Source organism: Phalacrocorax carbo, chromosome 2 (genome assembly GCF_963921805.1).
Source record: "Phalacrocorax carbo chromosome 2, bPhaCar2.1, whole genome shotgun sequence".
Classification (NCBI taxonomy): domain Eukaryota; kingdom Metazoa; phylum Chordata; class Aves; order Suliformes; family Phalacrocoracidae; genus Phalacrocorax; species Phalacrocorax carbo.
Genome location: NC_087514.1, coordinates 42,354,560 through 42,426,648, shown reverse-complemented (window position 1 = coordinate 42,426,648; position 72,089 = coordinate 42,354,560). Strand labels below are relative to the sequence as shown.

At 41.6% G+C, this 72,089-nt stretch overlaps 1 long non-coding RNA gene across 1 annotated transcript; it reads left to right on the top strand.

Moving 5' to 3' along the window:
- Positions 1-30,632: 30,632 nt before the first annotated feature.
- LOC135312305 (uncharacterized) lies at positions 30,633-35,209 on the top strand. Its single transcript, XR_010371873.1, has 4 exons — positions 30,633-31,382; positions 33,156-33,372; positions 33,460-33,530; positions 34,812-35,209. It is a non-coding gene; the product is annotated as an uncharacterized LOC135312305 (long non-coding RNA).
- The last annotated feature ends 36,880 nt before the right edge of the window (positions 35,210-72,089 follow it).

Here is a 72,089-nt window from a genome sequence, read left to right as displayed (position 1 = left end):
TCAAAATTGTTTAGTACAAGTAACGTTTGAAACTTTTATTGCCTGTAACATCTTTATTAAGTGAGATAATACCAAGGAATCCTTGTTTTTTAAGGCATGCATCAAGTGTTGAGCCATTTTTTCCTGTGAGCAATTTTCCTGTGATCAGATTTCTGCTGAGATTTGATAGTTTCCTATCAAAAGCTTATCCATTTGGAAGCAGTTCATCACTACTGAGGCTAATTATTCGGTGTAAGATAAGAGAGCTGAATGTCTTGCTTTGTAAGAGGCATGTTCCTGAGATCTATTAAAAACACTGTTTAGCTCCCAGCCAGATGCCATATTTCACCTCCATTTGCAAATCTTTTAAGTAGATGACAGAAATGAATCCGTAAAAGTGAAGAAGTACTGTTTGTGGGATTTTTTAAAAATTTAACCTGTTTTATTCCATTTCATTTTCCTCATAAAATGTGTATATTTTATTCTAGAGCTGGTGGTTGTAACCCTCCGTCATATTACTGAAGTCAGCCAAGAATGTAAGCCATGTTGTTTTTTTAACAAGAAAAAAAGGATATCTATGGATTTGGGGTGTGGTGGCAAGGACATTAAGAAGACACTGTCTTAGCCTTACCCTAGAATCAGGCTTGGTAGGACATAAATTTTCAAATTAACTACATTTATCGGCTGTACTTTCACACTTTAATGTGCACAATATCATGAAGATTTATACGTAATTCATTTTACTGAATTATATAAAGAAGATAAGTTGATAAGTTGACCGTGAGCCAGCACTGTGCCCTTGCGGCCAAGAAGGCCAACAGTACCTGGGGTGCATTAAAAGGAGTGTGGCCAGCAGGTCAAGGGAGGTTATCCTCCCCCTCTACTCTCCCCTAGTGAGACCACATCTGGAGGACTGTGTCCAGTTTTGGGCCCCCCAGTTCAAGAAGGACAGGGAACTGCTTGAGCAAGTCCACTGGAGAGCTACCAAGATGATCAGGGGATTGGAGCACTTCCCTTATGAGGAAAGGCTGAGAGATCTGGGTTTGTTTAGCCTGGACAAGAGAAGACTGAGGGGGGATGCTTATAAATATCTGAAGGGTGAGTGTCAAGAGGATGGGGCCAGACTCTTTTCAATAGTGCCCAACGACAGGACAAGGGGCCATGGGCACAAGTTGGAACACAGGAAGCTCCACCTGAATATGAGAAAAAACTTCTTTCCTGTGAGGGTGAGAGAGCAGTGGAACAGGCTGCCCAGGGAGGCTGTGGAGTCTCCTTCCCTGGAGACATTCAAAACCCCCCTGGACATGTTCCTGTGCCCCCTGCTCTAGGTGTCGCTGCTCAAGCAGGGGGGTTGGACAAGGTGATGTCCAGAGGTCTCTGCCAACCCCTACCACACTGTGATTTTTTGATTCAAATCACATTAACTAAATTCCATCTGGGTCCATTTGGTGAGTCTGGGCCTTCAGGGTCACCTTCTAATACACTGTATCTTGACTTATGTTTCCAGTCAAGCAAATAATTAGTATGACCAGTGGTACTGAAACTATTGGAATAAAACTAGTTACCAGTTGAAGTGTTCACAGGAACAGAGTCCAAAGTCCTTAGACATATTACTTAGATACCACAACTTTATCTGGGCCTGAGAAGCTGGGTAGTTTCCTGATATGCTAATTGTGAGATTCCAAAGATACATTTCCAAGGCCAGCTACCCTGGAATAAATTTAAAATGTTTCCATCAGCATCTGCAATAAATACAAATTTGCATAATCCACCATTTGTACTTCATGTCACAATAGCACTGTATTTTTTCTGTTATATTTCAGAGGTTTAGTAGATGACTGTGGTTGCTGTATGATATTCTGGAATAGATAGATCTTCTTTTGTGATGATTCCCAGCGGAGCTGTTTGAAATCATCCATTGTCCCAGAAACCTTTCCAATGTGCATCAGGGCTGAGAAAAAAATGTTTTATGATTAAAAAAGAATCAGAGAATCACAGAATCACAGAGTGGTCAAGGTTGGAAGGGATTTCTGAATGTCATCTAGTTCAGCTCCCCAGCTCAAGCAGTGTCACCTAAAGCAGGTTTCCCAGGACTGTGTCCAGTCAGGTTTTGAATACCTCCAGGGATGGAGACTGACGAATTCTTTGGTCAACCTGTGCCACTGTTTGACCACCCTTACGGTAAAAACTTATTTTCTTGTGTGCAGTGGCAATATCATGTTCTAATTTGTGTCCACTACCTCTTGCCCTGCCACTTGTCACTACTGGGAAGAGTCTGGCTCCCCCATCTTCATTTTCTCCTGTCAGGTATTTATACACATTGATAAGATGCCTTGAGTCTTCTCCAAGCTGAGGAGTCCCGGCTCTCCTTATATGACAAAAAGAAGGAAAATTTCATCCTATCCTCTGGAAACTTTTGGAAGGTTTCCCTAAATAAGAAATGTGAGACATTAGTCTTGATCTAATTTTCCTCATAAGCTGTGCAATTTCAGTTTGGTGTGCAACTGCCAGACTAAATCATTAATAGGGTGTTAATTTGGCAGTTCTCATCATGAAGCTCAGCAGAGCACTATGTTGTACATCTGGACATTTCACATGTGTCACGCAGGCTGGATGCCTAATAGTCAGCACAGCAATGGCAGAGGAATGCCATGGTTACTGCTCGATGTATGTGTGCATTGACAACTCACACTTTGTCCTGAGGTTTTGGATCTCTCAGGCTGTTTTGATGAAAAGCTATTGACAAAGGTATGAAGATGACACAAGGAATAACTGTTGGAAGAATCTGCCACAGATTCTCTTGGTGGGAAGGTGTTGGTAGTGAGAACTACATAATGTGTGATGTTGCTTATCACTAGTGCAGAAACCAAAGGAAGAAGGTGCTAACATCTCTCATCTACCACTAAGGTAGGCTGTAACTGAAAGTATGCATTGTTTTGACTAGCCAAAGAAAACTCTTTATTCACAGTTTCTCAACACAGTACTCAGAAGTGACACTATGCTAAAATATTAGATAATTTTTCATGCCTTGATTTGTGAGTCATTCTTGCTGGGCAATGGATAAATCTGTCTGTGCTGCTTGGCTTTTAGAGGGTGTTACTTTCCAAAAGATTCTTGCTCATTTCATAATTTTCTGCACTAATTTTAAGTACTGTTTTCTCCTGTAAATGGTGATATGTCTAGTTAAATTACACTACCAATGTTTAGGAAACTGCCACAAGTGACAAAAGCACCTTCCTAGCTATATCATGGTACCCCTCTAAACTTGACAAACGTCCTGCTTTCCTTTGCTCCATGTTTGCTTATTTTGACTCATATCTTCAAAAGCTCAGGGCCTGACATTCCCTAGCCTTGCATTTGAAAAGAAAAGCAAACCATGCAATATATTATGTGTGTGTTCCTACAAATCTGATCTCTCTGAATCTGCAGAAGGTAGGTGGTTGTCCAAATTGTTTGTGAGCCTCTTCATTGTTAGTGTTTGTAGCACTGTGAAGCCTGTGAGCTGTGATCAGGACAGCCACTGCACTGATAGCTGTACAAACACCAAACAGAAAGATGACTCTCAATGCCTGTAGATCACAAAGGTACCAACCTCCTTTCATCCTAGGGAAGTTAACTCCCCAAGCATGGGCTCTGTCGCCTTGTTTCTCACTATGCATGTGATGAAATATTTTTCAGTACAAGATGGTAAATGTTCTACTTACTACAAGCTACACTTTTGTTTGGCTGAAGAGATGCAATTCAGAGACATAAATACTTTTTATAATATGTTAATGGATATCTGCATTTTACCTGGGTAAGTCAATTAATGTCATTCTTTCATGACTCCTTTAAGGTGACAAAATATTTGACCCTCATTTTCCAGATCTTGAACTGTGACACAGAGAGATGATGCCCCAGCTCCTTCAGGGAATCTGTTTCAGTGGAAGTGTGGATTTCAGTGACTTTCCCAGCCTGTGGGAAGCAGCAAACTGCAGCTTCCCAAAGTCTAGGTTAATAATGTCCTACCAAAGATAGTCTACTTTCTCCACCCACTGGCATTTTTCAACAGAAAAGAAAGAAAATACTATCAAATAAAGCTGCTAGAGTTCAGTCCAGGAAGAAAGATTTTTCCATTAGATAAAAGGAATGTCTCCAGTCTCTCTATCAGGGCCTGCCAACTAATCTATGGTGGAGGAGGAATTTTTCATGTGCTAAACTATTTTCTCACTAATCTTATTTTAAGAAAAGTAACATAATGAGGATTTATTTGGAACACTCAGTATACTTTTCTTAAAGCCAGACAAAAAAGGAAATCTGGTATTTGTTTTATTTTTACTTTAGCACTTTATCTGGTGGCTTGACATGAGAGCAGACATGAGAGTATAGCTCATTCATCTGTGTATAAGATATTAATCTTAAAGGATCACAGTAAAATTTTATTCTCCAAATTATCAAACACAGTCTAATTGGTGAGGATGGATCTTGTGTCTGAAAACAGTTTGGATATGCTATTTTTGTAGCAGGGAAGGTTTTTTTTTTTGGAATCTACTTTAAATATTTTTATTAGTTAGCTCTGTTGGCTTTTCTCCAAGTTGCTTAATAAATTTTTGAAAACTCTGAATCCTCAAATTCTGTCTCCTGACAATGAATTCTGGAACAGTGACGAACAAAGCAATACAGTTTGAGTGGCATTTAAGCAAGCTACTGCCCCGGAAAAATAAGAAGTGCTTTATGAGTGTATCATGTGGTCTTATAGCTGGGTATTTGATTTTTGAAAGTAGTGAGTGCACAGTGACCCACTGGGTTGCCAGGATGGCTCTGAGAGTGTCACATTGTGACCCCTATCATGAGTTTGATCAGATTAGGGGCTGTGTGCTCTGACATTAAATCAGAGCATTCAGACATATGTGAGGTATGATAACAGCCTTTATGAACCCAGTGAGATAACTCATGCAGTGGCAATTAATGCTTTTTAACTTGGGATCACAACATTCAAAATCCTGTGAGCCCGGTGACACAAGTACAGTTTTCCTCATCCCTTCGCTGATAAGCACCAGAAGAAAAACATCAGGCGTAGATATTAAAGCACTGGAGGGTCCACACAAATGATGCAGTGTCGGGAATTCATTAATAAGTGAGTCTGACATTTTGACAAATGGATAAAGTTCACTGATTGTATTTTGCTGTTTTATCTGAAATCTCTTAAGTTTTTCATGTTCCAAACATCAGATGTATTAGGTGGGTTTCTGAAACCCCAGAGCAAAAGAATAAGCTGCGAGCTTCGGATTCCATGTTCATCATGTGTTTGCTTAAGATCTTTTTCCCACTTGAAGTCGGCCAGAGTTACTGGTTTCTTTAGCTGCAGCTGGAATTACTCCTGTGGGGTCTTTTCTGTAGTTCTGTATTAGTATAAAGCTTTTAGGATTTTTTCTTTTTTTTTTTTTTTTTAACAGATTTGTTGAGGGGATATTACCCCTGCAACATTAGGCTTCTTTCCCTGATGCCCCAGCATGCTGCTAATATCCCAGGTAATCCCAGTGTTGCCTCCTTCTAGCTCCTTAGTCCCTTGTGTCAGACACCACAGCCTGCCTGGGGCAGGGGATAGGCTGTCCTGCTCTGCCGCACTGTCACGGCCACCTTGCTCCTCACCACCAGCCTCCCCAGCCCACAGCCGTGTCATGCCCACCTCTGCGGAAAGGTGTCTGGGTAGATGTACACAAGTAAGAGGAGTCAGAGAGACTGGGAGTGCATAAAATGGAAAATATTTAGACAAATTAATGAGCAGTTGCTATAAGTAAGTCACCAAGGTATGCATGCTATCACAGGGTAGGATCTGTGTTCCCCTGGGAACTGGCGGTTCAAGGTGGAAATCTCTAATCTTTTGCGATGCCATCCCATAAGTAGCCTTATGTTTTCCTGCAGCGGTCTCTTTGTCTCCTCCAGCCACTGTTCAGGACTCCAGTGCCTTCCTGAAGGGGATGGCCCTGCCTCTGCTCAGGGCTCTTCAGGAGCCTGCTGCAGGCTATGAGCCCACCAGCAGATCTGTGGGAGCTCTGGGGTCATGCCGAGTGCTGTGGAAAACGGGTCAATGGGAAAGTTGTGCAGAGCCTTCAGTCCTGATCCAGAGCTTCCTGAGGTCAACAGGAGTCGCTCCACAGACCTGCTTGGGCCCTGGGGTGATGCGGGTCCCAGTGGGTTACTTACATGGAGACAACTCCACCTTCATGGAACTCATGGCAGGACCAACTGCCTTTCTTCTGTTGTTACTACATTTTAGTGGAAAGGAGTCAGAGAGAAACAAACAGCCTATCTGGACTTCTATAGGTCTGTGACAGTATTTTCTGATTGGCAATCCCCTCCCTGAACATGGACAAGAGAAATACATTGACACTAGCTGCAATTTAGTTTTCCGTACAGCAGATGGAGTTTTCTAATTTTAAATGCAACAACACTCTGTCAGAAAAAGAAGAGATGGCATAAACCCAAGCAAAACACCAGACCCAAGCACCCATGAACATGGGAAACTTTCCTTCTGGATCCAAGCGTTGAAGAGCTCTGGCAGGCCCACCTATCACAGAAACAGATGTGAGTAATTAATAATTGACTCAAGCTAGCTGCCGCATCCTAAAGTGCTTGAAGATTAATCACAAGGTTCTGAATCACTTTTATTTGTGTGTGTGGTTTTTTTTTTTTATCCAACCGCTTGTGAGATTTCTGTATGTGTGAGAGGAATATCAGGACTGTGATATGCAAAGAAACTACATGTGGGGAATCTCTCTGCCACCATGAAGTGTTTGATGATGGGACTGGTAATGATTAGGGGTCAAAAGGACAAAACAACAAGTCTGTACACAAAAAATGTCTGTTCTTGAACAGATTTATAGGGTAAAAAATCAAGAGGTAAATAATTGTCTTAGGTGCTCCAGCATGTGAATCAATAATAGTGCTACTAATTGGTCCCAGGCAGCTTCATACAGGGTCCAACCTCTCAGTTCATGATTTGGGTCTATCTCATTTCCCTCCAGGTTTCAATCAGACAAGTATTATCTGAAGTCACATGAAGCACTGTTGTTAGCTAGTAGACAGTTGTTCATCCATGGTTGAATACCAACGTGCATGAAAAAAAAAAATCATTACATCCTTCACTCATGTGTACAAGCGTAGATCCTCTGAAATCACTCAGACTGCAATGGAGCTACAACAGACAAGTATTTAACCTATAAAGCACATTGACATTATTCAGATAAAAAGTGCTGCGTAAAGTGAATTCATTATTGGTATATTGCAGTGCTCCTGCCCAATTCGTTAGTGTTAGATATCTCTAAAAGTGAATTATTATCATAGAATATACAGTATTCCCTTCTGTATATGTTTTAAAAATATAGTGAGAGCTAGTTAAAATTCCACTATATCCATGTCTTGCTGTGTTGTCCTGGGAATTTTGCATCAGTTCAAGATGACTCCTGTTCTGTTTTAAGCTTTACAGTCTCCATAAATCTTGCAGATCCATCAGATGAGTTATTTATTGTGGAAGAGAGTTCTGTTGTCAATTACTAGCAAAATCTTGCAGTTAAATACATGGCTACAAACATAACTATGTAATGACCCCCAAAACCCTAGACAAGAAAGGCAGCATGTTGAAGAGTACTACTTTTACTAACATCTCTCCTTATTTATTTACTTTCATTAATATTTGTTGAGCTATCTGTCCTCAGGTGCCAATATTTTTTCATGTTTAATAAGATTCCATTAAAACCTCCATTGAACGAGTGGTAGGGCTGCAAGGAAAAGTTTGCTATAGTATGTAATGTCAAAGGTAAGTTTGCCTGTACAATCAAAGCTTTGCACTTTGCATTTAAGCGACTGGACTATAGTCCTTCAACTAACAACATAATCACATTCTGGTTTTCTATCAAAGCACTTAGTCTTATCAAGCACAAGGGACAAACTGGTTGTGCTCAGTAACCAAAGCGGTTTCCAGCAGTCATTTTTACCTTGCTCAAAATCCAGTTGCACAGCTCTCAAGCATGCGCAGACCAGGGAAAATCAGGGAAAGCTGGGAAAAATAGCAAGGGAGTTAGATGGGCAGTACCAATGAATTTCTATGCTAGGGCCCACACTAAGCACAATATGCCTCCGCAGTGTTTCAGCCAGGGCAAACTACCCACCATTATGGTGATGGTGAGGCAGAAATGCTGATGTACCAGTTTCACTTACCCCACAATCTTCAGTGTACTGTCTGAGCTGATGCCCTGGAGCAGCACCCCTTAGGCCTTATACACAGAAGCCAGTGACAACCCATATAGTTATGGACAGGCCACTGTTTCATGTCCTCAGACTCCTAACCCGAGCATTGCTGGCGTGCCCAGCCCCTATACAGAGTGGGAAGAGGAGGGCGGATGTGAGCACTGGGAGATTACTGGCTCTAGGGCAGCCTGTGCTCCCTTCCTTCTGTCTCTTCCATGTTGGCATCCTTTTGCAGGCTGCACAGAAAGAGTCTGAGGGCTGCAAGTACAACATAGTACACACTTCAGGGATCCCATTACTGTAGTGCCATGTAGGTGTATTTAATGTTATCCAAAGCCTGAAATGATAAAGTAACATCTTCCTGCATTTCATAATTGCCAATGACTTCTGATAATTGCTCTCTCTTCAGAGTCAAAGGATGATAACCCTCACCACAGATGGCTGCAATTTTAAACCATTTATTTGTACTCCACCCTGGAGATATTTGAATCTGACTTCAGACACTCTGACCCTAATGCTCTAAACTCTGAATCTAAGTGTTATGAAGTATAGGATCCAGGCAGACTGTTCAGGTTTAGCAGTGATTTGAATTCAGCAAATTGTCACATCTGAGTAAAATAATTGCTTAATATTGCATACTTACATCTAATTAAGGTTTCCTGCCCTTCCTTAATTGCATACGTGATTTTGTTTCTGCTTCCTTTTTAACTCTGTCACATAATTAAATGTAACATCTGCTTTTCCCAAGCCACTGGGCACATCTGCTACTCCTTCTAACATATATTTAGTGATTGTGTAGTAATGGATTCCCAGTCTGGCATGTTGCAGTAGACCAGGGCTTGGCTGGTACAACATGACAGTAAGGAAACAACAGCAAGGTACATCAGTTTAAGGAAAGCAGACAAGTCTAAGGATTGCTTACACCTATAAGCCTACGATAATCAGGATGCATTTGCAAAAGAGACAAGTATGTTCCAGTTTTGTTTGCAGGTTGCTGCTCAGAGGTTAGCTCATTCATTAAAGTATCTCAGAAATAGAGGGTTGAGTGCTATCTCAGGAGAGCAGCTTATCCGGTCCATCCATGCTGGGGCAGGATCAGTTATCAATACTGGGAACAGACTGGAAGTGAAAGAATATTTTTCTGAGACAAGCAAAATGCAAAATAAAGTAGATTAATTAGAACAGCTTGACTTCAAAGGTTCTCTGGTCTTTAATATATTGATCACAGTGTTCAAAGATCTACATGGTGCCTTCCCCCAAAAAAGGTTCCTAATTGAATATTGGACTATATTCTGATGAAACCTCATGTAAATTGCAAGAACTCAACTAGTTTGTCAGTGTCAACTGAATGTCAGAATTAAAGGCAGCTGCAGTGCTCAGTGTGCAAGTCCATGATTTGAACCTTCTCTTTTGCTGAAGTGAAGAAATGGAGTTGCACAGATTCACAAATTGTTGTGCATGGTCTATGAGGCAACACGGAAATCCAGAGTATCCATCCCCTACTGCTGCAAAATGGAGCCATTCCTACAGAAGTCAGTAGGAGAAGGGGTTTGAGACACTGCTTGCAGGTAGCGAGGAGAGTGAGAACAGAGCTTCAGGAGTTCAGCACCTATGTGAGTTAACAAACATCAGGCAAGTGCAGTCAGTCCCTCAGGCTCCCTGACGAAGTAGCAGAGGTCTGCCCTGTCAAGCCTTCTCCCCCTTCTCATGAGGTTTTTTGCTTTGTTTCTCCATAGGACAGACTGAGAATCTCCTTATCCTGTAGGAGATGGTAGGTGGGTGGCAATTCCATTGCCTAAAAAGGGCTGTGTGATCTGATCCAGTGCAGGTGATTTGATCTGTACAAGCTGCTGCGTGCTCCCCAGCAGGCGAGGGGAAGGGGCACTATTGGTCTGATGCTGAGAGAAAATGTTACTGTGGGTGATGTGGAAGCTGAAGCAAAAGGTTAGGCATGGGTTGGTGTGCTGGTTTTGACTGGGATAGAGTTAATTTTCTTCACAGTAGCTAGTCTGGGGCTACGTTTTGGATTTGTGCTGGAAATAGTGTTGATAATACAGGGATGGTTTTGTTGTTGTTGAGCAGTGCTTACACAGAGCCAAGGCCTTTTCTGCCCCTCACCCCACCTCACCAGCGAGCGGGCTGGGGGTGCACGAGAGGCTGGGAGGGGACACAGCTGGGACAGCTGACCCCAACTGACCAAAAGGATATTCTATACCACATGACGTCGTGCTGAGCATATAAACCTGGGGGAAGAAGATGGAAGAGAGTGACATTCAGAGTGATGGCATTTGTCTTCCCAAGTAACTGTTACACATGATGGAGCCCTGCTTTCCTGGAGATGGCTGAAAAACTGCCTGCCCATGGGAAGCAGTCAGTTAATTCCTTGTTTTACTTCACTTCTGTGTGTGGCTTCTTCTTTACCAATTGAACCATCTTTATCTCAGCCCACAAGTTTTCTCACTTTTATTCTTCCAGTTCTCTTCCCCATCCCACCAAAAGAGAGTGAGCCAGTGGCTGCGTGGTGCTTAGTTGCTGGCTGCGGTTAAACCACAGCAGTGGGAGAGGGACATGGAAAAAAATTGATGGGCCTGATCTTCTGTTAATTCTGGCCCTCACAACAGTTTATTAGCCAAAGTAAAGTTGTTTTAACAACTTTGGAGTCAGAGTTAAGGTAGGGATTTTTATGTTCCTTCCACTTGCTGATAGCTTTGCAAAGAGAAATAAATAGTTCAAAAGCAGCCGTCTTGTGTTTCCCATTCTCATTGCCTTTTTCACACCAAGCCTGAGGGTCACAGTGGCTTATTGTGCACAGACGTCTGCTCATGGGCAGTTCCTCATGAGGCAGGTGGCCTCAGCTATGGGGCTTTTGAGCTCTCAGGCTCTGGCATGTACCCCTATTGCCCTGGAGAAGAGTAGTGCATGTATCAGTGGCACTAATTGTTTCTGAACTTGGATTAATACTTTTAGCTGAAAAAAATGGGGGCAAATATCGAAAAGCAGAAGCATTCATTTAGACATTTTAATAATGAAAAATATCAGCCTATTTAGCTTGACATTTTCTTGATAAAAAGTTTCCCATTTTCATTTCAAGAGAGCACTGTTTTAATTTAAAATTGATCTAATTGATGTTTAAAAGAAAGGGTAACAAGAGAGTAACACAACTGCAACACTGATTTTTATTTTGCCTGAGAAAGACCTTGAAAGCTGACCTTAAAAATGTTTATCTGGGGTTGGGTTTTGTTGTTGTTCTTTTGATATGTGAAAATTAAAAATGAAAGAAGATATTCTGTTGTATTTTTCCTTTGTTCAGTTCTGGTGTCCATCTTCCCTCCCACTCCCACCTGCCAGTCCCATTCAGCTAACACATTTTTTGACCAGCTCTAGACTTGAACGAAAGAGAGCCAAGGAATGAGACAGCTACTAAGTAATATTTATTCATCATCCTTATGCTTTCAGTAAATCCTCACCAAATGCTCAGTCTCTGATAATCTGTCTTCCGGCTGCAAAAGGCCTGACCAAGAACTCACGCAGTGGTGCTCAGCAGAGTCGCATTCTGCAGCTAGAAGTGGAAAGTAGCGGTCTGCAGCTGGCACGGTCCTAACCAATTATAAACAGCCTGTTTATTTTCAACGGCTAGTAAGACTGTTCCCATTATTGGGAACATTGTAGAAGGCAGGTAGTACATATTCCAGTGAAAATGACCTGTACTTGCTATGTGAAATCGAGGACTACATAACTCAGATGTGGTGGTGACCTTTTAATCATGTTACAAAGGAAGGCTTACTTTGTCAGCTAAGCATGACACATGAATATATCCCCATGTTATTTCTATCTACATTCCCTTAGGTGAAGCTCTGAGCTGGCTGCAACTTCAGCAACCCATCTAGACTTTTAAGTTCTCTGTTCCTGGTAGAAATTGTTTTCTTTTTGTTGTCATGGATTATGTTATTATACTAGCATGTGCTGTTTGAGCAGCTATTGTTAATGACACAAAACTGAAGCGTATCTGAGATTATATTTGAGTAGTTACAATAATGAGACTACTGTAATCCTTAAAATCATATCCAGAATCACTGTTTTCCTTCCTATTCTGCGCAGAGAAAGAAGTCAGCCAGTGTGAAGGAAAGAGTGAGGGGTGTGCATTTGAGGAAGAGAAAGATCTTTAGAACTGTAAATTCCCTTAAGGTTAATAAATCAGAAATGTATACGTCTACTTGACTTATTTCATCAGCATAACTGTGTTGCGTTATGAAATGGACCACAAGCATCTTGGCCTAAGGCCATCAGGGGTGCCTTGGGTGATTTCCGCTCTCATCTAAATAAATACCCTGCAGTCTATCACTGCAGAGATGTCCTTTGCCTCACTAACTCAATCCAGTTTTCCATGAGCATCTATTTGATGACTTTTGTTTTCTCCCTTTTTAAAATACTGTTCCTCCTCTGAGCTGCCTCCTTTCACTTGTTACTTCTTTGCACATTATGCTGAAGGCATACAACTTTATTTTAGTCCATGATGACTTTGATGAGGAAGTGGTTTTGTCTGCAGTCACGTGAGTCTGGTCTCACAGAGAGCACGCACTCAATTTGGGCCAGGAGCCCTGTTCGTGAAGGAGGAATGAGATATTAAATGAGCATCACCAAGTGAATTGATATGAATGTCTAGGCATTTAAGGCCTATGGAAGAAAAATGATTCCAGGTGATTATCTTTAACACAAGCTTGCTTTGGAGTAGTTCATGCAGTTCAAGCAATTTGGAAAATATTACCGAGTTATCATGATGATGCACAGCAGCTTGAATTTGCAGATGAAGTTCACTGCTTCATGAACACTTCACTTAGCAGTCAAGCTGCAAACAATGTGAATATTAATATTTCTCTGTTGGCCTCACCTAAAAAAAATTTGATCATCTGTTATGTGACTCCTGAATCTCTCTAATTATTAAAAAGGGGACTGGAAAACGTTTCCCTTTCAGGTTGTACCGGACTGCAGTAGTGCTTTTCTGTATTTGGCCAAGCTGAAGTTTGGTTATTGTCCAGCTTATTCCCTTTGTACTGCCAGCACAGGCTTTTTGTCTTTTCAAGCATTTAATCTCTGTTTTGCTGACGCCAGAGTTTGGCTTATTTTGCCCTGTATTTGCAATACTCTTTTCTTCAGGAGCTGCAGGTCATGGACTTATCTGCAGATTCTCTCAGACACTTAAGGTCAATGCCTTCCCCTTTTCCACCACTATGCTATTGTCATCTTTCTATTGTAAATCTATCAGTATGTGTTCAGTGAAACAGTGGTATTTAGCTTCTTTTTCAGTGAGGTAAAAAGGTTATTTAGTACATTTATATAATCTGCCTGGCCATCCAAGGTCCTGCTGGAATGAAGACTTATGCTTAAGCTTGGCATTACATGCTCTGAGTGCTGCCACTTAATTCAAGTGATTAATTAGCCAGAGGCCTAAAAATCTGTCAAAGCGCAAGCCTTTGTGGATCCAGTGCCTTTAGGTAGACTTGTGACTTATTTCACGTTATTTACATAGTATCGGTGTTCTGGTAGCTGAGATAGCCCAGGGGTATAAACAAGGCAAGAACTGCAGAGGGGAGGAAGGAAATTTTGTTTCACCAATAGATACAGTTAAAAGGACAAGTCCCCTTCCAAATACAGGACCAGGGTTTGTACAAACAGAAGCGTGTATAAGCAGGGGTTGTTTTGGTTGTACAGGTTACCTACTTATTCTGCATAACTGTGCAGTGGGAGGGGAATAAAAGCCTTCAGGACCCAGAGGTGCCAGTGAGGCCCCCTGAACCTTGTCTTTGAACCTGTAACCTCTAAAGAAATCAATTTATCTCATATTTCCAATGCCCAATCTCACCTCCTTATCCACTTTTTCTGAAAGCTTTGTCAAAAAGAATTAAAAGCACCTTTTAGTTTTGAACAACTTTTGTGCATGTGGTTTCATAAATCTTTTGTGGTCACCACTGAACCAACTTGGTCTGACCTAAAAGTCCCAGACAAAGCTTGCTGTCCTTGCAGATGTGTTGTATTTAGCCTAATTTTATCTGATTTATGCTAGAGGGAGATGATTGAAAGGGCAATTTGCAAACCTTTTTTCTATGGGGCCTACCACCTCTGCAGGCACACAGGTAAATCAGCTCAGCCCCCACTCAGAGACTTGTTCATTAAGGCATTAAGGCATTTAAGTATCAACTTGAATAACATTAAAGTCCCTGGGACTCCTTTAAAGGCTGCTTGACAAGAGGGAGGATGAGCCCTTTTTGGCCTGAGGAGCACAGGAGGAAAACTGCTTTGGTGAGACCACAGGTGACAAAGCAGAGGGTGCTTGTGTGAGGAAAGCACTGCCTATAAATAACTGCATCTCCCGGGGCAGCAGGTCAGTGCTCCGCAACCCACGAAGGACACCCCAGCTCTGCAGCACCCCAGTGCAGCCCTCCTGGAGACACCCTGCCCACCCCTGGGAGGTGAAGGAAGAGAGTCTGGCCAGGCCTTCGCCTACTCACCTTCCCTTTCCCTCCTTGTTTATGCCTGTGCAGCTGTTTCACAGCTGTAAAGCAGCAAGTTGACCCCTGAGCCCTTGTCGGCACAGCAGTGGTGCAAATCTGTGATAAATACAGATTTGCTGGCTGGCAGCTCCCTCCCTTCAGCCTTTACTAAAGCCCTAAGCAGAAAACGTGGGCAAAAGGTGGGAGTTCTGCAGAGGAGCACCCCTCCCGAGTGGGGGTGGCAGTGCTAATTAGGAGGGCTGCCCCCCAGCTGTGGGGATTTGCTGCTGGGGCAACTGGGCAGCCACCGCGGGAGTGGTGGCGGGGACTGGGGGGCGGCAGCAGTATCATCCGCCAGGAGGATCTGGAGGGATGCTCAGTGCGATGCCCCGGCAGAGCTGCTGGGGGTCTGTGCAGGGGAGGGGGCCGGGGTGCACCCTCCCTCCACTCCTCAGCAGGAGCGCCTTGTTTCTCATCGTTGTTACCTATTTGCCTCAGAGAGACGGGGCTCAGGAGAAATCTAACCTAGATTACTTTCTTATTTTTTTTAGAAGAGTTTATTAAAGCATTATATTGTATACGTTTAAACATGCCTTTTAGAAGGCTTATAATGCAGGCAGTCCTCTGCTACTGCAGCCAGATGTCCCTGTGTGATGAAGTAGTAAAATAAATCTTTGCTTTGTAAAACAATATTAAAATAAAGCATATAAAGCACAAACAATAAATTCGATGCCATGCCAGATGCATTTTTGGCTTTCTAGTTTATAAAAATCTGCTCTGTGCATCTACTTGAGTCTCTCTATGGCTGCTCTTGTTATCATTCATCTTAGGCACAGTATTATGTAAATGACAGTAGGACTCCTCCTCTAGCACATCAGTTTTACCAGCTGGCTGTCTTGGTCTGCAAGTAGGTTAAAATCTTTAAAGAAATTATTACCTCTAGTTTTGTGATGTTCATTTTGTTGCAGGCAGGAAGAGTTTTTGTTGAAGTATATGTTCCTCAGGGCTTTGCCTCCAAGTAGATTTTTGTTTGGTGTTTGGGCTGAGATTTCAGAGAGTGAGAAAGGTTTTACCTTTTTCATATTTGCTGCTTTGCTAGGGTTAGGCCAACTTATACCAGCAGGGAATGAACATTTCTCCCCATGCACTCAATAGTGTGTTTTGAGGAGTTCATGTTTGCTGCAGGGTTCCTTCATTCAGTGGAGAAGTGTCTTGATTCTAAAATGTACCAGTGGGAAAACAGACATCCTGGTTTGGCTTTTGACAAGCAGGCCTTCTAGGTCTTGCTGCTCTTTTAAATAAAGTGAACCCAAGAGTGGAAGCTGGTTATTTGTCCCTGTGACCACTAAGTACTCATCCTGGTATACACTAGGTTACAAAACAAGGCAAATTTGGTGGTCCATGCACAGTCATCCTGGAGAAGCAGAACTGAGGTGCAGGTTTTTAATGATTCCCAAAGCAAAATCTTGCCTCCTTGCTCTACTAGCACTTTACACAAACCTTTTAAAAAGTATTAGAAAGTAGTGGGTCTAGAGCTTCATTCTTCTGTCAGTGATGTGAATCAGTACACACTCTGACAAAATCCATGTAAACCAATATGAGGTCAGAATTAGGCCTGTCAGTTTGCACTGTGTTGAAGTGAATTGTCCAGACAGGTTTGCTCACTCATGAACGCGTCTGGTCATCTGTGTAATGTAGTAATCACTTTGAAGAATGGGATTCTAAACCAGGTTTATAAATACGGTCTGTTTGTTTGCATGATTTTGAGCCACTGGTTTGATACTCAGGCCCTAAGCTGAGGCACTCACGGATATAAGCACTTAGATGCAACTCATTAAGCTGTAGTCTTTACTACCAGATGCTGCCTCCACTTAAATTGCAGGAGGGTGTGTGATGTATTTCTTTCCCACTTTCCAAGTTCATCTGACTTTTTGTACCCATTCAGAAGCAACCAGAGAGAAAAACTAAACCAGGAGACCAATACACTTACACAAAGGCAACAAATTCTGCCAGCCTTGCTCTCCAGATTGTAAAGCAGAGATGCCTTCAGCAAAGCATAAATGAGCTTTTCAATACTTAATGTTACTGGCACGCTATGAAGCTCTCCAAGCCAAGCAGGGTATTCAGCAAGAGACTTTCTGGAGTAGCCCCAAGACTCATATTTGGGAGTTTCCCACCTGAGCATGCTAGGTTTTGCAGACATGTATCTCACTTGCAAACCAAGTCTTTTACCCTGTAAAGAGAATAGCACAGAAGCACACAAATAACAATTAAAAAATTGCCAAAAATCTCCTGCATATCATGGTTTTAGGGACCTTTTAAAATTATTTTTCAAAGTCTATATGTGCCTTTTTATTTCCTTAGGGCTGAGTCATTGTCAAGAAAAAGAGAAGGGCTTTTGTAAATCCATTGCTGAAAAGGAAGGTACTCCAAACTGTGACATCTTGGATTTATGGCTGGAAGGAGAAAAGGAGAAAGGGAAGAGATCTGCAAGATTGACAAAAGCCTTCACATAGGTTGTGATATTCAGTCATGACAGGCTAAAAGCAGGGCTGGAGACGCTGCCTGTTTGCCCAGTAAAAGAGAGAAGATATGTGTGGCTTGGAGCTTTCCACCCAGGTCTGTGGGTGTACTGTCTGCAGTACCCACTCAGCCTCACGACATGCAGCCTGCCCACTGTGCCCATGAAGATCAGGGAACCTGAAGAGTTGGGACAAAATTCAAAAAAGAATACCAAAAAAATGTGGACAGGCTGGAAGGGGTCCAGAGAAGGGCGACCAAGACGATCAAAGGATGGGGAAGCCTGCCATACAAGGATGGGCTGGGAGAGCTGGCTTTGTTCAGCCTTGAGAAAAGGAGGCTCAGAGGGGATCTCATCACCATGTACCAGTACTTGAGGGGCAGCTACAAAGAAGATGGAGACTCCCTTTTTACATGGAGTCACATGGAGAGGACAAGTGGGAATGGACACAAGTTGCTCTTGGGGAGATTCCGATTGGACACCAGAGGGAAATTTTTCACAGTGAGGACAGTCACCATTGGAATAATCTCCCCAGGGAAGTGGTTGACTCGGCCACATTGGACACTTTTAAGAGTCGGCTGGACAGGGTGCTGGGCCATCTTGTTTAGACTGTGCTCTTCCCAGAAAGGTTGGACTAGATGATCCCTGAGGTCCCTTCCAACCTGGGATTCTGTGAATTCCCTATTGGATAGGAACAGCTGTCAGCACTCATAAGAGGACCTTGAGCCAGGAAAGGAGGAGACATTGGGTAAGAAAGAGCAGCACAAAGAGGAAAAAACCCCATCTGCTCTTCTAGAAAAGCTGATAAAAGAAAATCAAATGCTAGAATAGAAAATGCAAGATTGAAACAGGTGCTCCTGGAAGCCCAGAGTTCTGGTAAGCTTGTGGTGGCAGGCAAGCTTCAAACCACCTCGTTTCACACAACAGGCACCACTCTTCATTATTACTGTTTGTGCTGCATTGATTGACAAAATGTCTTATGCACATGAATAAACCACTTAAACTGAGGGAAAGTGCATCAAAGAATTAACGAATGGGGTCTCTGTCATTTGTTTCACAGTAGCACTAGCACCCGGAGGTGCTGAGGATCACTCAGATTTGGATTCCTGAGATCACGTGCTGAGACAGATTTTCTATAGCACTCTGCAATACAACTATGAGTGGGCTTAAAACCACCTACTAAAGAGAGTTCTGACCTGCAGTGCCTTAGAAAAAAGACTGCTTATGTAGGGAAAATGTGACTCAATCCACCTCGCGATTTTGATGCCAAATGTGGCACCAGGGGAACATCCAAAATGTTAGCAGACGTTATCAGATCCCCTTCTGTTTTGTCCTCTGGCAGTAATGTTCAGACCATTTATGAAAAGAAATATCTGTCGTCTTGCAATTTAGAAGCTGACTTTGAAACTCAGTTTTCTTCTCCTGCATGAACATTTGAATTAGTCTTGGAAACTGGTTCAACAACATAGTTCAGCTGGCACTGACAACTTCTGAAAGGCATTGTGAGGCTTGACAAAGACAGCATAAAGAGGATTAAATCAGCCTTGGAAGTGTAAATGTCTGTAACATAATGACCTTAATGTTGGAAATAAATGTGTATGTACGCATGCATAAACATATAGAGTAGACACTGATTTTCGGGGCAGTTTTACACACCTTGACACTATCACTTCACATACAAGTTTTGCCGATTCTTTCCTCAGGAAAGGCTTCTAAAATTTCCTCCCATACATGAGCTTTAAATTTTTTTTTGCATATACAAGTCTAAATTGAAATTCACATTTCTGTGCCACCTGCAATGCAAGGATTGTTGTCAAGGACTGTTAACCTATTTAATGCCATACAGGGTTAGCCACGAGAAGGAAAAATAAGACTTATATAATGAAATTCAATGCTGTATTTAAAGGAAAGGGAAATTTTGTTGCTTGGCTCAGTGAGTCTTCTGAATGCTCTCCTGGAGGAAAAAAAAGGCAATTAATCTTTTCTTTAGATGCTGATCAATTTATTTGTTTTCTCTGGTTAAAACACTCCTCACAGGAATTTTTGTTTTTTCTGTCTTTTCCAGTTTGGGGAACTGTCAAATGCCCCAGGAAGTCTCCTCCTCTGCTGCAGTGGTGCATAATAGAGCCTTTCTTGCTCTGGCAACACTTTCTGGTGAGAGAAGGACTAGAAAAGCAGTGTGCGTAGTTTTGGTTGGGCACTATTAGTGCCATCACTGCTCCTCCTGTGTGAGGAGCACCGCCAAGCACTGCTCACCTCTGGGGCTTGGTGATGATCACCTTCCCTGTTACTACAGGGACCTACACAAGACACTTCACTTTCATTTCCAAGCATGTTTCTAGTTAACTCCCTTGAGAGGACAGCCTTAGAAGTGAAGCCTTGCTGAAAGCCACTGATTCTCCCCTAAATAAAGTCACAGTTCCTCCCAGCTGTGGTCTGGCTGGTTTTTGGTGGGAAGGGATAGGGTGTGAAAAGCTTCATAGATTTCTTATTCTTAGGTGTTAGAGCTGTCACCAAGCCATCCCCCTCACGTAGCTCCTGACAGGCCACTCAGGTGACATCTGGCCAGAAGGAGGGGAACTGCGGCTGCATGAAGCATTGGCCAGTCTGGCTGCACCGGCAGGGCTGTGCTGTAACCCCAGAGCTGGCCCCGGCTTTCGGTAAGACATGTAGTCCTTCTAAGTTAGCTAGCATAGGCTAGCAATAATATTTCACCCTCAAAATGGTGGTAAATTGGTTGTAAAAATGTAGTAACTAATTTTAAAGCCCTGATGGACACAGTATTGTTTTCAAGAATTTTCCAGGATATCAGAAACCTGTTTGTCTACCAACCTCCCCCCTCCCCCCAATTTACTTGGGCAAATGTTCTCCTTAAACTTTATTGCTTTCTAGTTTTAAGTCCTCACACCTGTGACCACACTGCAGCTGAAACATCTGTTCTCCAGTTTTGCAGCTGGAGGCTGGAGTCCCTCTCTCTCCTATATGTAGTGTAATAGGTGTCAGTTTTGTTTGGATTGGATCTGAGAGAGTTCTCATTATTTTCCCCCCCAAATCTTTACACCCGCCCTGTTGTGACTGCAGTGAACAGGCACCCGTTCTGCCCCTGGGGGAGCAGTGACAAACCGCTCAGCCAGAAATAATGTGCTAAGGACTGGGACATCCAAATCTTAGTGAAAAGGAGAACAGAAATTAAGTTTGTTTTGGCCTTTTTCTTCTTTTTTGAGTATATGATTCCCTTGTCTCATCTTTTAACTATACGCTTTGCCCCTCAGGCTTTAAATCTTAATTTTACTGAAACCTCCAGCTCAGTCTTCCTGCAGACCGGGCTGGAACGCTGCATGGAGGAGCAGTGCACCAAAACTAATGGAAAACAAAATTGTACTTTTCAGGCTTTAACACGGTGCCTGGAAAAACCATTTGACACCATGGGTTGCTCAGCTGCCGGGGAAATGTGCTCTTGTGCCAAGAGAAATGTTCCCAAACTGCTGCTGGCCCTTGTTAAAGCTGAATGTATTTCTAGCTCTGAGTGTAGTGAATATTTGGTGACAAGTGTTGATGACAGCTTTTTAGGTGTTACGGCCTTAGAGGAAGAAATAGTTCTGAGCAAATGCTTAATCCATAGGCTAGAGCGATCTTGTTTGATAACTGGAAGTTTATAAGGAAAATGCTATGAATCTAAAGGCCTTGAGGAGCTGAAAGGTGGCAGGGTGTTATTTCCGCAAGTCTTTGGGGTCCTGTCCCTGACTTTAAGGATTTTATGATTTTCTAGTTTCTTAAATAGTGCTTTAATGATAATAGCATTTTGTCTTACTTATGTGCAGTACGATTATGCTGTAATTACTAACTCTTAGGTTTTGTTTCTGTCCAGAGATGAAAGGAGCAGGTTTGGCTGGTATTTTGGCCACTTAGAGGAGGATCACAAAAATACCAAACCTGGATTCTGACCATAGTTCCATTCTGCAATAAAATAAGACAAAGTTCATAGATGACTAAACAGGCAAGATTTCAAATAATTTTCTCTTCCTCTAGCTGCCCTTACTTTTGCTGAAAGAAGGATTTCTCACCATTACAGTCTCTGAACTTCCCAGTCAGAGAAATCCTTTTAGCTGTATTTTACCAAATGTGTGATAGATACCGAAGCCTTCATCCAAGACAGCCTGGTCTTTGTGGCCACATACATTCATGCACAGGTCTCAGCCAGCCTCTGCTGAGTACGATACCATAAACCCACAAAATGTTCAGTTTCCAAGGAAACAGCAAGATCCACTTTTTGACAAATGCACACAATTTATTGCTCATTTCCACTACCACACTACTTTCTAACTATTTTTTCCAGCTAGAAGAACATGTGTTTTCTAACACAAAATGAAACAAGGTGCCGGCTCTTGCTGTAGGACAAAGCTTTTTCCAGGATCACCACCATGGATTCGCCCTAACAGTGCATAGCACTCCTTCACATACCTCCCCAGAAAAGGCGCTTGAGGAGTGTGGTTCAGAGGTAACTCCAGAGGAATTCTGCTGGCTTGGTGGCCCCGTGACCTTGAGCCACATATTTAAGAGTGTATAGATAAATGCTTGCTGAGATTTTCAAAAGCTCTTAGGCACCTCTTTCACCTTGAAATCAATTCATTACCACAGCTGCAGCCTGTCAAGAAAGTGAAGTGAGAGCTAACAGGAAAATCTCCTATTATATGGATGTGCTGAGGAAAAAGGTATGGCACTTGTTCTTCCCACCCCTCACCAGAGGCATGCTTCATGCTTCAGAAAGCGCATAGCTGGATGGTCCAAGAGTCACTCTGTGCTAATATCGCCATCTCTGCCAAGAGCTTTTGCTGAGCTTCCCACGTCTGGATGTCCCCTGCCCTGGGAACAAGGGAAAGAGGGACAGCATGGGATTTTATCTGTTGGCTCAGTGATGGTACCAGTGGTTCTTACTCATCAAACTGGTCAGACTCACCAGCAGAATCCAGGCTGGGTGATGCATACTATTTCCTCAAGGCAAGCGTCTGCACACAGGGTAGTATTTTAATACTGGTTAGTGGACAATCAGAACTGTGCCTCTGTAGCTACTGTGAGAGAACTGTAATAAGCATAAAGATGCCTTTGCTGAGCTCTGAAAGCCTGACTTTTAGATGCATTATTGTGGCTGGAAGAAATGTTTCAGGCTGAGGTGAGACTTACTTCTATGCCCCATTAAAGTACAGAGCACAACACTCTCAATAAGGAGACTTATATATTTACCACATGCGGTGAAATGGAGGAAAGGGGAAACCGTTAGCTGGCACACTTCATCCTTGCTGGAGCTGCACAAAGCTGCGCGGTTGCATTGAGGGCAGACAAAAGAAGGCTGTGTTTGTAAATCCCAGGGTGAATGCTGAGGGATCTGCTTACCCTGAAGGATTGAATGGCAGACAGCTAACACACATTTTAACCAGCAGCATTGCTGCAAGTTTAGGAAGCTATAGTTTGTATTTCAGGAGCGGATAAGGTATGTAAAGGTTTAGAAGAGAACTAAAATTTTCATCTCGATTAGAGTTGGACAAGCATTTGGATTTAAGGCTGAAGGGCAAATGAAAGCTAAAACTGGAAATTCAGGTTTTGAATTAAGTTGCTGATATCCCATAGCTGAGCCTGGTAAGTTCTCAGGTCACAGTGCCAGAAATTAAACATTTCTGTTGTTGACTTTGCAAGATTGGCCAATCTTGGTCAGTTGTGGACAAAGTAGGAAAGGGGGTACCTCCTAGAACCACTCCAAGGCCCAAACCACCACAGGTTATATCTCAGATGCCCACACTTTACAAAATGAGCATTGTGGGGATTCTGTGTTTCAAAACTGGTCCATCCCTACTTGGCATGGAATTGAATAGTATCAGGACTGCCATACAGAAAATTAATGCTCCTAGAAGCTTTCAAAGTGCTGCACTTCTAATATAATTTTCTCCTTTAATTCTTTTTTCATAAGCTTCATTCAAGCTCCATCATTAAGGGGATGAGCAAGTGATGCTGGATATGCTGCTTTATCTCACTCTATGATTACATTTCTAGAACTTTATTTGCCTACTAGGATACTGAGTGGCATTGTTAAAACATATTTAGGAAAAAACCCAGTAAAATCAAAATATTAAGGCTAGCAATTGTCTGGGACATAAATAAAATTCAGAGATGGTCAGAAATTTTTATCTTTTACATGGGCAAAAATTCTTTATGACATAGACTTATTTTTCTTTGGAAGTGTTCAACCAGCCCTATGCAAAACCTCATGGTGTCTAGTCCTCTGCTCTCCTCCTCTAATCTCCCGTCCATCAATGTCTTTGAAATACAAAGCAGATTCTGTGTGACAAAGTTTGTTGATTTTTTGAAAACATCTAGACTGGGAAAAATGTGCCACTATCATATGCACATATTTTCATTTGGGAGAAAAATTCATTAGAATTAATTACTTTTTTTTATATTTTACATTACACTCAGTATTAAAATTCTGTTCAGTGCTGCTCAGTACAGGAAAGTTACCTTAGGATTATATCTTTAACTCACTGACATATTGTCCTAATTTCAACAGCTGCTGAAGGAATACAATTTGTGACCTGGGAAAAATATGATCCTCTTTAGTGGTTATAAGGAAGCTGAGGTTTTCCAGTAGATCTGAAAATCAGAATTTCTGTAAAACAACAAAAAGTCCTCTTACATATCTATTAACCCTAAATTGTGAAAAGCTCAAAAATACTCTTTCAAAATGTTTTGTGGAGTGACAAATTCTGGATGAACAAAAATCCAAAAAGGCAGTGATCACAATGAAACATTTTAAATTTTATTTAAACACTTGCTTTGAGTTTGGTCCATTTTTAAAATATTTGCACCTAAGCTGTGGCATGAGAACTGTATTGCAGGGTCTTAATTTCTTTTCCTTCCCCTGTGGACGAAGCAATCTGGACTGTATCCTCCACTAAGCACTGTGCTTTTGAGAAAAAAGGGAATACAAGGGGACCTAAACTACCATCCCTATTATGTACCACAGTAGCTCATGCAGCTACTGGTTAATTTTGAACTGATCTAAACCAGAATGCTGACCACAAATCAAAACTTTGGCACTAAACATTTTCTTACAAACAGTGGTAGATCAAAATGTTACAGAAAAATTAATATTACCTCTCCCCTCCAGTAATTTTCAGAAGCATATTTTCTTTTCAGAGACACTTCTACAAAAAAAATGTTGCTGACTAGCTCTCTTCGTTGGAGAGGAGCGCAGTCTGGCAACACTTTTTTTCCATTCCCTGACAGTTTTTACTTTTGTGCCAGGAAATGGGGTCACATAGATTTATCCATGCTGGTCCTATGCCATCATGGCATTATAGATGTTAGAAGGCTAGATAAATACTGAGCCTTTTTGTAACAACCTCATCCTGTCATCTGAGTAAAGTGCAGTTTATAACTTCATTGTAAATAAAGAAATTAGCCCATCGCTGTGTTGTTTGAACCATGCTGAAGAAGTCAGCTAGCGTTATCACAACTGCAGATGATTGATGAAACAAGCAGCAGGAGAACATTGATGGTGTTTCTGATTTTTTCTTTTATTTTTGGGGATGGGGAAAAGAGATGATGTTCTCCAGCTGTGTAGAAAGAGAGTTCAGATCACAATCACTACCCCATTTTATGCAAACCACTGGATTCTTTGGACGGATGGTTAGGATTCAGATAGTTAATGAAAAGCAAAGGAAAATTACTATTTTTGCTAAAGTCATACTTCATTTTGCTGGCTGGAGTTAGCTTATATTGCTGGGAAATGTGGCATACTCAATTTGTTCCTATAAAGCGGGGGAGATCTAATGCTTTGAAGTGTTACAAGTTAAGCTTTATAGTGGGGTGTAACTCTTAAACTCCCTTTGAAAAAAGGGGAGTTATGACATTTTGGAAAGTTTCTTATGAGTTCTGGTCGATATTATGAAATTGATGTGCCATGAAGGACTGTTTGAAGCTGATTTGGGGACTGCATGCTGCGTAGGATCATTCTGTCTCCACATTTTCGTTTTCAATGGAGGCAGCGTGATGGCTGAAACTGAGGGAATTTGGCCTGAGAATACATTAATTTGGGGAATGGTTTTTCTGTTCATGAGGCATTAATGGTGCCCTGCTGTGTAGCGACAGAATCTGGGGGGGTCAGGGTCTGTGAGGAAGTCAGCTGGGGGAATTGCAGACGGGGACAAGCACTAGTTTGCAGCCCAGGCACCTTTTTGGGATAGAATAAGCTAATTCAGTTTGAAGAGACCTACAACAATCATTTAGTCCTTTCCCATAGGAAAGCCAGAGGAGGCCACGTGCCCCCAGCCTGCAGGACAGCGGTGGGTGAAGAACTGTTGCATAAGGCCAGACTCATCCGATGTCCCGTCCCTTAGAAAGGCCTCAGAAAAAATGCAAAGCCATGGGAAGGGTGTAATAATACTTTCTCACAATGCTTTGAGTTGCAGAAGTAACCTGAATTGCCTCAGGGCAATTCTCCCCTCTGAAAACCCGCCGTGTGCTGATGTATCTCGGGCATATATATAGGCCTCTGTTATTTTTTATCTAGCTATGCAGGCTGCCTATGCACTTATGATGTAAAGCCATGGTCCCCAACCCGCGGCAAGTTGTTTATGTGGCCTCTGGCATTGCTTGCAGAGACAGGAAATAAAGAAGTTAATTCTGAAATTTGCAAGGGAATTCACAGGGGAACTCACAGAGGAAGGAGATGCATGTGGTGTGTTATGTGGTCAGCACAAAACGTGTTGCTCAAGAGCTGTGGGAGCCTGAAAGGAGACCTACTTGGCAGTATCTGCCGAAACTAGGCATAAACATGTTTCCAAACTTCCACAGAGCTGCTCAGCTTGTTTGCTTTAACCCCCATACCTCTCTGCAGAAGTGGCTGGAAGTGGAGCTCCAGCAAGGGATTTTCTTAAGCTACTGAGTGGCCCAGGAGGTCAGCACTGGTGCTGGGAATCTGATGGTCCTGGGCTGGGAAACTGCATTTCTGTTAAGAGTAGAGTTAAGTGGGTAAAAGAGCAGGACAGTGTTACAGCTACTCAGACCAAAGAAACAGTCTCAACTGCACTGGGATGCAAACATAGCTGTCAGTTAAGTAACAGAACGTTTCATTCTCTCTCTTTCTGTCTGGGTGCTGGGAAGGTAATAGAAAGCATTAAAATGTTTTCAGAGCACTGAGGTGAAGATTTGCACATAATAATCATAAGTAATTCTCTTCAAGGTGATATCAGTTATGTTTTCTCTGAAGGACAGTGATGGTATTTGTTCGGAGTAGATTTCTGCCCTGCACTGCTTCGGCTATGTCTGACTCATGCTTCAGACTTTGTACTCAGGCTCGTGAACTGCTCTTGCCCGTCCATATGAGGATACATTTTCATGAGAATTTGAGAAAGGTTGTGTGTTGTTAAAATTCAGGGGGCGCTGGACACATCAACAGTTAAAAAATTCATCAAGCCGCAACCCATCAATAATCACAGCAGGCAGCGTTGTGGACTTCAGCTCAATTTCAGATAATAGCAATGTCGCCACTGTATTAACTTGAAAGATAGATGAAAATTAAAACATGATTAATCTTTGTTAGCCTTGCTTGGCTGATGCATGTTTGCATTTTAGGTAATGTATATGCATGACTTTGTTGGATGCACAAATACCTATTATGCATGTACTGCCACAAAATTTCTTTCAGATTTGGTTAAATAGAATGAATCATTTTGAGTCAGGTGGTTTGAATACTTTGCATTGCCATCACAGACAAGAACAAAACTTAACAGTATCGCCACACATCATGCGTATGCAGTTTTTAGCTGCATTCATTTCTATCAAAAGAACATGATAGGTGATTTAAATCATTGATGTATTATGAAGATTCACTGTACATTTTCTTATTTCTATTTCCATAGCTCTCTGAGTGAATGGAAGGTGAAAGAAAGGGAAGGGTGGTATTTAGTGAGACCTTGATTCTTTGGGATAAATACCATTTTTCTGATAGAGGTCTACACAGTCAACAGCAAAACCCAGAAATCTACTTCTTCGTGCCTGTAACAAACTGCAATGAATTCAGACTTGGATGATTTTCTGTTCCTTTTTGGGTCCTAACATTACTCTTGGCAGGGTAGATATGTAAATATGTATTTGAAAATAGATATTTCCATGAGGCAGCAGCATCTATGAATTTTGAGGACAGGAAGTTTTTGCAGAGGTGAAAGATAAAAGCTGCTTCAGGCTTTGTGGCTTTCGCTTATACGGCCTAGAGATTTTTTCCAGCTATCTGCATTTGATGTGTATCTTCTCCTTTGAATATGACTGTAGGCAAACTGGTTCTGATCTTTATATTGTCAGTTAGCAAAAGCCTTTGAGCTGTTCTAAGGTGCTGTGTAGCTGTTCATCCAGCCTTCTGGTGGAAAGCTAAAATATTTTGATTGGGCTTATCGGCGTTCTGTTTCAGGTACCTAAAACCCTACTCTACCTCCTCTGGGTCAAAGTTTTAGGAAAAAAGATTTCTTTGATGCAACACTGTCTTTTCTTTAGGAAAAAGGAGTATGTCTTTCAAAAAAATCTTAGAGGTTGTCTGAGAAATATATTTCAGCTGAAGGTTTGCACTCATATAGGCAAATAAGAGTTCAAGTCACTGGAACCAAAATTTTCTTGAACAACAGTTCATTTTCTATTGAAATATTCCAGGTCTTAAGAATTTGCTTATTGGATGACAAAGTGACATTTTCAGTGAAAAAACTGATCATTTTTTTAAAAACAAAAAGTATTTGTCTTGTTAAAAACTCAGTTTTAGGCTGTTCAGGGGGTAATTTTCTATCAGATAAATCTGAGACTTGTGTTTATAGTAGTCCCTCATGGTCAAACAAATCTTATCAGAATGGACGTTGGCCTTTGACTTTCTCGGCTGCAGCCGTACATACCCTTAGCTGCTGCAGTCACAGCAGTGAGGAACAGCAGTGAGACTGAAGCGATGAACACTAGAGACAGACACGTTCTCTTGTTTTCTAAGAACACTCCACTCTTCTTGGCAATGACCCAAGGCATTAAGACCTATTATTCCCTTCCTGAGCTTCAGCTGGGATACTTGTGAGAGGAACCACATCATAACCAGCGAGACAGGAACTCGGAAATGCTGAGCTGTTTCATCAGCCCAGAATCTTTATTTCAATCCACCAGTTTCTCCCCACCCAAATTTTAAAGCTGTTTCCTAATCCTCTCTTCCAAGAGCTGGAGAATTAAATATTGTCTGGAGTTCCTGACAAGATCAGTTATAATTTTTAATGTACTTGTTCTGCTAAATTTCCATTTCCTGGGCGGAGGTCTGAAGGGTGTATATTCTTGTGTAAGTGTATATGTGGGTGCAGATGCATGTTACAGTTCTTCAGGCAATATAGCTATATGTCCTCATATGTGTTTAACTACCTCTGATGTTGATGGAAACTATGAGTGCCCTTGTGAAAGAATGTTATAGAGAAGGGAATGTTCAGCTAGGTGGACTTTTCCTGTTAATACCTTTTATTGCATTTCTGTAAGAAATATTTCTTACTGTGGGAGACGACCAGAAAATCAACTTGCTTAATGACCTGATCCAAGACCTGTTACAGACTGTATAGTCAGTTAACAGGACCAGAAATACTTCAGCTTTCTAAAACCATAGGACCCCTTTGTTTTACTCACATGTTCTATTTAAGGCAACTAATCTCAAAATAGAACATGCACAGCAGAACTCAACATCATGCACTGGATCTAGTGAATGTCATCAGTAGGCATGAGGATGGATGGAGAATCACTATCCTTAAAAGTTAGTGAATGTATTAAAGATATTAATTGAATGGCAGGGGCTTAAATGCCAGGTTCACCACAGCAATTTAGTATTGACAGTATATTCATTCTCTTCCATTTGTAGTATTAAGCTGCAATTTGTTATTTAGTTCAACCAGTATGAAATACTATGCAGGAAGACAAGATGTATTTCTGTCATAGCCTCCTGAACTCAAACTAAGTCTATTACTGTTACCACCACTGGTGTGAAAATTGTCCATCTTGGACCAGTATGATGTTTCCAGCATAAAGCTGAAAAGATTCTTTAGGACTTGGAGGCTGGGAAAAACAGAGACAGGACATGAGGGAGTTTTATCACCAGGAAGCTGTGAAATGGAACAGGTTTTTGTGAATGCTCGGTGGTCAATATGAAATAATAGGACTTCAGAAGTGGTTTTAGATTGATCTGACCTGTTTTTTTTTTTCAAAATCTTTATGTGGAACAGTTAAAAGAATGTGAACTAGGAGAAGACTTACTTCATACCTGTATCATCAGCAAAACCACAATTTTCTGCAGACATTTGAAACTACAGGCCGTTATGATTACATGCCAGAAAGGAACTGGAGGCTGCTCAGCTGAGCAGCAGCATCGCCACAGTGGTGGAGCTATGGCAGCAGGAAAATTCTTCATGGTGGAGCACCCAAAGGTCTCCAGGGAATAGAGGCAGAGGCAGAGTGACTCTCATGTCCCTGTGCTGGCCCAGGCAGAGGCTGCTGTGGTGCAGGCAAGCCCTGCAGGCAGCACCTTGGCATGAGGCTGGTGCTACTCATGGTCTCTGCTAGTTCACAGGCATATGGAGCTCAGCAAGTAGGTTGTGAAATTCTATGGTGATCGTTGATTAACCTATGCCATGTGAAGCGCCTGAGGGACAGACTCTGGGATCAGGACACAAGCTAACTTTCACTTAGATAACATTTCTCCATCCTATCTCCTGTCTTTTGCGATCTGCACCACTTCTACTGTGATGAAGGTGTGGTAGAGACCAAACAGTATGTGCATCAGGCCTAACTACTTACCTACTCTGCCTGGGGTCTGGTGCTGACTTCCAAATGTTCTTCAACTGGGACCCTGCTTCTGGTAATGAACCTTGCTTTTGTTAGCCTCTTGCCCCAAAATACGGTGGCAGTTGTTCTATGCTGAAGTCCTACATCCTGGGGAGCAGCAACCATTTTGGGAACTACAGCTCTGTTCCTCTGCCCTACAAAGCCAACCACGAGCCCTGGTGGATCCGGCCCACACTTGGTCATGTAACCTTTGTGTTCAAAACAACATATTCACTGCACGTTGTTTACTCTTTCATACCTTTTCACATACAGAAGCTGTTTTCTTTCATTTCTTCTATGTCTTAATTCATACGCTTTTTGTTAGTCCCTTCTGTTTTCCTTTTAATTTCTTATATAGTGGATTCCCTTTCCTTATAGCTACTGCTTTTTTAATTGTAACTTTTCCTTCTTTCTGTACTTTTTTTTAAAAAAAATGAATATTTATCTTTTAATTAAATCACCAGGAGGCATATTTAGAGCCCCCAGGGTTCACTTTGAACTATGAAAAGGAAAAGGCTTACTCTGTGCTATAAACAAAATGTTAATTTGAATTAATTGAAGGAAATGCTCTCCCTATGATAGACTTGTTTCTGAATAATTAATCATTTCAGCCAGAAAAGTAAACATTATGGCCCTGGATTTTTCTTCTGGTCCTACCAGTGTCAGTCTGGAGCAGTTCTGCTGATATGAACTGAATTAGTGTCATTCGAGCAAGCTCTGGCCCCAGATCACCATGAGGAAAGTACATTTTGGTCTGTGTTGTGTCAAAAACCTTTGTAGCACTGTAAGCGCTCTCCCCCACCTCTAGTGCCTTATTTTTCAGAGGAATGGTTTCCCTCCTCATCGCCGAAACATGGCAATAGTCAGGGTGGGAATCAAGGACAGCAGGGGCTCAGGAGCCCATTGGCCGAGGAAGGGGGCTGTAGCAGTGGGGAAAAAAGTCAGTTAAAGGCTGGTAAGATCCCACCTGGGATGGGTGGGGAAGTGCCCAGTGGCCAGGAGAAACCTGTGGGGCGGAAGAGGTTAGGGACATGTGACACCAATTCTAACATCCTTTGGCTCCTCAGAGTATTGGCCTAAAGAGAACTCTGGCAGGTGTGCCTCTGGCTTGTGGTCCAACCCCTCTTCTGCAGTCTGAAATAGGAGGAATAAATAGCTTCTGCCGCTTTATCCCCCATCCTCGTGAACGCTGAATCCTTGATCCTAGCATCTTCATGAGTGTGATGTGGAAGAGAGGAAAGACAGTGAACAAAGTTGAGGTTCTTCTTCTCTGAAGAACCTCTGGCTGAAAGGTAAGGACTCTTCCGAGCTCCATTATAACTTTATTCCCCTCTACCCTCCACCTCTTTTACTAATTATTGATTATCTGTTTGTTCTCTTCCTACATGAGTGGCTGTGCAAAAGAGAGGCAATCACATACACCTTTATATTGCCTGCTAATCTAAAATTGAAACAGATGTTGCAAGGCCAAATATTGCCATTGGCCATTATATGTCAGGGTCACACACAGAGAAAGCATATCAATATGGAGATAGAGGTAAGAGGAGCTATCTCAGATATGTAACAGGTATTATCTAGTATGACACTGTTATTTAATATTGTCCACAGTGCATGACAAAAAGACACTGTCCACTGGATATCAATTTATTCAAAGGTTCATGAAATTAGGCAAATTAATGGGAGTGGCTCTTAAATACAAAGAGACATTTCCAGATCCCTCTTGATTGGAGGTATTGAAGATACATGATGGAGGCTGTTTCCCTCACCCTCATAGTCCCTCCCAAAGCTTCTGCTGACAGTTGCCAAGCAGCACTTGGCAAAATCGCCCCTTGGTTTAACCTGTGACCGAATGTCTGATCTTACTCATAGCTGTGAATTTCCCATGAAACCAAGAACACCCAAATCCAGTTTATTGCCTAACAGCACAAGTCTTCTTGACAGTACAAGCACAAGGCAGATGAGAAAAAATATATTTCAAGTAATTTCTTAACTGTTAAAAAAAATAGATATTCCTCCCCTTGGTCCTTTCCCAAGAGTCTGGGACTTAACACATTTGCCAGTTCTATTTCTAGACTGTACAGATTCTTATAGCCCACTCATCACATTAGTATCCAGCCTTTTCCAATAGCATTTTTCATAAATTCCATGAAGATCAAATCACTCTTGGGCAATATCTACTCAAAAGCCAAGAATCAAAAAAGCACTTAAAAAAAAAATGCAGGTGCGCCAATGAAGTGAAAGGCAGGTTAAAAATAACCATTAATTCTACAGATAACAAAAGGGGATACATGCATATATTTTAAAGTGTTTAAGAAAATCATGAGTGAAATGACTTGTTTCCACCCAAATGGTATTACAGTGATGATTTTTTATTTTTTCTATGATATAGAGTAATATCAAGATAAGAAAGTCTTAAATATTATTCAACTTTAATAGAGGAAAAACTCTTAAAGCCTATCAGTCTTTACAAGGCACTTATTTTTTCTGTACATGAGGTGATTCTTAACAGGGATTTGAAGAAAGGTTATTAGAGTCTTCTCTCCCCAGAATTAGAAAACTACGAGGTCTGAAAAAAAAACACCTGACTTAAAATTTTGATCACAGGTTCAGAAACTGATTAGAAAAATAGATTTGCAGAATAATGTTATTAATATTGAAATCAGTAATACCTTTAAAGAGTTATAATTCCTCTCTGCTAACAGGACTCTTAAAGAGATTTATTTTCTCCCACTGAATAATGTGCGTCTCAAATATCTAAGGAGTGATTATTTTCACAGTGAATTTCTAAAGTGTATCATTCAGGAGAAAGTACCTTCTTTTATGGAATTGCCCTTTGAGATATAAAGTTCAACCCTGCATTAATGGATCTGTGCATACTTTTACCAGTTTATAGCTACCGGTGTTTTGTAGCATTTTAGAAATCTGAATGATCATTTATTTCTATATACTTGCCAGTTTTTCTGCTAGATTATTCTTGTTAATTAAAAAAATACGTCCCAGAGAAGAAGATCTGTCCTTCATGCTGCTGATATGCTGATGTTGCTGTGGTCTTATTATTCCTCCAGGAAAGGTACCCAAAGCCTCTAACCATTGACCTTGAGAACCCGGTGAGGTACCCAACAGTGCTGCTGGCCCCCAGCATGTGGAACAATGTGGTGAAAAACACCCAGGAGCAGAAATCCCACCAAGAAGTTAACCCCCTGAATGGGCTCATAGACCTCGTGTTCAGCACAAAAGAGCTGGCAAAGGCCTCAGTAGAGAAAAAATCAGCTGCCTGTGAAGGTAAGAGTTTTTTTCTGTAAACCCTCTTGATCTAGTTTAGAGATGGGACTTACCCAAACACGTCAGCCTGAGTCTTCTGCCCCGCAGGTGAATGCCGGACCTGATGCCCAGAGCTGCTATTGACCTGCACCCGAGTCAGAGCCACATGGTCTGCCTCAGTTTGTATCATCTCAAGTGTTTTGAATATATTAACCTTTTCTCAATTATACAGCTTTTCCCTGGCCTGAACTTTCTAATGGTTGTTTCCAGATTTTTCTTACTCTTCACTGACCCCTTGTTTCTTTCAGTAACTTTACCTCCCACTTTTAGGCAACTTGGATTTGCAGGAAGTTCCTTAATTCCTTGTTTAGTCTTCACCTCTCTTTTCTCTCTCTTTTGTCTCATTCCCTCTCTCTTTAGCTCACTAGTTCTCAGTCTGTTCATAACCTCAAAAAACTCGGGCTTCAAATCCATCTCTCCCACACCTTCCTTCTCCTGGGTCAGAGCACTACAGATTAGATTGGTCCAATAACCAATCGGACCTGATGAATGTTTAGAAAACTAACTTTGCTTTAACATATTTAATTAAGAAGTCCCTAAATCCTTCACTGAATCCTGACAGCCTGATGTGGTCTGATATACAGTAAATGAGTTTATTCATGTGATTGCAGCAAGAATTCCTGAAACGTGGCAGAAAAGACCTGGGCGGGTATTGTTCATTCATGGCAGTGCTCTTGAGGTGCCTTTTTGACTGACAATGTGCCAAATGGTCCTGCCTTCTCTTAGTTTCCCCAAACCATTTTCTGTCTTAAGTCCAGCTCCACTAATGATCACCACAGTGTCAGTGCCAAGCTGGATACAGTTGGCTACTTATGTGTTAACCACAAGGTCATCTAAATATTGCTCTGAGCTACTCAACCTACAGAAGAGGTTCTTCAGATCTGCTCTCATCCGTGCAGGTGCAGAAGGCAGCTAACTATTACCATCTGCTCTCTGGAACTGAGTTTGCAGGGGGAGCCAGAAAACAGACACCTGTTTGGAAAAGGATCGCACAATAAATCTTTGCCAAATTATGTTGCAAGAAGAGTATGAGTGAACAAAAACTGGGAGAAGAGACATGACTCATTCTCACTAGCAGAAAAAAAAACACCCTAGAGTAAGAGGGAAAAAGCTTGTAAATTATATGTACAGTGAGGAAATGGGAAACCTATTTGCAAAGTTCAAGGAAAGGTGGATGATACTGCTGCACTTTCTCTCAGGTCCTTGCCAGTTTACATTGTCTACCAGGGAAGTGCTGTTTGTTCAACTTCAGCTACATTGGGCTATTAGCTTTTCATAGAGTCCTGTATCTGGTTTTGTTCCTAACTTTGGGTTCCTGATCTGCTACCGTTGCTGCAGTTTCACTACAGGGTTAGCCACTTCAGCTGAGTGATTTCCGCCACCTTTCTTCACTCTTGCAGGAACATGCCCCTCACACCTGCCAAGCATCCTCATAACCCCACTGCCAACTGCATGCAGCGCAATGGTGAAAAGGTGTGTGTGCAATTAGAAACCAGACTTGCCTGCAGCCCGTTCCTGGCTGCAACATGAAGGTGAACTAAAATTACTTCTAATTAGGACCCCCACCATCTTGATTATAAGATTTATCAAGATTTAAATCTTGATATGGTCGTTGTTTACCAGCTTGCATCTGTGCAGATTCAGAACACCACATAAATATTTATTTATTTTAAAATATCTTCTCACCTCAGTTAAATTTGTGAAATTTAAGCATGTGCTTCAGGCTAAGTATTGTCCTAAGTGCTGCCTTAGATACAGTTTCTTCTTTGCTGCCCTTGTGTTATAAATCATGCTACATCTTTTCAGCCACTGCTACTTCTTTGATTGTCTAAAATTTAAGTGAAATAAGCAATTGCCTCTCCAAAACATTGTGTCATTTTGCTCTGTAAAGCGTACAGAGGAGATGTTTTCCTCTATCTGTGTGACCTTATCCTTTTATTTGACTTCTGCTTGTTGACATAGATTTTAACTGCAGATCCTTCTCACAGCAAACAGTGATAAATCTTCAAAGGAAGGTAACTATGGCTCTAAATTACAGTGCATGACTGTATGTTTAATACGTCAGGTTACCCGCTAGCTCAGGACAGTAGGTGATTCAGGAGAGGAAGTCACTAACAGGGCAGCAGGTTTATTTTGAGCCAGTTTCCTTGTGTGTGTTTTCCTTTGCTTTGGAAGACACAACATCATACCGGAATTTAGGCTTGATTTCATAAATACAGCCTTGGATTTCACTCTGATCCAGTCTTCCCTTGCTTTGAATGTTCTGGGCATTTCCAGCCAAACTACTTTTTTTTTTTTTTCTCATAGCAGATCATTCTCTGCTATCTCCTGTTTTCTCTTACATCAAGTCTCTTTAGGCCCTGTGTCACTTTTTTTGAGCCATACGTCCCTTTGAACTGTGGAGGAGTGGAATGGAAACTACAGTTCTAGAACTGGTAATTTGGCAGGACCTTGATCATGCCATTAATCATACTGACAATAAATCACTAACTATTATATGATATGGCTAGAAATGAAATGCGTATTGACTTTGGAAAAGTCGTTTTTTCCTTCTATCCTTCTGAAGCGTCATGTGTTTCTTTTTTTTTCTGTCCAAAAATGAAAACTGGCAATATTATCCCTAGGTATAGGAAATTAAAACACCTTTTCATCTTGTGTTTTAAATATTATTTGCTTAGGCTAATGTTTTCATAAGGCTTTTTTATTGCCCCACAATCTACTAACGACTTAGAGGAGTATTTCTCTTACTTCATCCTAATATATTAGTTCTGCAAAAAGAGAAAAACTGGAAGAGGGGAAGTGATTTTCTTTGTCATTAACAATGTAACACTGGCATCTAGTTTGAAAAAAACAAAAAAAGAAAACCTTATTACAACGCTGCCTGTGGTTCAATGATATATATATATAAAAAAACTTGTGTTTATGCATGTATTACTTCTATGTACCTCTAATAATGAGATGCTGTAAAGCCCACTGGGAGAATTTGTTAGCTCATAGAGTAAATAAAAAAATGAACTAAACCAAACAAATTGGGCTAAGCTTCTACATCCTGAAGGTGAAGCAGGAATGACTGAATGCTTCCTGGATTAGGAAACCCCATTGGGTAAGCAAATGGAGTGTGTCCATCTGTGAGGGCTAGGAAAGGAGGAAAAAAATCCAAAGTTCCTATTCTGAGTCTGTTTTCAAGCCTGCTGGCTTCCTAATACTGAGGGTTAGAACTAGGACTCTGAGCCAACTGAGGTTGAAACTTGACCCTGGGGAGTGAAAAAAGAATGCTGTTGAGCTGCAAATCCAGGTTTGCTGTGCTGCTGAGATGTCTCTCTGTTATCAGTCTTGGACCTCTAGGGAAGCTGCAGATCCAGAGAACGTTTCATCTGGGATGGGAGCAGCAGCCAGGGCGTTCAACTGTCAGGAAATGTCAGGAAATGGAGTAATTTCACATTTTAAAGATCTCCAAGAACCCTGCTAACCTGCAATAGCCCGACTTAAGGGGTTGCCCAGAAGCACCACATGTCAGCAGTCAAATAACACAGTACATCAGCAACAACTTCTGGCATGACACAGGCTGATAATGCCAAACAGAAGGAGGGCTGTGCAGCAAAACTTCATTCCAAGGTTGGGAAATATTCAAAAATGTGATTAGGTTGTCAGAAGCGCAGTGTAGAAATGTTTCCTCCGCATGGCTAGTTGTGTGAATGCTGTTTTTGGTAACAGATATCATCATTTATGGCATTGTGAAACATTAAGTTTGCAGATGCTGCTAAGTGATAAAGTGGCAGCGTTATCATTTTGCATAAATTAATAATAGGAAGCCAAGATCATAATAGCACTGGTGCAATGTGTAAAAGCGCTCAGTTGTCCCACAAACTCTGCCAAGGCACCACTTTCCTACTCTAGTGTGGGGAATCCTTGTAAGAAGTAATGCAGATTGGAATTGTACTGATGTTTGGGATATGGAGAAGTGGATCTCCAGATAATACAAATTGAACCTTGCTCCTTGTGCTCAGGAGGCAGTTTGAATCTACATACAAAAGCTGCTTGAAAAAGTGAATGGAGAATTATTAGGTTTTGTAAGGACTTATAGACTATCTGAAATTATTTTTTTGACAGCATATTAATTTCAAAGGCCGTATTTAGTTCTCTTCCAGAAAGACAATTCTGTATTCCTAGCCAAGGCCAGTGGAGTCACTGGAGAATTTCTTCAGATTTCTCTTCACCTATGTGAAAAATAAATTAGTTCTGTGTGCAAAGATTGCAAATACACCAAACTCCTTGCTGTAGAATATTAATAAATATCTATTTTTACAAAGAAAGCTCTCAGGTGAGTGGGACGTTTGTGAGAAAATCTTCAAGATTTCTTCTTTTATTACTGGCTTTGTATAGTCCAAAATCTGGCCTCATTTGTTCCTGTTGAAAAGAAACAGCAAAGCGCTTGAGTGTATGGAGACTGAGCACTCATTCCATTTAGCTGTTTTACTCTGTAAGATTACGTGATGCTACCCAGCCTACAGCAAAGCCCTGTGGTTTACTGCTATTACATGGACCTTACCCAGTTATCCAGTCTGCATATAGCAACTGTCTTTGCCAGTAGTACCAGATTATATGCAATATTAGCTGTAGTGCCACTCTTGTGCTACAGGGGGTGAGGTTTAGTTGAAGCTTCTTCTATGCACCCCATTATTTTGAGGGCTATGAGTCAAACTTTAGGTGGTCTCTAGCTTTCCAGAGAAGGGCATTTTCTGTCTTGACTAGTCACATTTATTTTTTTCCTTTCTAAGCCCCAAGGTCCATAAATTTGGTTCAGCTTATTTACGCAAATATAAAATAAACTTTCAAAAAAAAACCTCCCCTAAAACCCAAATCACTGAGTTGTATTGGGATGGATACTTGTACTCAAACCTAGGTTTCACTTAAATATAGAAACTTTGGCAAACATTTGCTCTATAATAACTTATTCTTTTTTGAAAAAGGGAACCAAAAGAGTGCTTTGAAGAGTATCTGAATATACAGTTAACCAAGAGCCCAGAATGGCTTTAGAAGAAATATCCACTGGTTTTGGAAAGTACAAGATATTTATAGCTGTCTAAAATACCTGATGAAATGTTCTCATGTCCTTGGAAAATATATACCGAATGCTTGGGGATTTTTTGGGGGGAGAGAATAAAACATTCACTTCTAGCTAACTTGAGAAAAGCCAAGCCCTTAATCCTTGTTTCCTGCTGGCAGTTCTTTGTCATGCTGTGTTATGAGTGAGTGCAAAGATGGTGAGTCAGATTTTGTAAATGAGGGGTGAGAAAAATGGGAACTGTATTTTTAGAAAAAGAGGAAAACAGAGACACAGAAATCATTTAAAGCAAACTGCTTTCAGAAATACTGGCTGTAGAAAACATGAAGGGAGCACGGATTCTGCATTTCAGACCTACAAAAACTATTGAAAACTGTGGAAGGCTGAGAAAGAGTTTTCTTATCTTGGTGTGGGCTACTCTGGAAAAAATAACTCTTGCATCCAGACAGTGTTAAGAAATGGGCTTGTTTTATCAACATGCATAGTTTAATTGCAGGCTGGAACAGATGATGAAAATAATTTCAGTTGGATGAGATTGTGATTTGGGATGCTTAGCTGTCCGTACTAGTTAAATTTTTTTTAAAAAAAGTCTTATTTAGTTTTGTAATTTGAAAATTAGTGGCACAGTTTAAAACTGTGATACACTAAAACTAAGACCACAAAACTAGCCAAGTAGTATGGATATAGGTAAAATTCCTAAAACAATATCTAAACAGTTAACTCTGTCCTCCAGTTCAAGGCATAGTGATTTAGGTCAAATGCTAAAATCACATATTCTAATGATAATTTATATCAGCATCCAAGTGAGTATGTTACTAGCCACTTATGTTAGATACGCTAAATAATTTTATTATGTAGTTATATTTACTAGCTAATTTCTGTAAGAGATGCTAATTCTTGTGGGGGAACATCCATTAAAATATGCTGATTTGGAATTAAGTACTGCTTATATACTAAAGAATTGTATAACATTTGCTAAAAAGGATAATACCTTATGCACAGTTAACCAATTATAGAGTTACTTTTCATATGCTTAATTTTTTTGTGATATGATAAAGTTGCAATTGTTATTGACTACATTAATTAAGTTATATCACAGTTTTTAATAGCAATTGGAATTAAACCTAGAGAAGAACACACTGTCATTTTTAAATTAGACATAACTGCAGTAAATACCTGGGATAAATCCATTTTTTCTGTATATCAGACTGTGTTTTAGAGTTAATGCTTTTTTGTTTAATAAATAAATTCTACTGCTGTTCAGTGAATTGAATCCTTTATTCTCTGTTGCCTTTCAGGACTTTAGAGGTAATGTATCTCAACTTCCAGCATCTTGTTTTCATTGATAGATTAGAAGAGGAAAACCAATTTTCTTTGTCCTTTATTTCTGGATGTTGTATATGACACAGCCATAGCACTGGCCTAAACAAAATAACTGACATAAAGACAATTGTTGGTCAAGAGTGGCAAAAGATAAGCTGTTGCTGAAAAACACTGTGTCACCTTAACATGCTCTGGTTTCAGGTTCTAAATTGATCACTTGGCTCTTCACTGGTTTGATGCCCTTTGAAATTTTGACTGCAGATTTGGACATCTTGAATATAGTTTTTCTGTAAGTACGAGTAATCTTTTATGGACAGCTCAGGGTGTTCACAGGTGTAATCCCAAAATTAATTTGCATTAGATCTGTTTTAAAGGAAAAATTACCCAACTTTTTTTTTTCTTTAAATTGAAAACATATTTTAATTTATTCTGCCTAAGTATTAACATTGTGGAGAGTTCAGAAGCTGTGGTGCATATTGGAGGGAACTGTGGAGCACTCCAAACGGATATAAACCCAGCTCCATCCAAACCTCTGTGCTGTGCCCATCATATTGGACAGGAGTCCCAGGCAAGAACTGGGCAACTTGATTAACAACTGTTCCCTCTTGGCATCATCCATGATGTCACCTAGAGGAGCAGCATGCAAAGTGGAAGGTTTTATTCTGAACTCTTTATATTCTTCATATCTAACATATAGAGTCTACACAGATATATCCATATCCTTCAACACACCTTTATCTAGAAAAGGCACTGGTTTACATGTTACATATTGCTTTAGGCGTTTAGCTTTGGGGTCCTTTTTTAAGTCACAGACAAGTGATTTAAAACCGTGACCACTTCAAATAGCTACATAAATGCCTCTAGACCTGTGTATGACCTAATTTATGCTGGCTATTAAACAAGCATTATTCACCAGTTTTTCCTCATGTTCCTGCTTTTCAGAAATCTGTGTGTACAAATCAGATTCGTAAGATTAAATTTAACCCTTGAATGTGTGTATGCTCTTGTACCTCTTGTTTTTACTTCTTCACCCAAAGGAAACCTTGTATACCATTTCCCTGGGAGCTGGAATGGTCCTTAAGAGAGTTAGGTAGTGAAAATTTTGCAAGACAAAGTGGGGAATTGTCCAGGCCATTGCTGTAAGAATGGTATGAATTGTTGCTACTATGTAAGCCTTTGCTTCCAGTTATCTAGTTTGTATTTATTTATGATGCATGAGTTACACAATTTGGACAGGCTCTTACGATTACTTAATAAAATACAAATATGTAAATGCAGGTAACATCCCCAAAACACTGCTCTCAATTCTTATCTACTGTAGCACATTTCCTGGATTTTACTCTTTCCAGCGCTGCTGGTATTAAGTGTTGATTCAAAAAAGAAAAGAGGAAATAATTCTTCATTTCAATAATTCATGGAAAATGAACTGAAACTACGATATCTGTGACACATGAGAGCACACATCTTGAACTATGTCATTAGTATTCAGTGCTGGGACTGTAGCCCTGAAACATACGCTTAAAACATTGCTAAGCCCCTTCGGAATACCATTTCAATAGAAATTCAGTAATCTGTTGAAATAAGTCGACACAGAAAATTATGATATAATTGGAGCTCTTTAATTGCCTGTTATGTCCTTTAGTTGATCCCCTGAAACAATGTTATTAGTATTTAATGTGAAATTTCTGCTGTAAAAAAGGTGAATTTATTGGGTGAAAGGACAATATTCCATTTCACAAAATACAACTGGCAGATGGAAACATGAAATAAACTGCCTCCTGCCAGCTTTTACTATACCTGCTCGTAAACTTTCCTGCCTTGAGATACAAAAAAGAGTTTCTTTGGGACACTTATCATTTACTGAAGGATCTGCTCTCTCTCCACCTTCACAGTGATACAGGGTTTTTATACATTTTAATATATTATGCAGCACTTCAGTGAAAAGGGTGGTTGGGAGGAATAGTATAGCTCTGATTGTGGGAGCACGCCGAAGCATGAAAGAGGCTGGTGTGGTGTTTAGGTCCCTTAATAATATTTTCCATAGGATTTAAGAGGTTTACTGGTGCCTGAGTGGAGCCTGTGTACTGCAGCTTGTTTTACTGACTCTCTCCCCAGATTTTTAAATCTGTGTCCAATCAGCCAGTGCAGGCCTCCTCACCTTGCTCCTAGTTGTGGAGCTTTGAAAGGGCAGACACCTGTTCCTACGCACAAGTGTGTCAGCGCTACAAGATGCTTTCTCCAGACATAATAGATTTCAGAGCCATGCTATTTAGAGCAATTTCCTTATAATATCCTGTTTTTATCTTGGATTTTCCACCACTTCCTTTGCTCTCAGCAGCCCAGTCTGTGAGTTTATCTCACTGTCAATCTATTTTTTGTGAGCAGGTGCAGCTGCAGATGACTAGATTGCAGGTTTTCTTCTCCAAATACAGAAACTTTTCCTCTCCCTCCTCTGCCCCATAATATAACTCTGCAAGGACCACAACAGGTTACGTTCAGTCCTGGATCCCAGGAGCTTTTCTCCGCAGGAAAATATTTTACAGTTTGAAAGTCCATCATTTCAGGTCATGGAGGGATGGATTAAGAAGACTTAAACCACTACATTTTCTCTACCTCCCGGTGGCACCTGCAGAGCCAAAGTGTTGGTCTTCAAGATCGTACTGCTTGGAGGCAGTTTGTAAATGGGTGCTTGCTTTAAGACGACCGTAAGATTTCCTTCATGCCAGGCATAGTTACACGCCTGGTCCTAGCCCCAGGTATTTACATGAAGCAGCTCATGAATACATGTGAATACTTAAAGTTCAGTTACCTGTTAACTTAAGCACACTGTCAGGAGTCCCACGGGACCAGGCTGATGCCGTTTCCACGATGGCCAGAGGCTCCTATGCTGTTCTATCTCATCAGCAAAGGTTTGTAAGAAAGGGTCTTAGCATGATTTCACTGGATTTGACAGTATTTTAAAGGGGTTGTTAGTATATTGAAATGTGAAAGGATTTCTATAATAAATACAGTCTTGCAGAAAACATGGTGTGGAGCTTTATGCAAGCTTTAGCACTATTCTTTTAGTTTCTTCTGGGTGGAGTTGATATCCTGTTAAAATGTTCATCAAGGGTTCACTATGTGCACTGTTTAAAAAATAGTCTTCTGCAGGCATTTTATGTGCATATTAAATGATACATTATATAAAAGTTAGTGATGGTTATGAGGCTTTCATTGCTGTAATATTGGAATGGTTAACACAGCCTGAATATTTTTTTATCATCTCTTTAGATTTCAGCGTTCCGGAGCCTCCTTAGTTTTGGGGGGGGTAATTCAGGAGTACAGGATGTGTTGTCTGATAATATTTTTCATTTGCTGTGTTTTGTATTATGGTATAAAACAATGGTACAACACCATTACTGGATGTATTTGTTGAGATTATGTAATTTCTTAAAAAAAAATTGATGATTTTAAAATCCACCACAATGGCATTATAGCTTTCACACAAGACTGAGCAGCAGATGTTGTGAGGTCTGCTTTACAACACCCTGCAAAAGAAGCTAGAGCCATCAGGGAACAGGTGCTGACTAGTGAAATCCCTGTGCACCCCAGCTGTCCCCACCAAGCCCTCTGCATTTGCTGGCTTTGCAAATTACTTTGCTTTTTCCACCACAGGGTTTTAAGGCAGATATGAAGCAGAGAAGGGCAGGAAGAAACACCCCCAGGCTGAATGCTGACAGGAATCATAGAATCATAGGATTACTAAGGTTGGAAAAGACCTCTAAGATCATCAAGTCCAACTGTCAACCCAACACCACCATGCTTCCTAAACCATGTCCTGAAGTGCCATTTTACACGGTTTTTTGAACACCTCCAGGGATGGCGACTCTACCACCTCTCTGGGCAGCCTGTTCCAATGCCTGACAACTCTTGCAGTAAAGAAATTTTTGCTAATACCCAATCTAAACCTCCCCTGACACAACATGAGGCCATTTCCCCTTGTCCTATCATTAGTAACTTGGGAGAAGAGACCAACACCCACCTCACTACAACCTCCTTTCAGGTAGTTGTAGAGAGCGAGAAGGTCTCCCCTCAGCCTGCTCTTCTCCAGGCTAAACACCCCAGCTCCCTCAGCCGCTCCTCATAAGACCTGCTCTCCAGACCCTTCACCAGTTTCATTGCCCTTCTCTGGACACGCTCCAGCACCCTGATGCCCTTCTTGTAGTGAGGGGCCCTAAACCAAACACAGTGTTCAACGTGCGGCCTCACCAGTGCTGAGTACAGGGGCGCGATCACTTCCCTACTCCTGCTGGCCACAGTATTCCTGATACAAGCCAAGGATGCCGTTGGCCTTCTTGGCCACCTGGGCACACTGATGGCTCATGTTCAGGCAGCTGTCAGCCAACACCTCCAGGTTCTTTTCCTCCAGGCAGCTCTCCAGCCCCTCTTCTCCAAGCCTGTACGTTGCATGGGGTTGTTGTGACCCACATGCAAGACCCAGCACTTGGCCTTGTTAAACCTCATACAATTGACCTCGACCTATTGATCCAGCATGTCCAGATCCCTCTGCAGAGCCTTCCTACCCTCGAGTGCATCAACACTCCCGCCTAATTATGTGTTCATCTGCAGACTTACTGAGGGTGCACTTGATCCCCTCATCCAGATCATTGATAAGGATATTAAAGAAGACTGGACCCAAAACTCAGCCCCGGGGAACACCACTTGTGAGTTTGCAATACAAGAGGGGACCTGAGAAAATCCAGACACAAAACCTAACAGAGGCACCAGCCTCACTCCTTGTCATGGTGAGATGACACGGCAAGCAGAAAACCCAAGCATGGTTTCCAGCTCACTTAGCAGCTTAGCAAAAGTATCTCTGTTGAATATGTAGGTGGGTTTAAGATCTTCGGGCGAGTTGGCGGTACTTGATCGTAAAGTTTTTCATATTTCTAAGAATGAATAATCTGTGCATGGCTTTGAACACTTTGTATTGTATGCAGTTATATTTATTTTTAAAGCATGGTGTGAGGAGGGAATATTTCAGCACAAGTGTTGCATTTGTTTAGCTAATAACTGACATTCTTTAACATGCATTTTCCAAGGTAACTGAGAGGATTTAATTACATATATATATTCCCTTTGATGTCAAAGATTACCTCCTCCCCATCTGCAATTACTCATTTCTTTCCCACTTCTATAAAGTCCTGTTTTATCCACTGTGTTAAGTGAATGTTTGGGGAGCCAGACCATAACTAGATAACCAGACTGCAGCTTTTGGGCAGAAACAGGTGGCCACACATAAGGGTAACAGCAAGAACTTGTAAGTTTAAGTTGGCTTTGCTGCCACCACCCTCACACTGCTACACTCTGAGCTAGTGTGATGGAGGACACACTGTCAACACATTGGGTATTGACTTTCTGTTCCACAGTCCTACAATGCTTGTACACATGTCTCAGATCACCTGCCATGACGGTCTCAGGATGTTAAACATGATCATTTTTATATAAAATCTATACAGTGAACCTTCTTGGTATAGGCACTTCATTTCTGAAGGTGTGAAATCAGACAGCTGAGAAAAAGCAATGTCTTGAGATGGGTCGGTTATATACAGGAATTCCTTAGGGTAATAAGGAACTCGGCATGAGAAATTAGAGGCTGCAAACACTAAAATCAAATCCATGGGGAAACAAGGCAAGTGTTTTTGTTATATTCACCCCTGCTCCATGCAGTAAGTTCCTCAGAGCTTTACTCCAGAGTTCAAACTATCCTCCTGAACAGTGCTTCTTCCAAAAACCTGGAGCCACCAAGTCTCTTGACCAGTAATGCTGGCCTCCTGCAGCAAATCAGTGCAATGAGGCCAGGACTCTCCATGGCAGCATGTTTTCCCTGGGTGGGTTTTGTCTGGGGATGGAGCATGCTGCACCGCTCTGTGACAAGGATGGTCCCCTGCCAGTTCGAGGTTATTGAAGAAACCTTCCTCCTTTCCTTCCAGAAAGTAATTGTGCAGTAGTTCAAGATATTTATTTTTTTAGTTTTATCTCACTTTTTTTTTTTAATCTCACGTGCTACTGCTTTATGTTGATAAACACAGAAAGCATCACTGAGTATATATTAAGTAGGATGGGCAAAGGGCATCCACAACCCCTGGTCTGCTTTTCGTGATGCGTTCAAAATGCTGTTAACTTCCCAGACTCACTGAAGGGCTTATAAAATGACTGTGTCTGTGCATCTATACATACATGTAGATATGCACACATGCACCACACGCACACACGTATTCTTATGACACTTTTATCCGCCAGCTAAAGTGTAATTTTTTTTCACTCTGGATAATTTGATACGTTCTCTACATCTAAATCCTGCTTGACTCAGTTTAAAACTTCTGTAAGCTGTTTATAGTCTCGGGAAAAGGAGAAACTGAAGAAAAATACTGTGAACCTTAAAGACTTTCAGCAATTGCCTAAATTCTGGTTTTAAAGAAAAGGAAATACATACATGTAGAGCACGTGTGCCATGTGCATCTCTCCCTGGCCCATGAGTATCCTCCAAGCCAGCATCGTACAGGAGTGTTTCAGCAGCTGCTCACTCAGTCTCCTCCCTGCCCTCCCAGGTACTTCTCCTCCTAAAAACCTTTCCTCCTTTCTGTCCTCTAACTCCTTCAGTAGGTAACAGCTCCTTAAAAGGGTGTTAAGCCCCTCTTGATCTTTTGAGCTTCCTTAAGCAGAGTGACATGACTTGTCTTAAAGCCCTGCCCTGTCAGGATGGTCAATGGAGGCGTTCAGGTTTTTCTCATAGGAAAGGGGTGAGAGGTGATCTGCCCTCTTGCTTCTGCTCAGCTCCTGCTGGGGAAAGCAATGGGATGAAGTAGCTTTATGGAGAAAACTCCCATGAGTTTTCTTAACTTAACAGCTCAGGCTTTGGTGAATGGCTCTCTATGGTGTGTAACTTTTAACCAAAATCAGTATTAAAGGATATACTCCTGTGCAATTCACCAAGTCAAGTTTTATGATTCCAGGTAGAGCTCATACCTTTCTGTTTTTCTGTATATATGAAGATGGGATAGTGATATAACCTGTACGCTGTCACCTAGCCTGGGATGGGCGGTAGTCTGTTTAGAAATGAGTTTGCATGCCTGACCTGAGACTTATGTTCCGGTCTTTAAGCTGTGATTAGCATCTTAAATGCAAGTAATGCAAATCTGATTGAAATTTTGAAAAAAAAAAAAGAAGAAAAAAAAAAACTAAATGGGAACAAGGCTAAAATAATTGTAGAACACCAGTTAGTTACTTCAGCTAGCAAGGAATGAGAAACCACTGTTAATGGTCTGCTACGCCTTCTGCAGCAAAGGTGGTGCTTTTTATGATGCTCTTGAGAAAAGTTGAGTTCTTAAGCAAAGTAATACTACCCATTAATGTCTAAGGAATCATGTTCAAAGGGATGTATTGTGAAAAGTAGCACTCCTAGATCATCTGGTTTGCTGCATACAATTACACAGGCAAGATGTATGTATCTTAGCATTAGTGTTTAATTTTGGGAAGATTTCCATAGTTAACTGCCAGATGCTTGAAAGTTCATTTTTGTTGTTGAAATATAACCAGAAAAGCCATGGATTAAGAGCTAATGCTGTGATCATACAAACCGAGCATATATAAGAGCTAATGTATTTGCTTTTTTAAAATATGTTGATTTTTTTTCATTCAGTGTTTTTTATGACTCTTATTTGTTCAGGTACTAACTCAGCGCTGAATGAATTGTTCATTCTGAACAGAGAACATAATGCAAAGTAAAACAGATTTTTAAAGGCATTTTGTGCACAGATTATGATTAAGAAGTAACCCATGCAGCCCCCATCCTCAGACCCCTGTTACTGGGTTGCTGGGTCATGCTGTAGGAGATGAATTTAAAGTAATCCATTATTTTGCAAAAAAGATAAGCTTGAATCTGTGTGGGCATGGGTGTGCATGTGGGCATTTCCCCTTCCCCAGCAGGCTCCTGGAGTTTATTAAAGCCACTCGGTATAAGAGGGAGGAAAGAACTGACACAGTTTTTTCATCAGATGGGGGAGAGTTTCTGATTTTGAGACTTCTATAGTTAATAGGTATTCTTAAATTTTCTCATGGCATCATTTGGCAACTTACATGTTTTGAGATTTCGTTTACTTTTCCAGTTGTGCAATTTATATTCTGGTAACACAAGATGGACAGCAATTCTTGACTCTAGACAGTGACAGTAGAAGATTAAATAGCCCTGCCAGCTCCTCCTCGGTCTCTAGAATTTTTTCAATTAACTTTAAACAGGCGAGATCAGGATTTTCAAATTCTAGTGTTGAGACACTCTTTTAGCATCCTGCACTCTTCATTAAAAAGCTAATAGGCCTGGAGGAGGTCTGAAACCAGTGTGTCACCACTTCCATGGGTGTCAATAACTTACTCTGATAGGAAGAAATTGCGCTACAAAAGGGAAGCTCATGGTCAGCATCAAGGAAACTAGTTGCACGGTTCCTCTTACTGGGGTAAATTACCAGAGGAGAAACAGAAGTTGAAGTGGGCTTTCCATTCCAGCAGTGCCTCTTCTTTATAAAGGCAAGTTGAAATGAACTATTACCTTTCTAACAAAGTCCCTTCCCAGACTGGGTATTACTCCTCCATGTCACAAGGTGTCATGTGTCAGAAATCAGAGGGTTGTGGCTTACCTACACTGCAGTCTTTTCATGCTCTCTCAAAGCCTCTTTTTCATATAAGCTGACATTAGGAATTGTATTAGCTGGATTATTTCAGTTAGGTGAACAAGCACTAACTTAACATTTACTTGGATAACTTGACCAACTATGAATAAGATTCCTTTTACATTGCAAAGCCTGAGAAGCAGACGGTGCAGCAGATGCAACACCTGGAAAAGCATAACTGTATGACATGGATTAGAGCAGGCCATTGCTTTTATGGGAATGTCACAATGAAACAATGGACCCAGATGAGGACAAGGTTTTCTGGTTTATCCTTTGACCAGTTTTCATCACTGTTGTCTGATTGATCAATGCTGTAGGAAAACAAGGTGTTACAGAAAGAGCCAGAGGGTCCTTTCCTCTGAGGTCTAATAATGGAAATGACAAAAACACAGGACAACTCATTTTCATTTACTAATATACACTGGATACTGTGCTGGTGAAAAGTAACAGGAGGGCTCTGTCTCATTTTTCTGAGTTTGGAGACAAAACCAAATTAACCTAAAATGGCATTTCTTTGAAAAAAAAAAAGGAAAAAATTCATTGCTGGAGGTTTCATTTATCAAAATAGCTGCAACAGAGGTGTTTTCATACAGAACAAAAATGTTATTTGCAGGTGGTTGGTTTCACGGCCTTTCAATGATTTGTTCTGTGCAATGTGTGAAAAACAGAGTCCTGTGTTTACAGTCATACAAACTGTATCGGCCTCTATGTGCTGTCTGTTCTCACAGGCATTGTTTTACTTTGTGGCTTCCTTTTCAGTGGGCCTGAAAAAGACCCAAAGAGGTGCACGGAGGGGTTGCTGAGACGAGCAGCTCTCGCTGTACAGTCCCCGTGATGCTGCAGAGCGTTGGCACTGCGGATGCTTGTTTTATGTAAAACAAAGGACTGCCGTGCTGGAGGAAAGAACACAATGTGCTGACCAGTGTGGCAGGAGGTCGGACTCGCTGGGTAGGATAACAACAGTCTTTTGGAGACTGTAGCGAGGTTTCTAAATATGAACTGAAGAGCTCACATGTGTCCTCCCTTTCTCAAGTGCTGAGCACACATTGCTTTAATGGCTGTTGCTGGGGCTTTAGCTCTCTGAAAGGGAGCTAGAAGGAAATAGCTTAGCCAAAACTTGGTTGGTAGCCAGAGCTGGGGAAAGCAAAGTGTCCTCATGAAGGGGATTTGGTCCAGCACTTTGCATGCGTGATAAATTTAGGAATCACTGGCAAAATTACCCTGCTAGTGAGTAAATTGGTAGAGGGTAAATACCAGTAGGTTCTGCTGGCTTTTTTCCACTTACCCTTGACCCAGCATTCAAGAGATTTGGATTGGTTTAGTTTGGGGTCATTTTGGTGGCCGTTGTTCTCTGTTGGATTTTTTTTCAAGTCTTAGCAGAACAGACTATCTTCAAATCCTTCTCTGCTTGGACTCCACTTTGTCCTCCTGTCTGGAGGTAACTTCAGGCGATGGGTGCTCTGCCACAGAGCCGCCCTGCTGCTGACACCCAGGCAGGTCTGGGGTGAGGGCAGAGCAGGGGCACAGCTCAGATCATGCTAGTGATAGTTTTCTCCTCACTGACACTAGTCTCCTTTAGAAAACTTGCTCTTTTCCAGACAGCACACCATTTTTTGATTGTGCAACTCACTTTCCTAACAGAAGAAACTTAAATGTATGAAATTTCGATTAAAGGGAAATCCTACTTGCCATTGGTTTGGAGGAGTTTGTTGGAACTGTGGCTTTTACTAGGCAGGACTGGGAGCAGTCACGCTCACATTACAGTGAAGCTTGTTTGAACACTCAGTAGCCTCCTTCTTTTCCTCTGCTGTCACAGGAATAGTTGTAAGCAAAACCGACTCAGAAATCCATTCTTCTATTGTTTGCATTAATACTTTAAATGTTAATTACTTAAACATTGAAGAGACCTTTTTTATTCTCTGCTATAATATAGTTATTATTTTTTTTTAGAAATCCAGGAATTAATTGTCCTAGGAACTGACTTTCTTCTCTGCAAGGGAAAGCAGAAGATCAATTTGTCTCCCTGACTGTAAGATTTCCTTGCTTTCTAGTGCTGCAGCTGTCATGATATGCACGTCTGTTTTCTCAGAATAACATGCACTTGGAACTCAGTACAATTGCACTTGTCATTTTTCTACCCACCCAGAGACATCTGGGCTACAGTTTCTCTTCAAGCATTTAATCCCCAAAATAACATGCAACCACCATGCAAAATGCCTTGTTTTCTGAAGCTAACACTCTTTCTCCAGCTGTGTAAGAACTGGTTCATCCTTTCTCAGCATTATGAATGAGGCATTAGCTGGAAACATGAACAGAGGGTAAAATCCTGTGCTGTTGTAATTTTATTGACCTTTCACAGCCTAGCTGCAACAGGTCCCAGCTGAAATAAACGCAAAGTCAATTCCACGCTGTAAAGAGTCCTTTTTAAGTCCAACGAATTCAGTTTTCATGGTCTTTTCTGGTCCCCAGACACAGAACACATTCCTGATTAATTCCTCTTAATGTAAGTTGGGATGGCAGCTTTAAGAGACCAACTCAGATTTTCAGATGGTTTGAACTGGCATAACTCTGACCCCAGTGGGGACAGCAGTTTACACTTACTGAAGGTGAGTTCTGTCCATGCCAAGCAACACCACAACAGCTGGGAAATACTTCCTGGATGATGCTAATGGTTTTGTTGTTGTTGTTGTTTTAAAACACTCCTGTACCCCTTTCCCCAGTTAAAATCCACTTTACTGAGATGCTCTCCTCAGCAAGGGCACCACTCAGCGTACGCAGGGGCAGAAGGTGGAAGGGGAAAATCCTGGGCAGGCTTGTAGGGCTGTCCCCTGGCCTGTATGATAAGGAACCTTAACAAAACCCGTCACCATTGGGCAACAGCAAGCATGGGTTGTACCCTGGAGCCCTCCTGGGCTCCCATGGAGGCACGGCTCCTGGCACTGCCTGGTGACAGGAAGGGTACAACCATGTTTGTTGGTCCCCTGAACCCTATGGTTGGTGAATGTTGCACCCCTTGGGGGCTGTGACTCCCACTTCTTAGCTGGTGCAATCACCTCTGAAAACAGTGGGGGTTTGCTTGCAGGACAGCAGCAAATTCAGTCTCTTTATGTGGCAGGTATGAAACTTTCCATTCTGATTTCACCAGTGAGATTATGTTAGGTGTGTTCCTTGCGCAGGTACCTGGGATTGCTTCACCCATAGGTTACCTTGGTTTAACACTTCAAAATAACCCTTCAAGTATGTGTTTTCCATTATTCTCTTTTCTTTTTTTCTGAGTAGAAGTTTTGTCTGTAAAACACTGACTTAACAAATCAAGAAGTTACGCCTAGATTTCTCCATAAAAATAAAGCTTTCATATTGAACTTGAGCTTGGGGGCTGAAAATGCAGTGTTAATGCTGCATTTTATTGTCTTCATTGATGATCAAAGGTTATCACACATCATGCTTCTAAAGGAGAGTTTGTGGAGCTAGGTTCCTCTGGGATACTAATTTTAATTCATGGTTATTTATTCTTTCCTTTCTTTCTATACAGACTGCTTTTTTTTTTTTCCTAAAGGAATGCATATCTATACTCTGATGCAGCCATGCCTACCGTACAGCTATTTGCTCATAAATCTACAACCCACTGCTAACTCTTTATTTCAGAGACCAAGAAGAACAAAGCTGTTTTAATGAATTATGTCAGTGCATACTATTTTACAGACTGAGTAAAACCGGTTCCTAAAGCAAGCTGGAAAGCAGCACAGCCTTGATCTTGATTTTCATTGGAGAATTTCAGTCAAACACTTGCAATAAGCCTGGTGTTCCCGGTTGCACAGGTGTTTAAGGCTCAAGAAATTTCAGCCTAAAACTGCTATAATGGGGTGGGGGAATAGTGGTTACATCATGAGGTGGTTTCACTAGTGACTAGTGTATGGATTGCCCAAATCATTCTCAATGTATAAATGACCACTTGACAATTTTTTTTTAAAATGGTGATGACTGCTATGCAGGGCTTTTTTTTTTTTAGCTATAAAAGGATAAAAATGGAATTGAAATTTTTAAAATATATTTGAATGCAGAAAGGAGTATCCCTGTGTTGGGTACCTATTTACTGCCCTTTCTCTTGCTTACAGTAACACATAAATAATAATTTGGGAAAAAACCCATCAAGGCCACACTTAAATGCAAAATGAGCTTTTTAATTAATATCTGTTTATGAGACATGGTACTAGGAGTTTGGCTTATCCAATCAAGGTTCAGAAACTTTTTAAGTTATGGAAGCTCATGTTTCAAATCAAAGCAACTGGCATCTTGATTTGGAAATAATAAATACCTACAATGAAGTGCTGAAGTACAAAATCATTCAATAAATTCTTTAAATCAATATATTTTCATAATTTATTACTAAAAAAAGTAGTAACATATATCCAGTAATTCAATAAGTGACTAACAAATTACATTTAGAAACAAAATTCATACCACTAAATGGGAACTCTCATTAAAAGTTCATCCTAAGAGTTTACTTTTCTAATAGAATTATGTTGTATAATAATAGAACATTTAACCTCGCAAAGAACCAAATTTTAGGTTGTCTTCTAAGAGATGAGGGATTAAGCTGAAGTATCCATGTTGTCTTAAACAGTGTGTGCTATTAAAATAATGACATCCAACCTTACATAGAATCATGAAAGTTGGAAAAGACCTTTAAGTTCATCAAGTCCAACCATCAACCCAACACCACCATGCTTCCTAAACCATGCCCTGAAGTGCCACGTCTACACGTTGTCTGAACACCTCCAGGGATGGTGACTCTAGCACCTCTCTGGGCAGCCTGTTCCAATGCCTGACAACTCTTGCAGTAAAGAAATTTTTCCTAATATCCAGTCTAAACCTCCCCTGATGCACCTTGAGGCCATTTCCCCTTGTCCTATCATTAGTAACTTGGGAGAAGTGACCAACACCCACCTCATTACAACCTCCTTTCAGGTAGTTGTAGAGAGCGAGAAGGTCTCCCCTCAGCCTGCTCTTCTCCAGGCTAAACACCCCAGCTCCCTCAGCCGCTCCTCATAAGACTTGTTCTCCAGACCCTTCACCAGTTTCATTGCCCTTCTCTGGACACGCTCCAGCACCCTGATGCCCTTCTTGTAGTGAGGGGCCCTAAACCAAACACAGTGTTCAACGTGCGGCCTCACCAGTGCTGAGTACAGGGGCGCGATCACTTCCCTACTCCTGCTGGCCACAGTATTCCTGATACAAGCCAAGGATGCCGTTGGCCTTCTTGGCCACCTGGGCACACTGATGGCTCATGTTCAGGCAGCTGTCAGCCAGCATCCCCAGGTTCTTTTCCTCCAGGCAGCTCTCCAGCCCCTCTTCTCCAAGCCTGTACGTTGCATGGGGTTGTTGTGACCCACATGCAAGACCCAGCACTTGGCCTTGTTAAACCTCATACAATTGACCTCGACCCAATGATCCAGCCCATCCAATACATATATGTACTGTGAAGACTTTTAGCACTGTGACACTAATTATGTGTTTGCTGTTCAGCACCAGTGAGTATACGATGGTCCATTTGTACATATTTATTTAAAAAAATCTGTGAGGTTGAATCAGTCATACTTATACATAGAGAACAGACTGTAAAGTTACATGAATGTACAACTCAACTTGTAGGATAGGAACAGAAAATTTGTGTTAATTAACACTTATTTGTGTTAATAGGGTTAAATGGCCTTCAGATACTTATGGGAAGAGATGGAATGGTTGTTTTTGAGCTGTCAGGGTTGGCAGAATGAAAGTCAAGATTCATACTCAAGATGAGGGTTTTGCAATCCCTACTCTATATAGCAAAGCAAGTAGGTTAGTTTTAAACGGAATTCAGTTATAGCCTTCATGCAAATGTTTGCTATCTGTGTCAGGGCATTATTGCACGAATATGAACAATATTGCTGATGACTGAGCTGCAGACAGCCTATAGCAGGAAAACTGGGCAATCCAGAAGAGTACCAATAGAGTTATGATGCCATTACCTGTCATGAACTCCATTCAGATGGGACTTTACAATTTATGCAAAGCCAAAGTCAAGTGGTAGGCCTGAAGGAGACCAAGGGACCTTGAAAATTACCATGGAATAAAATCTTGTGGATGTTATAAGGGAATTTTCTTTGTAATTTGAAGCTTGATGCTATTGGTGAGCTGTCAGAAGGACTCTGAGCAAAGGCAGTTTTATTGCAAATATTCTTGCCAAGGGAAAGAAGGAACAATCACCCCTGCTTGCTTGATTTATAATTAACAGCAATAAAACTCTAATCACAAATGTAGCTGCCACATCTAGGCATGGTATAAATATTTTACACAGTGCTTCAAAGTTGCATAAAATGTGTACTGTAAAATTTGAGTATTACAGTAAATGAAGTTATTAAACCTTTAAACAAGAAATTCTGGACTCTTACATTTATGGAAACACTGGTGTGTTTGAACAATGATCCCGTAAAATACAGCATGTAATAAAAAATGCTTATCTGTCTGCAGAATGTGCAAGACTATGTCTCATAAAATCAGTAAATATGAAAAGCTGAAGGTTGAAAGGACTTTAGATAAATTTTAGTCTCTGAATTCTGCTCTCAAATATATTAAAAAATTGTTATGTTTATTGTTTTAAGGTGTAAGCTATTCTTTAAGAGGGGACATCATCAATTTTATTCTTAGATCAGATTGTAGATTTAGGAGATCCATATGTACTGTTTGCAGGCAGCTCTTCTGCACATTACCTGTGGAAACAGAGAACTGTCACAGAAATGTCATTATACCTGTTTGTATTTCTGTTGGTGCTTTATCTGAGCAGTATATAGATTTGAAGGACCAGATATTACAGGACACCTCAGCTGTAAATGGGTGGAAAGCTTCTGGGAAGCTGGGTCACTCCTTTGATGCTGGTGGGGACCCTGAAATGCCATATCCCGGCTACTACAGCGAGTTCCCAAGTCACAGGATCTCCTTGTGCTCAAAGGAAGCTTTGGGTGTTGAGCAGCCTGAGGCACAAGTTATATGTGCAACTTCAGCGAGCCCTGCTGAAAGTGCCAGTTCTTCTGTGTAATCTGTATGTCTGGCAGATGGCATACATGATTAGTATTGATTAGTCAAGGGTCTAAAGGTATCTGCCTGAGAGTGGAGCAGAAGAGAGCAGTCAGACATCTGCTCAGCTGCCTGCAAATGCTGCAGAGAGGATATTCCCATGTCCTTACGATGGCCACGTCCAAAGTTATGATGCCTTACATTTTTGGTAATTAGAGGTTCTGCCTAAAAATCTGTAATGTGCCCATTTCTCCTACCTTTCTTCCCCTTTCCCAGGACTGAATAGATTCTTCAAAACAGAGTCATAACATTTCATACAAAAAATACTGCAAACAATAACAACACAGAAGGTAGCATTTTTAGAAACCCTGAAGGCCACTCAATTTTTATTGCATGTAGCATATATATAAAGTGATATTGTATATAGTGTATATATAGTATATTAATGTATATAGTGTATCAAGTAGGGGTTCCTGATGGAGTTCTTGTTAATGACATTACAGAACAGGAAGGAAAAAAAAGTGAAACCTGACATCTAAACAGGCCTGCCAGAAAAGGTAAGCAAATGGGGGAAGAGGTAGCAGAGGAGACAGTAAAGTGTAAGATTAGTATCTATTTTTCTTAGCCTGGAACTAAGTAGTATTTTTCCCCTTTCTCCCCCTCTCCCACCCCAGGGTTAAATAATAAATGGTTTTGTTTCACTGTGAGGACAGTTGGTTTCTAATATGAAAACACTCCTCTTTCACAATAGAATTTCAGGTAAATATAGACCAACTCTTACAGGAATCCCTTTGCTATTCATAATAATTTCATTACTATTCTGGTGTCATTGTTCAGCCCCAGTCGGCAACTGAACACCACGCAGCCACTCGCTCACTTCCCCCACCCCTGTGGGTTGGGGGAGAGAATCGGAAACGAAAAAAACCACAAACAAACAAACAAAAAACTTGTGGGTTGAGGTAAGAACAGTTTAATAATTAAAATAAAATAATAATAATAATAACAATAATGATAATATAATAAAAAGGAAAAGGGAAAAAGGGAAAAAACCAGAAATACAAATGACACAACCGCTCACCACCCACTGACCGATGCTGCCCGTCCCCAAGCCGCGATTGCTGCCTGCCTCTCCCAGCCAACCCCTCCCAGTTAGCATACTGGGCATGACATTACATGATATGGAATATCCCTTTGGCCAGTTTGAATCCGCTCTCTTGGCTGTGCCCCCTCCCCTCCCGGCTTCTTGTGCACCCAGCAGAGCACGGGAAGCTGGAAAAGTCCTTGACTAGTACAAGCACTACCCAGCAACAACTAAAACATCGGTGTGGTAGCAACACTATTTTCATACTAAGTCCAAAGCACAGTGTTATGCCAGCTGCAGTGAAGAAAATTAACTCGGTGCAGCTAAAACCATGACATCTGGTCAAACTGGAAATGTCAGGATGGGAAAGGGGGACTGGAAGTCAGTGTCTACCTTGCAGGATTTCTCTCAGTGTCAGGAAAAGCACTGTAGGATATTTGTGTTGCTGAACCACACTGTAGTTTCTATCTTTTCCCTCTTTTTTGCAACAGACTTCAGAAGAATATGCAATATTGAGGAGTACTTTGTCCTGTCTACACAGAAATATTGTAATGTGATGACCCTCCCAGCTGGAGAATTGGGGTAAATGAATGTCAAATCGGTGCAGTGCTCCCCTCCAGAAGGCCCGTGGTTAGGGGACCACATGGGGGCCAGCGTGCCCAGCCCTGCAGAACAGGGAGGCAGGCTGGAGGCAACACCACAAGTGACTGCTCTGAAGGCCAGGAGAGCTTTAAAAGCCTTCTGCTCCTTTGAAACTTCTGGTTGTTGCTTCTCACTCCCTTTAGATCTGACCATTCCTGCCTGATCTGTCTGGACTGGGAAGTGTCCATGTAAAGCTGGTTCTGTGCCTCTGCAAAGGGACCCGGGTCCTTTCTCAGCATCCCACTGTTGGTGCCAGGAGCACTGCAGGGCTGGTGCTAGCACAGAGGGTGCTCGTCTCTCTGGGTCAGAGAACGACACAAAAGGGACAGTCAATTACACTTGTTTTCAGTGATTATGCCTAGCATTTCCGAGCTTAATTCCATGTATAACTAACTGTGAAAAAGCTGTATGTCTAAGGGGAGTTCCTATCCTACCTCACATCTGCCAACCTATCAGCAATTGTGCTCTTTAGCTATGATTTTGCTGCCTGTTTCCTCTTTCTTATCCCCCTTTAACTCAGGAGGGCAAGATTTCAAGCAGTTTACTAGGCTTGAAAAGCAAACACTTCTTACATAAAGGTGCTATGTGAATTTCCCCTAGCTAGCAAAAACCACCACCAAAGTCCTCTTTTAGAAAAAGGATACCTGATGGGTGGAGCTACCACTATGCCACAAGGCTGGCCTTCTCATTCTATGTACAAGGATGAATAGTAGGAAATGGGGAAAATCATGGAAAGTAGAACTACATGAAGAAGTTTGCGGGTCAAGAGAAAATGGTGTAATTCTTCTAACAAATAAATCAAGACAAATTTGGGATTAATTGTTTATCCAGATAAAGATCCTTTTCAAGCTTTTAATGTAAGGCTTAGTATTCTTTCTGATGGGGATTTGAACACCAAAGTGTTATCCCTATACACCAGAGCAGTGTAAAGAACTCAGTATTAATGAGGTTTAGCTGGTCATTCTTGGAACTACTAGTAGAGGGGGAGCAAAGAGGAAAGAAGTGGCTGGTGTTGCATGCCATATATTTGCACCCAAAAATATTCATGTTGCATTGGCTGACAACGCAATCATACACAGAGCTATAGGTATTTATCTGCTGTGAACACTAAATTACATATCTTCTAGCCTACAGACGTAAAATCATCAAGCAATCATGATAATACAGGTCCTTCACTTGAGCAAGCTTGGAGTTCATTAGCCTGTGTGCACTCATGGAAAGCTTGTGATATATTATCAGGAAGATATTTGCAGTAAAGAGCTAAGTACCAAAGTAATCCATGTTTTCAAACATTTGCAAAGGAATTGGTTTCTGGTCTTTAAACTGGAAATTGAGAGATTTCTAGGAACTTGGCTGTAACAACAAGAAAGAAAGGTGCGATCTGTACTTTAAATACTCTGTGAACTGTTCACATCTCACCCACTCTTGCTCCCACAGAGTGTAATCTGAGAAACATCACACAGAATATGATGTTGAAAACAGATGTCTGGATCTAGACCTGACCTTGAACAAGTAAAGGAAAGGAAAAAGTGCATTTAGCATGGTAGATTGGAAAAGAAATGTGAAGAATATTTCTGTTACCTAAGGGGAATACAGTCTGATAGGAGGTACCAATACAAAAAGAAATAAACTTGTTTATAAGCAAACTGAGAGTTACTTTACAAATGGCATCCTTATAAAGAAAGAGAATCAACAACACCACAGCAGTTCTCAGTGTGAGAAGAAGTGGTTGGTGTAACAGTCTTGATACAGTCTTACTATGCTTCAGTAACAGAGATGAACAGCAGAAGACAGTCTGCTTTCAGTAAACTCAGTCCAGTCATTTCCATTCCACTGGAAGGTGGAAAGCCCATGACAAAACAGAAGTACTTACAATGCACATCTCTATATCCAAGCTAATCATCTTTGTTGCTTTTGCAGTCATTGGAGAGAAGTGGGCAATGAGTGATGTAGGATGAAACTTCCATATTAAGAATTTTTTATTCTATTTGTAATTCAAATTTGCAATGCATTTCTAAAAATAGGTTTTAAAAAAATAAATTTTTAATAGAAACAGAAGTTTTTTATTACACCTAAACATATTGGCAATAACTCCTGCCTTTGTAGAGTCCTGTTGTAAGGGAAGAAGAACAAACAGGGTTGATTTTTTGCCTCCATCTACTTATGTCACTTCAGCTTTTGTTTCTGAAATGGATTACTGCAGAAATCCTGGCAGACAGTAGATACTAAATCATTATAGTTTTTCCTCATGTATGAAGAGTATATTTCATAACAGAGACTGTGACAAAGTTAAAAGCAGCATATTCCACTAATTGCTGTTCATAATTGTCACCTCAGGCTTGAACAGTCCCACTATGGACAGAGTGGAAAGAATGAGAAATTATATAATCCAAAACAGGAAGCTTATGACGTGTTGATTTGCCTTCTTGTTTCATTTAAACCTGTATGTAATCCCAGAGTAACTTTGCATGTTTTCTCTCAGACCTACCATCAATGCATCCATCCCCAGGGCTCTGGTTCCTCCAAAATCAGGACGTGTACCTCAGCAAATTGACCACACACCCAAAAAATGGTTCTGTAAAAGTCAATTCCACCCTACAGTCTCTGGAGAATGGCATTGCTCTCAGTAGCATGCACTGTGGCCAGGAAAACTAACAGAGACTGCCTGCAAACTCAAGCCCAGGGCTTCTTGTGCCACATGATGCCACAAATGGTGAATGTCTTGAACCAAAGAATCAGAGAACCAAGACGTCCTTAGACTATCAGAGGAGTTAGTTAGTAGCAAATTGTGAGATACCGAAGAAGAAACCTTAAAAAGGTTTTTAAGGTTTAAAAACCTTAAAAAAGCCAGTCTGGTTGTACTTAGGACAACATTAATGTAAACATCTCTACTGCTAGAAGTTTGGTATCACGACATTTGTAGATTAGTAGATTGTTGAGCAATGCCAGCCAGTGTGTGGCTGCTTTTAGAAAGCATACGAACACTGCAGGAACTGCAGAAGGAAATGCTGTGCACATCCTGGTGCCTGCCCAGCATCGCCCCTGAGGTGGCACATGTGCACAACAGAGTGAATGAGGCTTCTGGCAGTAATCTTATAAGCAGAGTTTTTCTAAATGAAAGCACCAACCTTACTAAGTGGTGCCAGAAGTTCGGAGAGCCAACTTGAGGTTTTGTTACTACAGTTTCACAGTTTTGCTGAACATTGCAAATCTGTTGAAGGAACTGATATAGGGGACAAGGTATCTGCTTGTGCCTGAGACACCATTTCATTATCTCAGGTTTGGTTAGGGCATGAAACATCTTATCCTAAGAAATAGAACAGTGATGACACAGAAAGCTATCAGCATGAAAGAGTTAGTGTCAGATACCAGTGATGAAAGAAAAAGAAGATAAAATATGAAAGGAACAGTTGGTCAAACCACTGCAACACTGAAATTGCTGAGTGAAAGAGCATTCAGGGAAATGAAGAATGGATGGACTAAAAGGTGGGACCGGAAAAGTCAGGCTAGAGCTAGAAAATATGTCAGGCAAAAGATGGAACCTGCGTGGCCTTGCACCATATGCTGAGGGACCTAGGTTCCTATAGGATCATATCTATGACAGTGTCTTATCTTCTCCTTTGTGGTGTGCTTTCATTCTTCCTCATTCATCCCAGCTCCTTCCTGCATACGGATATAACACCTTCTAATCCTTTTGTGAGAGCTCAAAGGCTCCTCATACTGGAGTTGTTTCTAAATATTGAATTCTGGACCAATGGCAGCCTGGAAAGATGCCTCCCAACACTGTTACTGTATTGAAGGGGAAATCTTGCAGGAACTTGCAGTAACTTCAGTTCACTACACGCAGGCAAACTGCTTAAGGGGAAAAGCCAAGTCAGAGCTTATTAAGCACTGTTTACATGGAGTTCAGTACAAATAGCACAAGTACTGCATATCAGTACAAAAATATGTATCACTTACGTAGACTCACCCTGGTCTGACTTTATAAATTGTTAATAAATAGTGCCAAGGCCTACCAAAATACTAAGCCAGCTTAATGATAAACTAAAAGCTTTCCATTTCCTTGCCTTGAAATAACAACTCCCATGTGTTTTATACAGTTATTACCTTCAGGGAATTTAGACTTTTGTAAGTGCTTTGGCTATTTACTTTATTTGCTAATGGACTTAGCTGGGCTGTAATGTGAGGAAAGTTGAAAAGGCAAAACCGGTTTGTGTTTAGAAGTGCCTAACAATTTGCAAAGGAAATAGTAAAAGTAAATTAAAAAAAGCAAGTCTGTTACTTCTAATAATGCAGGGAGATGTGTTCCCTCTAATTTAGCTGCCAGCCTAAGCACGCTCCCAGAGAATTTTTAGCTGAGCAGCCCAGTTTGCTGGGTGTAATTCTTTAAATTCCCCCCGGGGGAAGGCAGGTATGTCTGCAAACCTGCAAAGAGTCATCTTGGACAGTTTGTTGTTTCCATTGTTTATTCAGGCAATTTTCAGGTCTTGGGAAGATAACCCAGTGGAGCTGACCTGGTGCATTGCACAGCGCATGTCTGCTAGGTGATAGAGCCCATCATAGGCTCATCCCTGGCTGAGGGGGCCTGACCCTGTGGCCCAAAAGCCACTGGGTCCCCAGGCATGGGTGCTGTGCACTGCTGGGGTTCAGGCAGTTGGGACATTGAGATGCAGGAGCAGTCAAGAAGGCAAGGCTCAAGAGGTCACTCAGAGAGTGGCTGTGGGAGACTCACCCATGGGCCAGGAGGCCTGGGCAGAAGACCCTGGTTTTGGCTGGCTAGAACAAATACACCTTTCTTATGAAATCTTCCTGGGGTAAAACCTGCAAACAAACAGCTTCATGAGGAGGAAACAAAACCCTACCTGACATGATCACAGGAAGCGTTTCTCACGGCTGGTCTGACACCCCAGGGACATGCTTGCGTGGACTGGACTTTGACGCACCTATTAACATCTCCTTCCTTTCTTCTTGGCAAGATGACAGAGACTCTGTAGATTTTGGACAGAGGCAAGCTGACTTCATCTGTACTCGAAGCTAACTCGAGTCCTCTCTCAGGCCCCTCTGCGTGCTGCACCAGAGCCCTGGGAGTTTGCAATGCAGCACTGAGCCCCTGCTCATAAACCCTGTCCCCAGGATTTACAGTTCTGGCCCAGTGCTGGGCTGACATCTTCATGCAACTTCCCTTTCTCCCCCTCTCCTCCGGCTCAAGCAAACGCCTGCCCATGATATACAACATAAGCATACTCCTGCCCACTATACTGACAGTACGTCACTTGTGTGTGTGTGAGAAAATCAGCAATATCTGCCTTATATTTTTAGTGGCATTATGAGCACCCTAGATGCCATCTAAGGGCAGAGGCTGAGTCTTAGTGCAGAATCACAGATATTTGTTATTCTAAAAGCCCTGTTATGATCCCATCTGCTGTTTGCTTGCTGCAGCATTGTCAGATTTCAAACTCTAAGAGTGGAAAATAGAAACTACTGTACCAAACTAGGCTGTTTCATGGGCTGAAGTAGTCTTTTAAAATGGGTTTAACTAAGGCTTTTTAAATGTTTCTGTCAAATCAATTATTTAAAACGGGCACAACGTGCTAGATACCGAATGAGACAAGCATGAGGGATCCATGCAGCAAGTTGTGTAATTAAAATGACTGCATAAGTTAAAAAGAGAAACTCATCTGAGAGAGCTCATGTAAGTACCAGCCCTGTTTCTGCCTCCTGATAGACCTGAGCTTGCAGGGTGGCTCTGGGGCATGTCCATCCCTGAAGTTGTTCAAACATTGTCAGGAAGATGCTGGCAGCAAGAAACAGGCCTGTCTGGCAAACATCACCATTTCCCAGCATCATTGAAATGCAAGAACTCGAATAAAGGGAAAGTGCTTTGTCTTTCCAGGAAAACAATGTACAGCTTTAAACAAACTAAAATATGCACTGTCATCCAACTCCTTTATTTACTTTAAATCTTCCTGAGGCTAAGGCAGTGACCTGAGTGTACAGGAGTTTATTTAATATCAGAGTGAATCATTCTTTTCAATTGCCCTCAATGTAAGGGAATGGGGCTGCAGGAAAAGCTGTTGGTCTGGCCAGCCTGTAAGATTCCAGAGCTGAATGGGGACATGGACTGTAAACCAAAGCATGCTAATCTTGAAAATCTTTAAAAACCCAAAACAGAGGAAACCAGAAGAGCGGGCTAAATGTGAGCCAGTGTCAGGCTGAGGTGCAGCTGAAGCAGCAGAACTCGGCTCCCCATCTCTCCCATCCGCAGGCGAACTTCCCAGTTGGGAGGACGATGAACCCACCTAATGAGGAGGTTCAGTGCATGCTGCGAGCCCTAACAGAACATGATTGAATTTCCCTTTTACTGCTTCACTGCTATTGCTGTGCAGTGACCTGTGGAGTTTGTTAATAAACTGCTATGCCCATTATTGTTCCTCATTACAATAGACGCTATCAGCATCCTCCCCCTCCTCTTCAGCAGATTCAGTCACTTTATCTTGGCAATATATTAGTAAATTAGTACTATAACTGAGGTACTCTATATATTCAACTGTCTGAAAGAGCGACTGCTTGCCTGCTTCTACAGGCTTGAGTATAACATTGTTAAATACAGATGCTGTGCAGGGCTCACAAGTTGTGTAATTATTTCCACAAGCTGTTTTCTCTATTAAGTAAAATTTTTAATTCTTTTTTCCTCACCACCCTCCTCAGAGGGTAAGAATTCTCATAAACAGAACCTTCAAATAATCATGTTTTTACTACCAGTATATAATTTAATTTAAAAGGAAAGGAGGGGGAAGTTTACAGGGTTCTTATTATCCAACTGTTACATTTCATGATTAAATGCATTAAAGCAATAATTCAGAGCAAAGGGGTAGTGCTGAGGGCAGGAAAGTTTACAGTGTAAACACTCAGTGAGACATGCTGGATAGCCAGGCCTCTTATCTTGTGAAAATGATTTATAGAAAACAACTTGATTACATTTTCAGTCCTACTACCGCTGGGTGATTAGATGAGAGGCCTTTGTTGTCATGACTGTCTACTTTAACTAAACTTAGCTCCATCTGCTTTTCATTTAGTCAGGTAAAGAACAATTTGGAGGCTGATGCTGCTGGGGGTTTGCAGCCCTCAGTTCGGCTCCCTGGCCTCCCACAGGCTTCCTGCCAGAAAGTCTGACATCACTTAATCCCTCAGCAAGGTCTCTTGAAATAGCTCCTCCATCTTTACTTATTTAGACTACAAATTTCTCAGGCCAGGGTCTCTTTCACTAGACTGAAACTGCTGGACATTCAGGCATTAATGGAGTGCAAATACTATAGACAGGAATATTGGTATCATTATGCTTATGCCATCTGATAACGCAGTTGAAAATGGTATTAGCAGGCGTGCCTTAAAGACCTGAGCATCACTTAGGTCTAATCACTTTCATAGGTGGAGGAGAAAAATCTAACATCATCTGATGTATCTGACTTTAGCTTGTAGCAGGTTCTTTATGCCAAGGATTTCAGTACTTGCAGCTCTGTTTGGAAATGGCATGTGTGAAAGAAATACCGGGACAAAAATTAAAAAATAAGGATGCCCTCTTTTGATCGCTTTTCAAGGCACAAATGGTTGCCATCTCTGCTTTCTCATGTACACATATGTAATTGCATATCATTTTTATGCTTTCCCAACTGCAAGCAAAATGATGTAAAGCCCTTTGGACCTAATTCTGCTGTCAGAAACACTGACGTAAGTCCTGTGAGATACCCACAGAGAGCTTGCTGGTGTTTATGAGGACAGAATCTTCCACATGGGAGCTGTGAACAAACGTATATGTTCACTGCAGATGGGGGAGGTGTTCTGGAAGGGGAGAGAAACACCTTAAGTGGTCAGCTTGAGGATTTGAATATTTGCATTTGGGATGAAGGAGACCCATAAGAGAGTCTTGGGTACTGCAATGAGCTCAAAGTCAAACATGAAGACTTCCTGTGAGGTACACAGCAAGTAATGGAGAGCCAGAAATGGGAACTGAACCTGTGTAAACCAGAAGAATTCCCTCCGATAAATCTGTGCACTTTACTCTGAGATAGAGGTGTACTTCCCCCTGCTCAGGGTTCACAGCTCAGACCTTTAACCCAAAATAAGGGCTTAGTTATCTTTCTTTTCAAAGAGAGAAAAGACATCCCATCCCTCCAAAAAGGAAGGAGAGGGTCCTTGTCCAGCCTTACCTTGGCAAGTGTTTTAAGCCCCAGGACACCCAGGACAGGTCTGCATCGTCAGGTGTGCTCTCAGCACTCTGTCTCCCAAGGAACGAGAAAAAATATTCATCATGGAGGAAAGAGTAATCATTTGGCTTAGGAATTACAGCCACCACCTGAGGCTAAGGAAAGCTAGATTCTAGATCTTTCACTGAATGATTAATATAACATAATATAACTGTGCAGTGGGGACTGGGTAGCACATAATTTACACTTCAGAGCACTGTTTCTCAGCAGGCAGGTGGGAGGGGGGTTAATCTTTATGCTTTATCCCAAGATCCTGGCTCAGGAAACCTACTGTAACAGGGATGTTGTACTCTTCTCCCCTTCAAGGGCTGGACCGTGAATGTTCCCATCTCTTTCTTTCCCTGGATGCACCATGTTGCTCGTCCAAATCCTTCCTTTAGTTACTGGAAACTCCTTCCTCCTCTGACAAGTCAGTGTTGTCCTATAGCTTGTCCTATAGCAAGTCACAGGGAGTGAAGGTTAAAAATGGTAAACAAAGAAAACTATGGGCTTATACGTCTATCTGAAAGGAAGGCGGGGGGGGGGTGCGCGCGCATGTGTGTGTGTGGATTATATGTGCATTCAGAAAAGCTGCTAAAAGTGAAGGTTTTGTGGCTAAATAAAAGGAAATATGTGCTGGGGAAACTTATTTCCCTGTTTAGTCTGTTTTCAACCATCTCCCTAAGGTTTCTGGTTTCATCCAGGGCTATATCCTCAGGCCAGGATATTAAAGTTTCTAAAGGCAGTGGGAAAGGCTAGAAATAGATACTGCAAATGCTCTTAAACTTAACTAAGAAATAGGATATAGTGCAAGACAGGCAAGAAGCCCTCTCTGCCCAGAACCTTTCATGCCTCAGTTTCCTCCTTTGCCACCACCATGTACTTTCTTTATTCTAAAGATTGTTACAGATACTTTATTTAAAAACTTAATGTATGTGACTGCGTCATGCTTATTTTTGGGGTGCTGAGATGATATATTGAATTTTCACAGTAGCAGATATGAAATATCATTATACCCACTTTAAAGAGAGCAAAGAAAGTTTTGGCAACTTGCCAGCTATAGTTCTGGGACTGGAGATATAAGGCCCATTCATAGGTCTTACATCCTGGTCTGTACCTGGATTATCCTTCTACTCATGAATGCAGAAGTTGCAATGGGACCTAAGTGACTATTCCCATCTCACAAAATACTGCCTCTATTCCTTGAAAGCCCTCTGATAGGTGTGAGAGGGAATAAGGAAGGAAGAGTAACTGGCTGAGGTATATAGGCTGAGATATATCACATCTGCCTTGCTCCATTTCTAAAAAAAAAAAAAAAAAGCCTTTCCTCGTTTCCTGAACAAGGAGAAGCTGTTTCACCGTTTGGCTATTTAGCAACTTCCCCACTCCTCTGCAGTAATTCTGTTTCTGTGTACCTGTGCAGAGCTGGCTGTAGAGAACACAGTTGCTGGTGTTTTGTTCTTTGGGTAATAAAGGTTCAGGCTTGAGGTAAGATCTCCAGAATGAAAAGGCTTGTGCTGGAAGAAGTTTCATTTCCTCACTCACTGCTCCCTTCCTTATTTTAGCTGAAGTGACAATGTGGACTTCATTGAGCTGCTGCACATTGTAATGATGCTAAGGAGACCTTCGCAGCTGCCCGTTGAAATCACTTTTGGCAGGGTAATGAGCAGGATGCTATGGGATGGTTGGTCTTCATGTGTTTGTCCTGGAAACTAAGGCTGAGGCTAATCTCACCTTACTGTCAGTCCTTCTGGAGATGAGGTAACTCAATAATGGCTAGAAAGAACTTAAAGTTGATGCTCAAAGGAAAATTAATGTGATTTATTTTAATGACACATGTAAGGATAAATAATCAAGAGCACAACATTGCAGCTCATTTGTGCCAGAACTCTAGTGCACGGATCGGATCTTCTGCATTACAAAATAATAACCTGTAGTTCTGTCATTATTTACTGCCCATTCACAGTTAGAAGAATCATTCATTTTTGATATTCACACCAAGCTGTGTAGCTAGGGAAAAAGGGGAACGAAACTGAAGTCTGTTCATCTTTTCCTAAAGCTATGGTGCAGAACATGGGAAGTTACTAAAAAAAGAACCTCAAAATCTCCATGTGATGCTAATAAAATCAATGTATGTAGAGAAAAGGTACATCAACACAAGACCCATAGTTTTCCAGCAGGAAACCTTTCATATATACATGGGGAAAGCGAGGCGGATCAGAAAGAAGGCAAAATCTTATCCTGCCCTAGAAAGCTTTTTTGCTGATATTTTTTCTGAAAAAAATGTTTAAAAATGTTAAAACATCTGAGCATTGGAAGTTTCCCAGTCATCAGTCTAGAAAGATCAATACAGAAAGGTGCCTAGAGCAACTGACACTAGAGGAAAAAAGAGGAAAAGTCTCCAACTTGAATAAGAAAAAACCACATTAGTTGCTTTCAAAGTACTCTACCTCATCCATCAAATATACTTGTCAAAATTTATTCTTGGACACATAAAAAAATCAGGTAAGTAATTCTGGTACTGCTAACAGTTTTTCCATAGAGAAATAGTGATGTATAGGAAGGATGGGAAAGGATAAATATAATGCATCTAAAAAGAGGGGGGAGGCAAAGAAGGGGGAAAGAAAAGGAAAGGGATCAGGGAATTACAGAGCAGGCAGACAACTTTGATTTCCAGAAAACTTCTGGCACAAACACTTCAGTAATATATATTCATCTGGAAGTCATGAAGGTAAGCACCAGCCGATACTAATTTCTTAAGAGCAAACACACTGTATTTCACTTTGTGACAGGATGTCAGGCCGTATGACTGAGGTGCAAGAGCTATAGATGCACTATAATTTGACTTTCATAAGTCTTTGGTTCTGCTTAACAGGACATTTTCATAAGCAAGGAAATAGAATCCAGGAGCAACTTCTACTGAGTAGTGTAAAACTGAATTGATAACAATTTTTATCATTGCCTAACTGCTGAAAGGGTCAGCTCTGTCAAGAAATTTCCACTGATTTCATACTGTGTCTCAATCTAGTCATATGATCATTATTGAGTAGGAAAATCTTGTTTAACACTAAAAAAAGTGTGGAGTGGGAGCAGAGGAGTATATATCTTCAAGGGTGGTAGTGAAGTGGAGAAACATGCTCTTGCCACCTGTGTGGTGGATAGGGCAGGTGTCACTTGAAAGACAGAGTGAAGCTAGATGTAAAGAACAGAGTGGGCAGTGAAGCGGTGGGAAAGAATGACTTGGGAAAAGGTGTGTATTGGGTTTGTGTGGCAAGTTTTTAGTAGCGGGGAGCTACAGGGGTGGCTTCTGTGAGAAGCTGCTAGGAGCTTCCCCTATGTCTGATAAAGCCAATGCCAGCCGGCTCCAAGACAGACCCACTGCTGGCCAAGGCCAAGCCCATCAGTGACGGTGGTAGGTGATAGCTCGTCTGGGATAATATATTTAAGCAGGGAGAACAAGAAAAAAACCCAAAACTGTGCAATTGCAGCTGGAGAGAGGAGCGAGAATATGTGAGAAGAACAGCTCTGTAGACACCAAGGTCAGTGAAGAAGGAGGGGGAGGAGGTGGTCCAGGAGCTGGAGCAGAGATTCCCCTGCAGCCCATGGAAGACCATGGTGAGACAGGCTGTTCCTGCACAGCCCATGGAGAGCCACAGTGGAGCAGATATCCACCTGCAGCCTGTGGAGCAACCCACACTGGAGCAGGTAGATGCCCAAAGGAGTCTGTGACCCCGTGGGAAGCCCAAGCTGGAGCAGGTTTGCTGGCAGGACTTGTGACCCTGCGGGGGACCCACGCTGGAGCAGTCTGTTCCTGAAAGACAGCACCCTGTGGAAGGGACCCACACTGGAGCAGTTCATGAAGAACTGTAGCCTGTGGAAAGGGCCCACATTGGAGAAGTTTGTGGAGAGCTGCCTCCTGTGGGAAGGACCCCACACTGGAGCAGGGGAAGAGTGTGAGGAGTCCTCCCACTGAGGAGGAAGGAGCGCCATTCCCCAACCCCCTGCGCTGCTGGTGGGGAGAAGGTAGAAAAAAACAGGAGTAAATTTAAGCCAGGGAAGAAGGGACGGGTGAGGGGGAAGGTGTTTTAAGATTTAGTTTTTATTTCTCATTATCATACTCTGATTTGATTAGTAATAAATTAAATTAATTTCCCCAAGTCGAGTCTGTTTTGCCCATTATGGCTTTTGGTGAATTATATCTCCCTGTCCTTATCTCAACCCATGAGCTTTTCGTTATATTTTCTCTCCCGTGTCCAGATGAGGAGGGGAGTGATAGAGCTGCTTTGGTGGGCACCTGGCATCCATCCACAAGGTGACACCTCCAGCACTTGTGGTCTGCCACAACATCACCAGGGACTGCAAAGCTGTGGTGATTCTACCTTCTTGGCAAAGGAAATGGGGAAGGTGGTTGGCTCTGCAGTTTCCTTCCTGAGTTAGTTTTCCATGGTATTTGACTGCCATAACAGAAGCTGAGGTTATTTCATTCAGATGGTTGGGGCTCTGCTATTTTTTGCCAGTCATCTTAAGGTGTCTGCATTGTCCGTAAGTTTTGCTTTGGACTCTTGTGCTCGCTATTTTATATTCCTGGCCAGAGCGAGGGACCTTCTAGTGAGAGGAGGTTAACGATTTTACCCACTTTTAGACCACTCCTGTAGTGTGACTGGAGTACAAATGGGACTCAGCCATTGATTTAACTTATTCTGTTTTCCAGCCATCAGATTGGAGCTTTCACTATTTCAGGTTTTCAAATATGTTGCTTTGCAATTTGTTGTCATATAATTTATCAGCCAGCATCACACAACCCGTTAAAAACATATTTTCATGTCTATGGTTTTAGTCTAGTGAAAATATCATAGAATTATAGCATGGCTTGGGTTCGAAGAGACCTTAAAATCATCTAGTTCCAACCTCCCTGAATAGGCAGGGACACATTCCACTAGATCAGGCTGCTCAAAGCCCCATCTAACCTGGCCTTGAACACTTCCAGGGATAGGGTATCCAGAACCTCTCTGGGCAGCCTGTTTTAGTGTCTCACCACCCTCACAGTAAAGACTTTCTTAATATCTAATCTAAATCTACCCTCTTTCAGTTTAAAACCATTAGCCCTCATCCTGTCACTACATTCCCTGATAAAGAGCCCCTCCCCATCTTTCCTGTAGGCCCCCTTTAAGTACTGAAAGGCCTCTATAAGGTCTCCCTGGAGAGCAATTTCCTAAGGGATCCCACACACTAGCACCCTAAAGAGCTGAAATTTTACCTTTCTGAGGTTTAGGGGCCTGACTGTACTTTTTAGTCATCCTGTAGCCCTCAAGATTGAGAATTCCACCTGGGCATGCTCGCTGCAACCCATGTTACCTCCAATCTTGACCTCTCTGACAAGTTTTTCTGCATTAGTGATCAACAGGTCCAGCAGTGCCTCTCCTCTGTTTGGGCTCTCCCTCACCTGTACTAGGAAATTGTCCTCAACACTCTCCATTAGTTTCCTGGGCTGCTTGCAGTTTGCTGTGCAGCTTTTCCAGTGGATGGCTGGGTGATTGAAGTCCCCTACCAGGATCAGGGCCTGGAAGTGTGATGCTTCCTGCAGTTGAAGAAAGAACTCTTCATCAACCTCCTCTCCTTGATCAGGTGGGCTGTCCACAAAGTTTTCGTTGTTGGCTTGATCTCTAATTTTCACCCATAAGCTCTTGACCTGTGCATTTCAAAGATAGTTCTGTGCAATCAATACCATTTTGGCACAGAGAACAAATCTCCCACCTCTCCTTCCTTGCTTGTCCCTTCTGAATAGTTTAGAGCCATCAATCACAGCACTCCAAGCATACAATTCATCCCACCAAGTTTCTGTGATAGCAATCAGGTTGTAGTTTTGCATCTGGGCAGCAGTTACCAGCTTTTCCCATACCGTGTGTGTTGGTATAGAGGTTCTTCAGCTGGACTGGTCGCCACATCACCTTTTTAGAGTTCTTCTTCTTAATTCCCTTGAGATGTCACAGCTGTTCCCATGTTGCTTACTAATGCCTCAGCAGCCCCTGGCTCTTCTCAAGTGCTTAGAACTCCATCTCCTTCCCCTGTTAAATCTAGTTTAAAGCTCTGTTTATAAGTCCAGCCAGCTTGTTGCCCAGGACACTCACAGGAAAGCATAACACCACAAGGAAGACAAATATCATTGCCAGATCCAGATCTCATAATTATCAGGAATCCCTGGCTTTGCTTGATCCTCCTAGCCCAGCACCACCTGTGGATCAGATAAGGGGCTGGTATTGGATGCTGGAGAAAACAACGTATAGAAAAATCTATTTGCAAATGATTATGAAACAATTCACCTAAAAGGCAAGTTTCTTCCCTGTTCCTAGCCTTCAAGTTGTGCTGGAAAGGGTTAGTGCAGGCTGCATGACCCAACGTTTTCCACAGTGACTCAGCATTGCATTGCCTACAGTTCTTTGTAAAGCAGCCATAAGGTGAAGTCTGTTTTCTTTTCTGTAGAAATAGGGACAGCAGATGGCTTGTAGAAGAAACTAAACTACATTTCAGGTCCTCCTGGGGCTTGTTTAACTCAGCCTTCCACATAA